Source organism: Balaenoptera ricei, chromosome 2 (genome assembly GCF_028023285.1).
Source record: "Balaenoptera ricei isolate mBalRic1 chromosome 2, mBalRic1.hap2, whole genome shotgun sequence".
Lineage (NCBI taxonomy): Eukaryota > Metazoa > Chordata > Mammalia > Artiodactyla > Balaenopteridae > Balaenoptera > Balaenoptera ricei.
The window spans coordinates 142643810-142715898 of NC_082640.1; the positions used below are offsets into that span (position 1 = coordinate 142643810).

General features: G+C 38.4%; 1 protein-coding gene and 1 pseudogene across 1 annotated transcript; one reads left to right on the forward strand and one right to left on the reverse strand.

The window, feature by feature from the left end:
• Positions 1–3085: 3085 nt before the first annotated feature.
• Positions 3086–41899, reverse strand: DLGAP5 (DLG associated protein 5). The gene is made up of 18 exons (XM_059915719.1): positions 41662–41899; positions 39145–39338; positions 35402–35464; positions 33852–33936; positions 33659–33778; positions 29939–30009; positions 27876–28150; positions 26999–27123; positions 26481–26607; positions 23894–23979; positions 22966–23126; positions 16771–16863; positions 12885–13104; positions 10080–10263; positions 8240–8300; positions 7170–7413; positions 6283–6332; positions 3086–3268 (listed from the first exon to the last, which is right to left on the reverse strand). Exons 1-18 carry the CDS (start codon positions 41897–41899, stop codon positions 3128–3130), a joined length of 2538 nt encoding a protein of 845 aa, XP_059771702.1. The 3' UTR covers positions 3086–3127.
• Positions 41900–42051: 152 nt separating this feature from the next.
• Positions 42052–42318, forward strand: LOC132360640 (large ribosomal subunit protein eL43-like; annotated as a pseudogene).
• The last annotated feature ends 29771 nt before the right edge of the window (positions 42319–72089 follow it).

The following is a 72089-nucleotide window of genomic DNA, read 5'->3' on the forward strand; positions in this document are numbered from 1 at the left end:
GAAATCTCCAGATTTGTAGAGGGAAAAAAAAATAGGTTTTTAATTAGAAATGTATCAGCTTGAAAAAGTTAATAGCTCCCATTGTTAATACTCTCACCCATGCCTTTCTGCCCTTCCTCATTACCAGCAAGGCCAAAGATTAATATAATTTCAAAACCAGGATGTGCTCACATCACCTCATTTTATAGGAGACCAAATATTATTTGATCTATTATTGTTTCTACAATACCATCTTCTCAAGTATTTTGTTGCCACAGGTTGGGTCCCCCAGGAGGCAAAGAGATTAGAATGCAAGAGGTTTATGAGGGAGTGCCCTTTCTCTCAACAGGCGTGGAGATGAGAAGGCGCACAATTAGGCAGAGTAAGAAGTTGAGCATCCATGCCTCAGCCTACACTATAGGGGTTATGAGCTGGGATGATGTTTTGGAGCTGTCAAGAGGGCGATGCCTTCATATTTTCACTTCAGTCAGTGGATACAAGCCACCTAGGAAGCAGTCTGATCTTGGGTGAAGTGGCTTTCTTCACCTGAGACAGTTCTCACACGGGATGATTCCCAAGGACTGTCTGCTAGCAGCACTGATAGCAACTGAAGAAATGAGTCCTTCAGTCCTAAAGTGGGATGTGAGCAGCACATCACAGCTCACTTCAAGAAGTATGTTAATTCCTTACTCTAGCATTCTCATCTTGACTGTTCTACTCAAGTGATTAAACAGAAGAACACAGTAAGCTATGGAGAAAAAAGGGAATTTGGTTTATACAAAATTACTTAAATCCTCTGAGCCTTGGTTCCTTTGTCTATAAAACGAACTGTATAATACATTTTATAACACACCTTTTGTCTATAAAATGGGTTACTATGACCATTGAATAAATATTGTTTGCAAAGAGGTTGTCATATAGTAGGTCCTCAATACATGGAAATTCCATTTTTTTTAATTTTTGGAAAGGCTCTTGTTCTACCCAGTTTTCTTTCATTTTGTCTTTAAAGATTTTCTTAATACCTCATAATTCTAGAGTCCAGTAGCCCAAGGACACTCTCTCTAGTTGTAGGACACATTGATGGCTGCCTACCCAACTCATTCCCTGCTTCCTAACAGTCCTGGTTTTACCCAGGTATAATCCCAGATAAAATAGGGAAACCTGATTAGTTTAAGCAAACCCCAGCTGATCTGCAGATGGAGATGTGGCATTAGCTGGCCTAACCAGACTAAAGGGAAGGACACAGCTCTGATTACCACTAGTAGCCATCACGTGGCTCCAAAACGACCCAGCTTTAGAGACACTGACACCAAGGATGCCAGAATGAACTATGAACAGATGTTGGACTTCGATGCCATCACTGAGCTGTTGATTGTAAAGTGCCTGAAATCACCCTGACAACTTGTGAAATAATAAATTTCCTTACTTTTAAGCCAATTCGAGTTCAATTCATTATCACTTAATAGCCAAAAGCTTTCTAAATGATTCAATAGTACATCTTATTAAACCTACAAAAAAAAATCATGTTTACTCACATTGTTTTATTCTCATCTACTTTATCCTTGAGGGCAAATGTTATTTTATTATTATGTTGCTTTTTTTTATTTTTATTTATTTTATTTGGTTGAGCCAGGTCTTAGTTGCGACAGGCAGGCTCCTTAGTTGTGGCTCCAGGGCTCCTAAATTGCGGGGCTTGCCAGCTCCTTAGCTGCAGCACACGGGCTCCTTAGTCGTGGCATGCATGTGGGATCTAGTTCCCTGACCAGGGATCGAACCCGGACCCCCTGCATTGGGAGCTCGGAGTCATCCACTGCGCCACCAGGGAAGTCCCATTGTTACATATTGCTTTATATAGATTCTAAGTCTTGGGTTGCTTTGTACCCATCTCTTCTACATGTTCATGGCCCAGGACCCTTAGAAAACCCTAACTTTTACATAAAATGTTTCTTTGTTCTGAATGTCTTGCTTGAATTATTCATTAATGGGCTGTTAAAGCTGCTTTTATATTTTGTTAAGACTAGGCATTCTGAGAATATGCTTCTAAGCCAGCACCTCACATAGTCTCCTAACTGCTCACGTGGCCTTGATAATAAATACTGTCTTTTCCACAAGCCTAACATACCTTCCTCTGACAACAAAAGTAGATGTGCTTTCCTTTCTTGTTTGGAAACTCCTCATCTTATAAAGGACTAGCCAGAAAGTTGCTGCTTGCTTGGTGAATACCTTGAACACTCACCTCATTTGCAAACAGAAATAACTGGTTCCAGGTCTGGTGACAAGCTTTAGCTACAATGAGTCATCTTGGTGCTCTGTTATTCTGATGACCTGTCTTCTACAAATCCTGTAGTTAAGAGTTTTATAAAAGAGAAAATATTTTGAACGCATTAAGTGATTGATATAATTCTCTTTAAGGGAAGGCAGCATTTCCTTCAAAGGCTGTCAGTCACGTCAAGGGGAAAATGAAAAAAAAAAAATACAAGAATTTAATGGGAACTGCTTATAATTTAACCATTTGAAACTGCAGCATGTAAACTGACTTGAGAATCCAGAAAGCTCATCTGAAGAAACTCAACATACCCTGGAAAATGTAATATGCAAAGCTGTTCAACATCAACAAATTTAAGAGTTCAAATTAAGAATAAAGTATAAAAGAATGCAAATATTTCTGTCAAAGTTTAACATTGTATTTTGATTAAATGAAAGAATGTTCATAAGCTCTGAGTAGGTATACTTAACTTTTAAGCTTATACATTTTAAACAAAAGAGGCAAGGCACAGTACATTTTTATTCTGCATGGTTAATATACAAAATATCCCCACTTCCCTTGAGAAACAGTATCATATTTAAAACATACTTTGATGAACACTGAATATTGAAATAGTATACAGTTGTTCCTCAGAATCCTGGGGTGGGGGGTACTGGTTCCAGGACGCCCCCCTCCCCTCACACACACGCATGGATATCAAAATTCAAGGATGCTCAAGTCCCCAGCAGTAGGCCCTCAGTATACGGAGGGCTGCTGTATGACACTATATAAATGGATTGAATAGAAGTGAACACAAATACATATTCTTCAACTTTTCAATATTCTAAGAGTATACCACAGCACTGATAACATGAAGAAAAATGTCTGGATTTCTTTTTAAATTCAAAATTCTTCTGGTTGATCTCCACTGAGGGGCCTTAGAGGTGAAAACGTAATCAGGTTACCACCAAAGGGAATGTGTCTGGTATGTTCTTGATGTCTTCTTTCCACCTGAGTGAATGTATTACTGCAGTTTAGGCCTGGCTAGAGAATAAATTTAGAGAAGTCACTAAAGTAACCATCAAGAGTTTCACCAATTAAGTTTTCAACATTGCAAATTAGTAATGGATTAATTAATAATATAAATGATATTTCTTATACACAATAAAAAATTATTAATAACATGATTATGCTACTTTCCATGGATCTAATTTCAAATATATAGTTTTTTTTTTAATTGAAAAGTATATTAGGAATATATGCCTTAAAAGGTGATTAGTAATATGTAAATGGACTTCAGCAACATATGCAGGATGAATAAAACTGAGGCCACTTATGCAGATTCCACAAATCCTAATCCATATAATTGTACTTAATAGGTCGTTTACTAGTGTGATCCTGCTGGGATCCTTTTCTTTGTTCCCTCTCAAACCCTACTTCAAGTTCAAATGATGCACAGAGCTAGTAATAATGTGGGTCTAAAATAGACAGGTGGACCTATTAAAAAAAAAAAAATCCAAAAATATAAATTCTAAAATTTATGGAAGTGGAAAACAATTCACAGGGAGACTAAGTTATAAGATACTAAGATTTATCAACAAGATAATATATGATAACTGTGAAGCAATTTTAATCATATTACTAATGTATCAAAAATAGAATATTATGATTAACATCCAGATTTACTTATAATACCACATATTATCAGAACCAATCATTCAGAATTCAGCTCTGAGAACAAGTTTAATCAGGTTTATATAAATTGGCCTTATGCTGAAATCCCTGTCCTTCTAGGTCTCAGCCTAGGATTAAAGATGGCTAAGACTGGGACTTCCCTGGTGGCACAGTGGTTAAGAATCCGCCTGCCAATGCAGGGGACACAGGTTCGAGCCCTGGTCCGGAAAGATCCCACATGCCGCCGAGCAACTAAAGCCCGTGAGCCACAACTACTGAGCCTGTGCTGTAGAGGCCGTAAGCCACAACTACGGAGCCCGCGTGCCTAGAGCCCATGCTCTGCAACTTACAACGAAGAGTAGCCCCTGCTCGCCACAACTAGAGAAAGCCCGCGGGCAGCAATGAAGACCCAATGCAGCCAAAATAAATAAATAATTAATTAATTAATTTTTAAAAAAAAGAAGGCTTCGACTGGGACTTCCTAGTGGTGCAGTGGTTAAGAATCTGCCTGCCAATGCAGACGACACAGTTTCAAGCCCTGGTCCGGGAAGATCCCACACGCCGCGGAGCAACTAAGCCTGTGAGCCACAACTACTGAGCCTGCACGTCTAGAACCCATGGTCTGCAACCAGAGAAACCACCACAATGAGAAGCCTGCGCACTGTAACGAAGAGTAGCCCCTGCTCACCACAACTAGAGAAAGCCCGTGTGCAGCAAAGAAGACCCAATGCAGCCAAAAATAAAATAAATAAATTTATTTTAAAAATAAATAAATAAAGAAGGCCAAGACGAAGAACGAACAGTGTGGTCGCAGTAACACATTCCATTCAGCTCCTGAGATGCAGCCAGCCCAGAAGGCTGAATACAAAGAAGGCATCTTTGAAAGATAATAAAAGTCAACATATTCAGAGGTCCTTAAGGAATTAGTGGCTTAAGGAAGCCAAGCATTTGCCAGGCTTCATGAGGTTAACAAAAATTGTTTCTGTTTGATCCTACATTTGCCTTAATGAATTTTTTATATTCTGAGATCGAAGATGAGCAAACCAAAGCCACTCCCTGATTCATTTTAGCAATTGGTCCTGGAAAATTTCAAGGTAAGGTTATAAACCAGAGTTGTTGACCATGGCCACATGTTAGAATCGCCTGATGAACGACCTAATCCAGATCATTGAAATAAAAATATCTGGCAGTAGGGCTGAAAGCCAACACAGTAAACACTTAGTAGGCAAGACAGCACTATTCCATTCATGCCCTACTATTCAGTACCAGCACCCGTGAATGCAAATCAGACAGCTCTGCCTAAAGAGGAATTTATAGTTAATAAGGGAAATAGATTTCTGAAAGTACAATATGTTTTAGGAATACAGTATCATTTATTCATATTATACTCTTTTTTTTTTTTTTTTTTTTTATTTTGGCTGTGTTGGGTCTTCGTTGCTGCGCGCCGGCTTTCTCTAGTTGCGGCAAGTGGGGGCTACTCTTCATTGCAGTGCACGGGCTTCTCATTGCGGTGGCTTCTCTTGCTGCAGAGCACGGGCTCTAGGCGTGTGGGCTTCAGTAGTTGCAGCACGTGGGCTCAGTAGTTGTGGCTCACGGGCTCTAGAGCACAGGCTCAGTAGTTGTGGCGCATGGGCTTAGTTGCTCCGCGGCATTTGGGATCTTCCCGGACCAGGGATCGAACCCGTGTTCCCTGCACTGGCAGGCGGATTCTCAACCACTGCGCCACCAGGGAAGCCCTATTCATATTATACTCTTAATAAGAGATTCAATGTGTGCACTGTATGCATTGTGCACCTGTGCCTATACAGAAATTAACATGCAAGAGATGAGAGCTTGTACAGGAAGGCTTCACAGATGGGCAAATGTTTGAACTAGATTTAGAGGCAAGAGGTCACTAAAAGTAAAGGCTGGGGAGCTTCCAAATAAAATAGCAGGACATAAATATAGTAATCTAAAAGAACTAGAATGAAAATAAGCAATGACTGAAGGTAGGACAGACATTATCTCCCCAACTGTAAGCTTCAAAAGGGTAGAAACCTTGCATTATATTTTTCATACATCACTGAGAACTACCCAGCATAATCCAAGCTACATATTAGATATTCAAGTATTCAACCACTTTGTCACAACAAATTTGATACACACACCTTATAGAGAATTAAATCTTCAGAGTTTAATACTAAAGCACACTATATTTTAAAGTATTAACATCACTTAATACAATTTTTCCCATTTTGAGAAAAAATGAATAAAAGTGGATTTCAGAGTAAATAAAACAATGACAAGACGTAAACTTTGCACATAAACTGAAAAGTGAGTAATATTCATTTTATAAAACAAATCTGGAATATAAAGAACTTTTCAAATCAAGTTGGAAAACTTACTGAATCAAGAAGATGGCATTCAGTAGTGAGACTTTTATTATCAAATAGTACTGAAAAACAAAAAGGAATAATTTTTAACTTTTAAAGTAATATTCTCACAGTTAAGGGTTGTTAGAAATGGACAAAGCCTTGAAAGATGAAAAATTCCATACATCATATGCTAAGAAAAATATGGATCATCTTATGCTATAATATTTTTTAAATGTAGTTAAATTTCTTTGTAAAATTCTCATCCTTAATTTCAGTATAAAAAAAGGCTTCTATAAATAAATCTCATGCTTGTAATTTAAAGGTACCCAAAAGATGCTAGAAGAACATAGCTGGAGTGCCTTAAATGTCTGACCAAGGTTATAATGTTTATTTTGCCTTAGACCCCAGCCAGAAGAGCACCATGCAGTAGCAGATGAAAACAGTAGGTGAAACCATCACACATTATATTATAACAAAAATACAAGAGCCATTTCCTACTGAACAATCACAACACAGTAGGTAGGAAAAGGCATTAGGGCAGAAAAAGAGGGTGTTTTGAAGAAAGGTTTGAGGATGTTTGATGGAAAAGAAGAGAACTAAAAAAACTTCAGGGAATTCTTCTGAGTCTTCACAAACAACAAAGGTTCCCACATAGTTAGGTCTAATGTAAAGTGCTGCTGATATCCAATATGGATTAGTATCTGTTGTTGATTTTTAATGGGTATACCTCAAAAGGTTTGGGTGGATAGTAGGGTACCACAACACAAACTAATTCTCACAAGATATTTACTGCAAGTATCCAATTTCTCAACCTTCATTCTTGGAAACTGTATCCCGAAGTGTTTATAATAATCTATACTTCAGTCCAAGTTCATTTATTTAACAAAGCCTCATTTAAATACATTAAAAGACTTTACCTGACTGAGAAATTTTTGTTTCTTCTTCCTGTGAGATGTTATTTTGTGATGGTACATTTTTTTCAGGGCTAATCATCAAAACATCCTGTGCTGTAACTGAATTTAGTTCCATTCCATACACAACATCTGAAATTTCTTCCTTTCTGTTAGTATTAACATCATCTGCCACTTTGCCAGCAAGGAGAGCCAAATTCATTCTTTCACTAGGTAAACAATTTATTTCAAAGTTTATCTTATTTACATCCTGGAAGTAAAAATGTTATTACATTTAATTACCCAGAATTGAAATAAACAGAAAAAGTCTTATTGCTATTAAAAATAAGAAATAATAGAAGGATGACATTCTGAGCACAAGCTAAAGAACACTGTAAATCCTACTACCTTGCTTCTTGAACAATTAGATCATATAATATTACAGCAATAGTATAAATGAAGGAAAGTTTCTTAGCAAGTACCAACAGTTCAGCTCAGAGATTGGCAAACATTCCATGTGATGGGCCAGGTAGTACAGTTGACCCTTGAACAACATGGGTTTGAACTGCGAGGGTCCACTTATACACAGAATCTTTACAATGGTAAATACTACAGGATCTGTGGTTGGTTGAATCCACGGATGCGGACCCACAAATATGGAAGAACCAAGTGTAAGGGGTGCACCAACTGTAAGTTATACGTGGATTTTTGACTGTTCAGAGGGATGGCACCCCCCTCATGCTGTTGTTCAAGAGCCAACTATAAATATTTTAGGCTTTGTGATCCAAAGAGTCTCTGCACAAACACGAACACTCTACCGTTGTATTTTGAAAGCAGCCAGATACAATACATAAACAAATGACTGTGGCTGTGATACCATAAAACTTTATTTACAAAAATAATCTTGATGTGAGCTGAAAACCAAATTGGCACTATGATCTCAAACAAGCCAAAGGTCTTTGAAATAAGAACTATCATTTTATATGACTGCTTTAGATTTCCAATGGAAATTCCAGAGGTTGTTTATGGAGTTACTATATATAATGATATAAATAGATAACATACTGGGCTATCTAATGCACTGGAATAGGACTTACATGGTTTACTTCAATTAAATCTTGTAATCCAGGACACTTAGCATTTTCTACTATGCTGTTCCTGAAAAAGAAAAAAGCAGCATTGTACTCAGATAATTAAACATTTTGCTATCTTTTATCTTGTGTTTTGAGACTCTCCTTTATGGGTCAAAGATGGAGCCTCATCCAAGATCAGGCCTGATCCAAATAGATTAGTTTCGGATGACAGCTACTGCAGGATGGCCTTACAAACCAAAGGCATTTTCCTCGGAAAGCTCACAAGCCTGTGACCATGCTGGTCAGTCTACTGGCAATCTTTTGAACCTCAGCCAAATCCAGAGCCACATACTAGAGAAAGTCAGGAAAAAACTTACTTCTGGGGGATTAAAGCATCAACTCAATTATTGTATGGCTGGAGTTGCCTACATTTACTTGTTAGCTAGTTATAGCACAATATATTCTAATCCTGAAGTTCTTAACTTGCATTTTACTAGAAACATCTGTCTCAACTTCTTGGAGTCATTTCAAAATATGTATATATACTCTATTTTTCTGGTTTTCAGCTTCACTTTGCCTTCATTGTACGAAGTTGTTTATTTGTAAGATGCTCTTTCAGGATTATTATCGGAAATAAAGTAAAAAAATTTTTTAAAGAGTACTTGTAATATCACTTAAATACAATTTTGGATCTTCTTAGTACAAGATAATGAACTACAGGGTATACAAAGTAAAGTAACTTGCATTTAAGAAATGACCATAAATTGGTATTTTATAATCCACAGATTTCTAAAACATCTAAAATATTTTAATCCCTACAAAGGCTAAATATACTTTAGTTTATACTGAAAACTAGAAATTTTATAACTTGTTCCATGAAATATTTAAAAAGAAAAACTTTCATTTGTTTCCCCACTGAAATAGTCAATGCATAGGGTGTTCTTTATTTTTTGACAGCCTTGTTTGGTGTGACAGCAGAATATTCAATGCTGTCCCATCTCCAGATTAATAATAAATCCAACAGTCCTATCTTGGCTCCAGACTACAATTTTATTTCCTACTTAAAGTACCTTTTTCCTATCATATTTCTGGTACATTTATGTTCCACGAACAAGGACTATTAGGTAATTTTGATGCATCTGTGCAGAGGCAGTACTATGTAGCATAAAGAATGTAGGTAACATCCACTCCCACCAACTGTAAGCTGAATTTGGGTAAGTTACTAACTTTTCAAGTTTCCTCATTTTTAAAAAATGGAGATCTAGTACCTCACATGGTTGTTTTGAGGATTAAATGAGATAATATATGATAGGAACCTTGAACAATGTCCAGCCCATAATAATTGTTCAGTACATATTAGCTCCCCCTTCTCTCACTCTGCCATCTGTCAAGTCAGCAACCTCAAGGTACTTTCTATAATGGCTGGTACAAAAGTGCCTACCTCTCAACGACCCTGCAGGGAGGTATCAGCACTGTTTTGTGGATGATGAAACTGAAGCTTAGTGAGTTAATTAAACTTGTCCTGAAGTTTCATAGCTAGTATGTCATAGAGCTGGTTTTGAGCTCAGATCTGTCAAGCACCAAAGTTTCAGGCCGTTTATCAACAAAGAACACTATATTACTTCTTTTCTTCTTGGTTCTGCAGCATTTACTTTGCCCATCTACATATGACCATTTACCAATCTGAAATCTGAAGCCCTCATTTCCTCATTTATAAAACAGAAGTATTGCCTATATGTTACAGGGTCATTGTGAAATTTAATAAACAATACATATCTTGCATACTTAACCAGGTTAACAATCTGAAATGGTATTTAATGTCTGCATCTGTTAAACTCTTAATAATAACATATTAAAGAAATACCTGTTTCCAGGAATATCTGAAATCAAAGTCTTATCAACATGTTCACTTTTGGTACCCTGAGGATCAGGATTCTCTGGTGATGTAGTTTGTCTTAGAACGCCCATCTCAGCCCTGCTCGCAGATGCAGCTTTGCTGACGGACTTAGGTATTCTAAGTCTTTGAGAAAGACATTCAGAAGAAAGTCCTAGAAGATGAGAGAAATCATCTTAATACCAAAAAGCTCTTTCATTCATTTTTCATTATAACTAGGAAGACAGTGCAAATTCTTCCTATTCCCCTACCTTTCTCCTATAAAATAATGTTTGTTAAAGTCAATGCCTGGGACTTTCAGTTAAAGATAGTACTGAATACACACACTAAACTGCTTCCTCTTGACATCCCACTACTATAAATAGTAACAGAGATAATCTTGAAAGGTTGAATGCTACAAGGACAAAGCATCCTTTTTTTTAAGGTCAGTGGCTTTTAAAATTTGAAATATAATTTTCAAGGACAAAGGAAACTAAACCAGAAACAACAAAACTCAGAAAATTTTGGAAGCGTAATGCAGATAGATGAGTGGGATATTACTTAGTAGACTCAAGAAAATAAATCCTAAGCCACTAGTCAGGTTGATGTGAATCAACCCAGTTTATACCACAGCACCTCTCAAAAGAATTGGTGGCCTCAAGAATCTCTGCAAGCAGAGGTAAAAACAGGATTGGTTCAAAGTCAGTTTAAAGAACAATTAGAGTCCAGATTCCTTTCCTCATTATGCACAGCTGGGAAACTGTCACCAACCCCCTCCCACCACCAAGATAAAAAAAACTAGAGGCTTATTTCCCCAAAAAGGTGAAACAGGGCGTCTCCGGTTTAGGGGATGAGGTTGAGAGACGGGTACTATATGGAAAAGGGGGGATTAAATGAGTATTTTTTAAATTGTTGATACACTCAGTTTCCCTCCCCCCATGTGGCTCCTGAAAGACTGGAAGCCAGAATAATACCCTCCAGGCAACAGATCGGAAGGATCTTCTCTGGGGAATCTAACTAGCCCATGAGAAAAGACTTAAATACAGTGATGATGTGCAGGTTCCCAGCGTAACGGTGCAGCTAAATCACCCCACAGTAAAGACCTTATTACCCACACGCTGTCGTACAGAGTCCTGCTCTTAACCATGAGCAGGCAGTGGATGATCATCGGACACCCGATGGAAGCCTCTAATACGAGAGACAGAAACCAAAACCAAACAGATGAGAGTATCTTGGAACAAACTATCCAGGGGAAGAATACAAAAAAGCTATCGTTAACATCTGTAGAAAAATAAGACAGTGCACTTATGAAACAAGTACAGAATGTTATAAAATGGAACATTCAAAGACTAAGAAAGAGTTCTTGGGAATTAAAAACATGATAGCTAACAGGAAAGTTGAAGAAAGTCAGGAAGTAGAAGAAAATGACAAGTACAGGAAAGAATGATAAAAATAGTCTATTTACCAGGAGAAAGATATGAGTTTCTGAAAGAAAGATCAGAGAAAACCAAGGAAAGTACATCAAAGGAATAATTCAAGAAAAAAATCTACACCTTGTTTAGAGAGGGCTGCAAACAACCCAAGACTCCTTTAAGCACTGGAAGTGGTTGCCTTTAGGAAGTAACAAACGGGATGAGTGGGGCTTCTTGGGGGACCTCTGCTTTGTAACAAACCTCATATAAACTATGAGTTCTACAATTAAAACTTTATTGAGTTCTATAATTAAAACTCAATTTCAGAAAGATCAATTTTGGTCAAAAACCTTGATCTCTCTAGTCATAAGTGCCAAGATGACTACCTGAAAGAACAGACAGCGGTGGGCCCATAGTCATGGAAACCACTAGGATCCTTGGGAAGTAAGTAACAAGGACACATGCCATTAGTAGTGAGGCAATTCCTGGAGTCCAGGGAGTGCAGCTGCTTGGAGTAAAGGAAATACACCAAAACCACACACTAGGTGTGATACCTAAATTGACAGGGAGGTAATAATATACTTGAGGTGATAAATTTACATTTTAATGTAAATATTAAATAGCAACTCAAGTTTATGGTCAGAAATCTTCCTAGTGGACACAGTTAAATAATAGGAAAAAAAAAATCCCTTCTGCTGATTAGTACTTAAAGAGGACTTAGCCCCTTTCTCCTTGAAAATAAACATCTAGCACTTAAAGCATTAATAGAAATGTCTACCAAGATTGAAGGAACAGATTACTTCAACTATGACCTCTTATCATATGGCTTATATATAATTTTAATCTAGGTAAATAAATTCAATCTAATAAAGATAGCCAATGAAAAACAGCTATTGAAAAATACAACCAGAGTTACAAAATCATAAGAAAGAATGGTTTTCTGAAGTAGTAAAAGCTGGTTACACTGCAATATTTTAAAATTAGGAAAATGGGGGACTTCCCTGGTGGTTCAGTGGCTAAGACTCCACGCTCCCAATGCAGGGGGCCCAGGTTCGATCACTGATCAGGGAACTAGATCCCACATGCCGCAACTAAGAGTTCGGATGCCGCAACTAAGACCCGGTGCAGCCAAATAAATAAATTTAAAAAAAAATGTTTTTAATAAAATAAAATAAGGAAATCAGTACATTTACTGTATTTCAAAAAGATTGGAGGAAAATTTTTACTCCAAATGAAAATTAAACCAAACCCACCTTCCATAAGCTATTTCTCAGAAATCACAGAAAACACATAAATCTTCATGTGAAAACTATTTTTCATCTCTTACACAAGCTCCCATCCAACCCAAATATTTCCCTTTAGTAGTCTCAGCAGAAAAACTAACCTGAGAATGATTTAACGGGACTTTCAATTCTGAAAAATCCAGCATCAAACACTATTTTATCCACTTCATTTGGCATTGCAGAGGCTGCAGCCTCAGCATGTTCTTTCTGCTTAATTCTCTCTCTCACTGCATTTTTTATGGCAGCTAGGCGATTTCTAGCTGCAATTCTTCCACCATCATCCTGTTTGGGTTTACTCGCTATACCTGAGACAACTTTTTTCTGTGAAGAGAAATTATGACTTACTAAAGGGATTCATTACCATCTTATAAGAAAAACAAATAAAGCATACATGAAATACTCAACACATTCATCATATACTTACCAAGCTCCTAGTACGTGCTAAAATGCTGGGGGGGGTTGGACTTCCCTGGTGGTGCAGTGGTTAAGAATCCGCTTGCCAATACAGGGGACACAGGTTCAATCCCTGGTCCGAGAAGATCCCACATGCCGCGGAGCAACTAAGCTCGTGCACCACAGCTACTGAGTCTGTGCTCTGAAGCCCATGGGCTACAACTACTGAGTCCGAGTGCTGCAACTACTGAAGCCCATGTGCCTAGAGCCCGTGCTCCACAACAAGAGAAGCCACTGCAATGAGAAGCCTGCTCACTGCAACGAAGAGTGGCCCCGCTTGCTGCAACTAGAGAAAGCCTGCATGCAGCAACGAAGACCCAAAGCAGGCAAAAAATTTAAAATAATAAATTTTTTTTAAAAAAAATAAATAAATAAAATGCTGGGGGTCAAAAGGTAAAGGACAAAGTTCCTGCCCTCAAGGAGTTCTCAGATTCACAGTGGAAGAGCTAGATAAGGACACTGAGAAGAATAAATGTCGTGTTAGAAATAAACTCAGAGGGCTGAATTTATCAATTAATCAACCTTCAGAGGCACCAAGAAAGGCTTATAGGAAGTACCACCTGAGCTGAAATCACAGCTAGGTGGGCTACAAGATGGGATGAGGAAAGGGCTAGGTAGAGAGAATAGCATGTTTGCAAAACCAGAAATGAAAGAAAGCACAGAGGAGTTGGCAAGAGGTAAGTAACAGCTAATTATAATCCCTCACATGTAACCATTTTGAGGAGCTACATTTACACAGAGGACAAAGTAATAGAGGTTACTGATGATTTTTAATCAGGAGGTTAACATTATCAAATTTGCATTCTGGAAAAGTCACTCTGTGTCCAACCTGGAGAATGGATTGGAGGGTTACAAGCCAGTTAGGAAGGAGATTACTTCAGTGATACTGGAAAAAGATGCTAGTAGATTATGGAGGGAAAAAATGGAAAAAAGTAAACAGATTCAGGAGATATTTAAGAGGAAGAATTGGGAGGACTTAGCAATCTTTTAGATAGGTGCAGGTGAAGGTGGTGAAATACAGAAAGGAAAGGACCACAGAAGATAGCCAGGTTTCTATCTTGGGCGCCTGGAGGGATGATAACACCATTCTCTGAGACAGGGAAACATCGATGTGTGTGGAGATGACTTCAGTTTGGGATATACAGATTTTAAAGTATTACTGTGTTAGCAGTAAGAGTGGTTTGAAATACAGATTCGGGAATCATCGCCGAGTGAGTAAGATTGCGCATGAAGAATATGGAAGGAGAGAAGAGAGTTGAGGTAGGAACTGGAGTATCACAAACACTTAAGGGATAAATGGAAAGGAACTTGCAAACATGACTGAAGAAAAGGTACAGAGGTAGGAGGAAAATCAGTATGATATAATTTCAAGAAAGAGGGAGTAGACTGTATTTAATACTGCAGAGGGACTAGATTTTATAATTAAGTACCTAATAACTGCAGCAATTAGTGGATCAATAACCTTGGTTATGACAGTTCTGGAAGCATAGAGGGGGTGAAGCAAAATTGCAGTGAGTTGGAAAGGTAAGTGGGAATCAAAATAGTAAAGACAGAGTATAGACAACTTTTTCAGGAAGCTTGTCTGTGAATGGGAAGAAAGAAATGGGAATAGGGAAGAGGAGGTACAGATAACTGGAAGAGATGTGGACCTCACAGGTTTAGTTGTTGTTGTTTTGCTTTTTCCTAATGTAAACAGAGATAAGACCCTTAAACATATCTAAAAACTGATGGAAAAAAGAGGGAAAGATGAAAACAGGATAAGTGATGGAATGAGAGGCAATGAATAGGAGGTAGAAGGGAATGGTATCAAAGTATAAGTAAAAGATAAATTTTATTTTATTTGTTCGATATCTTAACAGCAGACTATAAATAAAGTAGGAGGAGAGAGACACCTGGTGATAAGGGGCAGAATTACAAGGCTCTGATATACTGCTGTACTGATACAGCCATTATCTGCATCACTGATGATATTAATGTTTCCAGGACTAAGTACTCAGTAAGAAATATCCACAGTAGCTTCAAAATGTTCAAGCATCCTTCATTGTTTAGTAGATTTAAAACTCAATCAATTTTGTCAATGTCCTTTGAGTCTTTTTCATAACAATTAGTAAAATAATTTTATTAAAATGTTTCTTTAATACTCTAACAGCTTAGGGGCTTCCCTGGTGGCGCAGTGGTTGAGAACCTGCCTGCCAATGCAGGGGACACGGGTTCGAGCCCTGGTCTGGGAGGATCCCACATGCCGCGGAGCAACTAGGCCCGTGAGCCACAACTACTGAGCCTGCGGGTCTGGAGCCTGTGCTCCGCAACAAGAGAGGCCGCGATGGTGAGAGGCCCGCGCACCGCGATGAAAGAGTGGCCCCCACTTGCCACAACTAGAGAAAGCCCTCGCACAGAAACGAAGACCCAACACAGCCATAAATAAATAAAATAAATAAATAAATAAAAAATTTTTAAAAAGAAAAAAGAAAAAAAAATACTCTAACAGCTTAAACTCCTAAGGATTCAAAACAGTTTTTATCTGGATTACATAGCATGATAAAATACCAATCTAGAAACCTGATTTTATAACCACAGACATTTTTCTAAAATCTAAAAGGAAAACTGGCAATGCTGTACTGTGGTTTGAGAAGCATTCATCTGAATCAAGAACTCTGTGTTTAAAACATTACTAGAAAAAATTATACGAACAGATAAGAATGGAATCTATCATGATAAAGTAAAGTAATAGGAAATTTTACAAGATAAAGTATAGGGAAGAAGACAGACATTCTAAAGAGCCATTGTTCCTCTTTCTTTTCTATTTAAAAAATTCTTTCAGGACTTCTGTGGCGGTCCAGTGGTTAGGACTCCGCGTTTACATTGCAGGGGGCCCAGGTTCGATCCCTGGTCGGGGAGCTAAGATCCCGCAAGCCACTCAGCATGGCCAAAAAAAACCCAAAAAATCTTTCATTTTGAAATATATCACACAAAAGCTCAGCCTACTGGATAAGAATAGGAATTCTGGAATGAGAAAGTCTGGCCCGAAACCCAGCTCCACCTTGGGCAAGTAACTTAATCTTTCTGGGCCTCATATTCCTCAACTGTAAAATGGGGAAAACAGTACCCACCTCAATAGGATTGTTGAGGATTGAATGAGTTAAAACATGTAAAGTATTTGGAACAACATTTGGCACATACTAAGCATTATATAAATTATCTACTTCTACCATTATTGTTACCAAAAAATGTATAAACACAATTTAAAGAATAAAACAAACACATACACACCCACTATTTAGCAACTCAGAAGCTCTCAATCAATCACAGTCCCAATTCAATCATAGCCCCTATCCTTCCTCCCTCCGGAAATAACCATCCTGAATTTTGCATTGCTCATTTCCTTTCTTTCTTCAAAGACAATCAGCACATTGTAAGCAATATATGAAACTTATTTTATAAAATGATAAAAAATCTGAAGCTAAATGTTTATAAAGCTTGAAAATAAAAATTCTTTAGAGTAGAAGAGTCTATATTAGAAACCCACAAACTTACCCGAAAAACTTTTTTGCTTGTATTGTTATTGTTTTGCCACCCAGATTCCTCAAGTTTGGTCAGATTGTTGAATTTTTGATTTATGTCTTCTATCTATTAATAAATAAAGCACAAGTTTATCAGATTAATGCTAACCACATTAAAATTACAAACTAATAAACTGAAGCTTCAAAAAAATTGAGAATGGCAACATAAAATTAGACTAAATCATCCTGAATTTAGTATTCAAGTGAAAAACTCTTATCGTAAAATTGTTCATTGTTATTTTTGGTCTTACAAACCTTCAAAATCTACATAAAGAATGTCATATATGAATAACTCTCCTAAATTATTTTTGATCACTAAAATGGTAGGAGAGATATCCTAAATGTTTTTGTTTCCTAAATTACACAATATGAATACAATCTCTCTCTCTTTTTTTACAGTTTGTTTATCCATTCCCCTACTGAAGGACATCTTGGTTGCTTCCAAGTTTTGGCAATTATAAATAAAGATGCTATAAACATCTGTGTACACATATTTGTGTAGACATATGTTTTCAGTCATTTGGGAAAATACCAAGGACTGTGATTGCTGGATTGTATGATAAGAGCATGTTTAGTTTTGTAAGAAACTGTCAAACTGTCTTCCAAAGTGGCTGTACCATTTTGCAATGTACCACCAGCAATGAATCAGAGTTCCTGCTGCTCTCCATATTCACCAGCATTTGGCGTTGTCAGTGGTTTGGATTTTTGCCATTCTAACAGGCATCCAGTGGTAGCTTATTGTAGTTTTAATTGGCAATTCCTTAATGATCTACGACGCTGAGCCTTATCTTGTCATATGCTTACTTGCCATCTGTATATCTCCTTTGGTGAAGGGTCTGATCAGGTCTTTTCTCCATTTAAAAATCAGGTTGGGGCTTCCCTGGTGGCGCAGTGGTTGAGAGTCTGCCTGCCAATGCAGGGGACACGGGTTCGAGCCCTGGTCTGGGAAGATCCCACATGCCGCGGAGCAACTGGGCCCGTGAGCCACAACTACTGAGCCTGAGCGTCTGGAGCCTGTGCTCCGCAACAAGAGAGGCCGCGACAGTGAGAGGCCCGCGCACCGCGATGAAGAGTGGCCCCCACTCACCAGAACTGGAGAAGGCCCTCACACAGAAACAAAGACCCAACACAGCCAAAAATAAAAATAATAAATAAAAAATTTTAAAACAAAACCAAAAACATAAAATCTGGAAAAAAGTTGAACACCTATATACCCACTGCAGACTTTACAATTAGTATTTTGAAAAAAAAAAAAAGAACCTCAGTAAAAATAAATAAATAAATAAATAAAAATCAGGTTGTTTGAAGGGTTCTTTGTATATTTTGATACAGATGTTTGTATCAAATATCAGATGCATCTTTTGTAAATATTTGTCTCCCAGTCCGTGGCATGCCTTCTCATTCTCTTCACACAATCTCATTTTAAAAGATTCAAATAATATCCCCATCCTTCTGGTATTTCCAATCTCCTCCAACGAGGTAACCACTGTCAAGAGTTTGGTAAACTTGCTTCAAGTCCCCTTACTATGCATTTATATTCATATGTACTCTCAATCTCTCTCTCAAAAAACAAAATTTAAATGTCAAAACGACTCAGGATTACATTTATGATCACTGATTTTCAACAAGTAATTGTTGAAACTGTAATTCAATGAGGAAAAGACAATCTTTTCAAGAAACAGTACTGGGAAAATTGAATATCCTCAAGAAAAAAGATGAATTTAGACTCTTATCTACACCATACACAAAAACGAACTCCAAATGGATCACAGACCTAACTGTAAGAGCTGAAACTATAACCCTGTTAGAAGAAAACATAAGAGAAAATCTTTGTGACCTGTGGTTAGGCAAAAAGAGTTCTTAGACATGAACACAACATAAAAGAAAAACACTGATAAATTGAACTTCATCAAAATCAAAAACATTTGGGACTTCCCTGGCGGTCCAGTGGTTAAGACTCTGCGCTCCCAATGCAGGGGGCGCGGGTTCAGTCCCTGGTCAGGGAACCAAGATCCTGCATGCCATGCAGTGTGGCCAAAAAATACAAAAATCAAAAACATTTACCCTGCAAAAGACATCATTAAGAAATTATAACAGAAGCCACAAATTGGAAGAAAATATTTGCAAAGAATATTTCTGATAGAGGACTTGTATCCAGGATATATGAAAAACACCACTCAATAATAAAGGCAAACCAATTTTAAAATGGGCAAAAGATTTTACTAGACATTTTGCCAAAAAAGACATATGAACGGCTAATAAGCACATGAAAAGATGCTTAACATCATTATCAAAACTATAGAAACACTTCTCACCCACTAGGATGGCTATACTAAAAACAGACAGACAATAACAAGTATGGATGTGGTGAAACAGGAGCACACATTGTTGGTGGAGACATAAAATGGTGTAATCACTTTGGAAAACAGTTTGGCAGTTTCTTAAAAAGTTAAACATAAATTTACTATACGATCCAGCAAAATCTAGGTATCTACCCGAGAGAAATGACAATATATATCCACACTAATATTTGTATATGAATATTCATAGAAGACTATTCATAATCACCAAAGAGTAGAAACAATATAAATGTCCATCAATTGATAAATACAGATACAAGCTACAACATGGATGAACCTCAAAAACATCATGCTAAGTGAAAGAAGTCACATACAAAAGACCACATATTGTATTATTCTACTTAATGTGAAATGTCCAGAAAAGGCAAATCTACAAAGACAGCAAGAAGATTAGTGATGCCTGGGGCTAGGAGTGAGAATGGGGATTGACTTGTAAATAGGCAGGAAGGATCCTTTTGTGGTGCTAAAAATGTTCTAAATTTGGATTATGGTCATGGTGTACAACTCTGTAAATTTACTGACAATCATTGAATTGTACACTTAAAACAGGCAAATTTTTTTTTAACATCTTTATTGGAGTATAACTGCTTTACAATGTTGTGTTAGTTTCTGCTGTATAACAAAGTGAATCAGCTATATGTATACATATATCCCCATATCCCCTTCCTCTTGCGTCTCCCTCCCACCCTCCCTATCCCACCCCTCTAGGTGGACACAAAGCACCGAGCTGATCTCCCTGTGCTATGTGGCTGCTTCCCACTAGCTAGCTATTTTACATTCGGTAGTGTATATATGTCCATGCCACTCTCTCACTTCGTCCCAGCTTACCCTCCCCCTCCCCCCTCCCCGTGTCCTCAAATCCATTCTCTATGTCTGCTTCTTTATTCCTGTCCTGCCCCTAGGTTCTTCAGAACCATTTTCTTTTTTTTTTAGATTCCATATATATGTGTTAGCATACGGTATTTAAAACAGGCAAATTTTATGATACACAGATTATACTTCAATACAACTCTTAAAAAAAAAAAAAAAAGGCCCCAGCAGCCAGTTTGAAGAGGCTGTCACTGGCCAAAGCTGAGAAATGAGCATCAATAAAGATAGTAACTGTAAATAATGAAAATACATCAAATATCTTTAAATCTATAAATTAACAATGATACTAAGAAACACAGAATTAATTGATCACCATCAAAGGATACTAGTTAACCGACTCATCAATATGAAAACTGGTAAATATATAAAAACTGCTCACAAAGTAATGCTTATATTATGACTACATAAACACTATTCACATCTGGGCCATAAAGTTATTGAGACTATTATGTTCCCTTACTCACTTTTCTCTAGACTTAATAACTGTTTTGCTTTTTGCTTGCTTAGTTGTTCATGTGTCTATCATCGATTCAGTCTAAACTCTGCACAGTAAGTATAAATCTCCTCTTAAGGACTTCCCTGGTGGCGCAGTGGTTAAGAATCCGCCTGCCAATGCAGGGGACACGGGTTCAATCCCTGGTCTGGGAAGATCCCACATGCCACGGAGCAACTAAGCCCGTGCGCCACAGCTACTGAGCCTGTGCCCTAGAGTCCTCGAGCCACAACTACTGAGCCCACGTGCCACAACTACTGAAGCCCATGCGCCTAGAGCCCGTGCTCTGCAACAAGAGAAGCCACAGCAATGAGAAGCCCGCACACCGCAACAAAGAGTAGCCCCTGCTCACCACAACTAGAGAAAGCCCACGCATAGCAACGAAGACCCAACACAGTCAAAAATAAATAAATAAATAAAATGCATTTTAAAAAAAGAAAAGAAAAAGAATGCATTAAATATCCTCCTAAGAAAAAACAAATCAGGCATTTTACTCAATTCAGCTTTCCAGGGACAGGTCTGGTAGAGCCCCTGGTCCCCCTGTGCTGGTCAGGAAGTGCTGCTTCCTAAGCGTGCTTCACACATTCTTGTCTCCCCTCGGCCTCAGTTCTCTTGGCCCCTTGCTGGGGATCCAACCCACCTCCTCCTCCATTCTTGGCTTACTCCCTCATTTTTGTGAGGTACTTTCTCACTTAGCTTGCTGAGAAAGAGTGCTTGGGAGGTAAAATCTGAGACTGTGTGTGTTTGGGAAATGCCATTCCACCCTCACACTTGATTGGTTGGCTACAGAGCTCCAGTTTGGAAGCTATTTCCCTCAGAAGTTTGAGGGCATTGTTCTCCCAGCTTTAAATGTTGCAGTTGAGAAATCCAAGGCTATTGTGATCCTTGACCCTTTGTATGAAACTTGTTTTCTCTCTGGAAGCTTCTACAGTTTTCTCTTCGTCCCAAGAGTTGTACAGTTATACTTAATGGCATACGTTGGTGTGGGTCTACTCTTGATTCACAGTGCTAGGCACTCAGTGGGCTCCTTCAATGTGGAACTCATGTCCTGCAGTACTGGGGAAAATTTTTAAACCATTTCATTGATGATTTTCTATTTTTTCAGTACTCTTTTTCTGGAATTCCTATTATTTGGATACTATACTTCCTAGATTGCTCTACTTCCTCCATCCAAATACCTTTCTTCTTATTTTTGCCTTGGCTTCTTTCTTTTAGGTTTAAGGCTTTCTTGAAATGTCTAATAGTTGTTGACTATAGGTTCTTGAAATAGTAATTTATATGCTTATTTCTAAAATATGCTCAAAAAGCTACAAAGTATCATCTCCTCCCATGCCTTTACTGATCTTCCTAGTGATCCCCTCTCTCATAGCACTTTTTTACATTAGATTGGAATTATATATTTTGTCTAACTCACTAATCAAACTACAAACTCCTTTGGGGCAGAGAATGTGCCTTATTTTATCAACTCCTAGTACAATGTCTGGCACACGGTAGGAACTCAGTAACTGCCGGATGAACGGAACTACTAAAGACTAGATTTATTCATCTTCTCACATATAGAATCATTACAGATTATTCAACAGTTGAATATAATCTCAGTTTCCAATCCAAATAGAAATCATACTGACAATATAGCGGGGGAGAAGATATCAGTCATCAAATTTAGACAGCACTTGGGACTTCCCTGGTGGTCCAGTGGCTAAGACTCTGCACTCCCAATGCAGGGGGCCCGGGTTTGATCCCTGGTCAGGGAACTAGATCCCACATGCTGCAACTAAGAGTTCATGTGCCGCAACTAAAGATCCCACATGCCACAACTAAAAGATTCCCAAATGCCACAACTAAAAGACCCCGCATGCCACAACAGACATCCCATGTGCTGCAACGAAGACCCGACGTAGCCAAATAAACAAATCAATAAATAAAATAATAAAAAAAATTTAGACAGCACCTTACAGTTTATAAAGGTGCTAATATCTCATTTAATATTACAGGCACAAGGACTTCCCTGGTGGCGCAGTGGTAGAATCCGCCTGCCAATGCAGGGGACACAAGTTCGAGCCCTGGTCCAGGAAGATCCCACATGCTGCAGAACAAAACTAAGCCCGTGCGCCACAACTACTGAGCCTGTGCTCTAGAGCCCACGAGCCACAACTACTGAAGCCCGCATGCCACAACTACTGAAGCCCGCACACCTAGAGCCCATGCTCCGCAACGAGAAGCCCCCCCCACTGCTCGCCACAACTAGAGAAAGCCCACACTCAGCAACGAAGACCCAACGCAGCCACAAATAAATAAAGAAATACATAAATAATATTACAGGCACATAAGTAGCTAATACTAACCCTTTTATACTACTGTTACCTCATTTTCAAAAAAACCAAAAAAACAAAAAACAAAAAAAACAGACTCAAAGTTAACATATTCAAAATACTTGACCACATACCTGAAAACTAAGCATATCCCAAAATCCATCCAGATCTGTACAGGTAGTTTCCTTTTCACCTCGTTTATATTCACAATTGTCCACGAGTCCTTCAAACTGTTTGAACCTTTCTCTCATAAGGAGTCTTGTTTGACCAACTGCTGTGCGAATAAGATCTTTAGCTAAAAGAAATATGAGGTTTTTAAAAGTTAAAGGACAAGACAGGACCTTTATTGCAAGTCAACCAGCTGATAAGATGACCTCATTCCAAATATCCTACAGTTACAGAATCAAATTCTTACTTTAAAGCAAAACAAAAAATATCTACTACAAAACTTTGTCATACAAATATTGAGCATTTACTATCTGCTTCAATTCCTGCTAAAAATTAGCAATATACATTCTCATACATATTGCTACACAGTAAAGAGCATTCTACCTCTCCTTGTATTTTATAAGAATTCAACGTCAAACAACTCACTGCACATCAGTATCTAAGGACTGATGTGGCAGCACACAAATGACTTTTCTCTAAATAGCTTTCCTGAATAGGTAAGGTTGGAACTTTTCAGAAAACTTGATTGATTTTGATTTGATTTCATATTGATGTAAGTAATTTTTGTTCAGAAAATATTTTTGTATAATTAAGCAATACTAGCTATAGCTGTCATTCATAAAGTCACAGTAAAAAAAATCTAATAATAAAATAGGCAAATGTCTAACTCTCAGGAATCATAGTCAATATTCTAACTACTTATATCTTTTAAGTCAGGTACCATTTTAGCACAGAGATATTAGTGAACATATGTGAGATATGAAAAATTCTTGCTATTTTGAATAACAATGAAATTATAAAGTTGGACAACACTGGATTTTTGTGTTTCAAATAAATGTAACCATATTAAAATAAATAAAGGTAAGACATAAAAAAATACAAATGTTCCCTCACCGTCATCTGGAATGTCCAATTCAAGCTTCCTGTCCCACTCAAGGCAGTGTGAAGTTAACTTCTCAGTTTCTGACTGGAGAATATTTCTAAAATGATGACATACATTAGCACTATGACAATTATACAACGTTAACTTCCCAGAGCTGATGCTTAATTATTTTATGAAATGTGATATGTTAAAATCCATAAATACAATTTGATATTCTATGTATGTCCATCCTTCCACACCTAAAACTTAACTGGATGGTTAATGCCAAGAGCCCATTTTTCAAGCTAATATTTCTAGTCTTTTCTGTTCTTATTTTTCAGTGGCTAAGCAGAAAGAATCAGTCATTCCTTAGTTCTGTTATTTTCCATGGAACTAAGATGAATTCAATTGCCAAGAGTAAGATGAAGCTAAAAACAGTTAAGTCTCAAATTCCTGTAAGTCTCAAATTACAGAGATAGGGCCTTACAGATTCTATTAGGCTTTGCTTGTCCAAAGGCAGTGGTTTTTAACTGGATGAATTTTTCCTACCAGGGAGTATTTGGCAATATCTAGAAGCATTTTTGATTGTCACGAACTGGAGGAGTGCTACTGGCCAGGGATGCTACAAAACATCCTGCAATGCAGGGGACAGACCCCACAACAAGAATTATCCAGTCTAAAATGTCAGTAGTGCCAAGGTTAAGAAACCCTGGCTCGGGCTTCCCTGGTGGCACAGTGGTTAAGAATCTGCCTGCCAATGCAGGGCACACGGGTTCGAGCCCTGGTCCGGGAAGATCCCACTGCCACGGAGCAACTAAGCCCACGCCCCACAACTACTGAGCCTGTGCTCTAGAGCCCGTGAGCCACAACTACTGAGCCTGCATGCCACAACTACTGAAGCCTGCACGCCCAGAGCCCGTGCTCCACAACAAGAGAAGCCACCGCAATGAGGAGCCCACACACCGCAACGAAGAGTAGCCCCTGCTAGCCACAGCTAGAGAAAGCCCGCGCACAGCAACGAAGACCCAACCCAGCCAAAAATACATTTGAAAACTAAAATAAAATAAATAAATGTATTAAAAAAAAAAGAAACCCTGGCTTAAGGTAAATTTAATGTTTCTTTACAAAAACATCCGAGCAGGAAAACTGAGGACAGTTTTTCTTAGAAGAATAATTTAGCTGCCTGTGTCCAGTGGCAACAGAGAACAGCTTAATTAATGAGAAAGAGACCTGGCTTAGATCTGACATTATTTAGTTGGATAAATTGTTTATCATCTCAATGTCTCAGTTGAACAACTGAGGATTAGCTAATCTCTGAAAGACCTTATTATTCTAAAACGTAATGCTCTAAAAACAATTGAAGTGGTTCCCAAAAATATAAAAAGATACTCATTCATAATAGAAAGAATGGATATTAGAACTAGAGTAAGGGGAATTCCCTGGCGGTCCAGTGGTTAGGACTCCGAGCTTTCACTGTAGGGGGCACAGGTTCGATCCCCGGTTGGGGAACTAAGATCTCATATGCCATGCAGTGCAGCCAAAAAAAAAAAATAGAAATAAAAAATAAATAAATAAAATAAACTAGAGAAAGATAATATTTTTTATCTGTTTTGATTGGTAAAGCTCAAAAATTGTTAACATTGTATTGGAAAACGTATGGGAATTTTCTTGCTATATTCACTCAAAGATAACAGAATGTAATCATTTTCTGTGTGATGTGGAATGTTAAGGCCTTTCTTGAAATGCAGGCCTCTGATATGCTTCCAAGTCATTTAGGTGACATGTTGAAGTTCCCCAAACAGGATGTTAATTTTCAATTCACAGTTAGAGGAACATAATCCTATCTCATAATTTGGTGGGCCAAAGAGCCTCCTACCATCTCCCATTATCCTTCTTTTATAAAATAAACTTTAATTTAGTTCTTTGTGGGGGAAAAAAAAAAGGTATGAGAAAATAGGAACTCCCATACCTTGCTGGGGGGAATGTAAATTGAGGTCCTTATATATTTGTACATGAGAGAATTGAAACATATACAAGTTTGTTGTTGGCAGCCTTGATTGTAATAGTAAGAGACTGAACCCAATGTAAATAACCACCAACAGAGACCTATTAAGTAAATTATGGTACATCCATATTATTGGATACTATGTGGCCATTAAAGAACACACACACACACACACACACACAAAGCTCTTTAAGTACTAAAATGGAATGTCTACTACATTTAACATTAAATGAAACAAAATAGTATGCTATTGTTTATATTAAAAATATATATATATATGTTTATGTTAGTTTACATATGCATTATCTACCTCTGGAAATATTCACAAGAAATGAGTAACACTTGCCTCCGTGGAAGGTTCGAACTATCCCCTGGGAGGCAGAGTTGGGAAAAAGACTTCTCACTTGTACCTTTTTCTACCTTTTTAACTAGGAACCACATGAATGTACTAGTTATTGAAAAAAAATCATTAAAATTTAAAAGATAAATGAAAATCACCAAAATTCAATTTCCCCCAACTCATCTATTATATTCAGGTTAAAAATAGTATAATTTTGGTTTTAAATGTCTAGACATTGATACAAAATTCTTACACTAGGAACAAATGGACAAACCTGAAATATGGCACATCATGTTGTGGCTGAGATATCTGATCTTCATTTACTTCAAGTGATGGGACTTCTTTTATTGAAAGGCCATCTGAATTTTTATTAGTAGTTTCATTTTTATTTAAAACATGGTCTATAGATTAAAGAAAATATTACATATAAATTTCAAAGCAGCAACTCATAAAATGACATCCCCCACAAGACAAATTTTTTAAAATCCTTTAATTTTTTTCAATGTTGAATTTTAAAATTTTATTTCTGACTCAATGATTTCATTCACCACAAATCCTCTAAAGTGTCTCCTTATATTCATCTCCTCAAATTTACATTTATTTCCCCCCATCTTCTCAGTCTGTATTCCTTATTCCAACTCTTTCTCTCTCCAGATATCTTTCCCCATGTTTTCCCATCTCTCCTGACCCTGAGATCACATCCCTGAACTATATGTTGAAAAGGGCTCTAAACAAATGTCTGATAAATCACAATCCACAAAATCAAGTAAAAAATTAACTAAAATGCAATACCTTTATTCCAAACTGTTAGAGAACCCAAAGCACATTGTAATTTACTTGAATCTTGATGTACTGTCTTGGCAGAGAAAGTTTTACATTTTTGTGCCAAGATTTCTTTTGTTGCTTCAGTCTTATCACTAAAAACAATAGCAAAAAAATACTTTATGAAACATGAGCCTCATATATCCAATTGAAGGATTTCAAAATGATGTTACTTTTTAGAAACCTGGGATTAAATAGAAATATGTTTCTATTTTTTTTTAATGTGTCTTTCTGAAGGGGAAAAAATTTAAACACCTATAGTGGGAATGTCCATCTTTACTAATTATAATGAGATCCAAAGACTGTGAAGATCTCTTCATGGAACATAAGCACTCATAGTCTTGGATGCTGCTGAGCAGTTTCCAGTAAATTTGCCGCCAGCCAGTCTTCGCAAAACAACCTTGCTGTTTCTCTTAAAGATTCCAACTGATTTTCCCCCCACTTTGCAAGTTAATTATCTTTGGCTTTAGAAGTAGTTTTTCTAAAGTAATACTCGGCAAAAAAACAAACAAAAAAACCCCAAACCATGTCTGAACTACAGTATTATAGAAATTTCTTCCTTCTAAACATTTATTTCTAAGTATTATAATAAAGTCACTTATAAAAAGCAAAAAAACACAAAGTGTACCATGAAAATAATGATAAAAACAATGTATAGGAAATATCAAAACTGTCAAACACATTACTGTAGGCTTCTGAAGAATTTTTTAAAAGACCAATTTTCATGATTTATAATTAATATAATTTACTAACTAAATAATAACTTTTAAAAAGCACAGGACAAATCTAAGAAAGGCATTTGTTAACCATCTTGGCAAGGAATTCATTATTAACATTAAATTCTTACACTTCTGTGTTTAAAGGGGTCCAGGTATAACTGGGTGTCAAGAAAGCACTGGCACTTCTGGGAGTCATAGGTGTTACTTGATAGGTCTTCAGACCATCTAGTGGTTGAAACATAAAATCTTTAGGTGCAAAGGAATTCTTCCCCTTCATTTTTGCACTATTTGTCTTAGATAAATTTTCCATTTTTGATAAGACTCCATCTGGATCCATTCCAATTGTTGTGCTGGTTTGTGAATCCAAAGTACTTTCTTCACTATCAACTTTAAAAGAAATGGCCTAGATGGGAGGAAACAGAATGGAGTAAGAATTTCTCTTCTGGGGATATATTCAAACCAATTTTTACAGGCCTGAAAATATGAAAGCTGAGATATGTGTCTCTTGTGCATAATTTAAGAGAAAAAAATAAATACAATTAAATGTAAATATGGAATCAGTAGCCAGCTAACTAAACCACTGTCATGATCCAGAGAGAGACAGAACCAATCCTCATTAAAAGGACTAAATAATAGGTTTTAAGTATTAAAATTAAATATATGAAAACTAAGTTGGAAAAATTACCCACCTAACAAATACCTACCTTTTTATTTAAATTATGTTGATAATTACAATGGTTGAGAATCAGAAATCCAATGTTTATTGGATGACTACTATTGCCAAGGACCAAATCCTTTTAAAATAACGTTGATTATAAATAAATTTATCATATGAGAAAAATATTTTTCAGTGTGACACAGTGAGATTAACCATATAAAATGTGAAGCTTATTTTCTCTGTCAATTTAATTATTTGTTTTTTTTTAAAACTGAGATATAACTGACATATAACATTATATTAGTTTCAGGTGTGCAACATAATGATTTGATATTTGTACATAGTGCAAAATGATCTAGACGATGAGTCTAATGAACATCTGTCACTACATAAAGTTACAATTGTTTTTTCTTGTGATGAGAACTTTTATGACCTACCCTCTTAGCAACTTTCAAATATACAACACAGTATTATTAACCATAGTCACTATGTTTTATATTACATCCCCAGGACTTACTTTGTAATTGGAAGTTTGTAACTTTTGACCACCTTCAGCGATTTCACCCACCCATATAAACATAATTTTTAGAGGTTTTTACATTTCTGATTTTTAATTTTTAGTTAAGAATCTAGCCACATTTCTTATACTTTGGCATAACTCTTTTTTTTTTTTAATTAATTAATTTATTTATTTTTGGCTGCGTTGGGTGCTCGTTGCTGCACACAGTCTTTCTCTAGTTGCAGCGAGCGGGGGCTACTCTTCGTTGCAGTGCGTGGGCTTCTCATTGCAGTGGCTTCTCTTGTTGCGAAGCATGGGCTCTAGGCACATGGGCTTCAGTAGTTGTGGCACACAGGCTTAGTTGCTCCGTGGCATGTGGGATCTTCCCGGACCAGGGCTCGAACCCATGTCCCCCTGCAGTGGCAGGCAGATTCTTAACCACTGCGCCACCAGGGAAGTCCCTAACTTTTTTTTAAGGTTAAGGAACTGTAGCATGGGTTATAAAACAAGGCATTGGGGCCTCAAAATTGTGGCTCTTTTTTGAAGACTCTACCATGTACTATGGTAGATGCTATCAGAAATGTTAGGTTATTTAATTCTTAAAACTACTCTATGTAGGTATTACAGGTTGGAGATGGGAAAACAAATCCCTAAGTTGTCCAAGGTTATATAGCTAATTGGAAGCAGAGACAATATTCAAACTCAGGCCTAACTGAATCCAAAGTCAATGCATTTCACCCTACTCCATCCTATCTCTTAGCTAGTTCCCACATGAAGGTTTCTGTCAGCTGTGTTTTTATCACTTTCCTCTATTTCCTGTTAATCAAATTATGCTTTCTCTACCTATGAAACTCTGAGGATAAGACACCTGAAAAACAACAGTAAATCCTCCTGATGTTTCTTTATGGTTCAAGAGATTTTAACACATGTGTAAGTTAACTTCTTGAAGCAGTTCTATATGCTTAATTTCAATTTATGAAAGTAGCAGTGAGATTTTCAAAGTACCTAGAAATAAACAGATGTTTATACTCTACCTTGTCAGGTTTTGTTTCTATCTTTTTGGCAGGTCTTCCTTGATTTGGTGCCTCTGTTTCTGCTTCATTATCTAAAATAAAAGTGAAATAAGCCATCCATTTAGACTAGATAAAAAATGCTGCATTAAGGATACAAAATTAATGCACAGAAATCTCTTGCATTCTTATACACTAATGATGAAAAATCTGAAAGAGAAATTATGGAAACACTCCCATTTACCACTGCAACAAAAAGAATAAAATACCTAGGAATAAACCTACCTAGGGAGACAAAAGACCTGTATGCAGAAAACTATAAGACACTGATGAAAGAAATTAAAGATGATACCAACAGATGGAGAGATATACCATGTTCTTGGATTGGAAGAATCAATATTGTGAAAATGACTATACTACCCAAAGCAATCTACAGATTCAATGCAATCCCTATCAAATTACCAATGGCATTTTTTACGGAACTAGAACAAATCATCTTAAAATTTGTATGGAGACACAAAAGACCCCGAATAGCCAAAGCAGTCTTGAGGGAAAAAAATGGAGCTGGAGGAATCAGACTCTCTGACTTCAGACTATACTACAAAGCTACAGTAATCAAGACAATATGGTACTGGCACAAAAACAGAAACATAGATCAATGGAACAAGATAGAAAGCCCAGAGATAAACCCACGCACCTATGGTCAACTAATCTATGACAAAGGAGGCAAAGATATACAATGGAGAAAAGACAGTCTCCTCAATAAGTGGTGCTGGGAAAACTGGACAGCTACATGTAAAAGAATGAAATTAGAACACTCCCTAACACCATACACAAAAATAAACTCAAAATGGATTTGAGACCTAAATGTTAAGACCGGACACTATAAAACTCTTAGAGGAAAACATAGGAAGAACACTCTTTGACATAAATCACAGCAAGATCTTTTTTGATCCACCTCCTAGAGTAATGGAAATAAAAACAAAAATAAACAAATGGGACCTAATGAAACTTCAAAGCTTTTGCACAGCAAAGGAAACCATAAACAAGACGAAAAGACAACCCTCAGAATGGGAGAAAATATGTGCAAATGAATCAACGGACAAAGGATTAATCTCCAAAATATATAAACAGCTCATTCAGCTCAATGTTAAAGAAACAAACAACCCAATCCAAAAATGGGCAGAAGACCTAAATAAACATTTCTCCAAAGAAGACATACAGATGGCCAAGAAGCACATGAAAAGATGCTCAACATCACTAATTATTAGAGAAATGCAAATCAAAACTACAATGAGGTATCACCTCACACCAGTTAGAATGGGCATCATCAGAAAATCTACAAACAACACATGTTGGTGAGGGTGTGGAGAAAAGGGAACCCTCTTGCACTGTTGGTCGGAATGTAAATTGATACAGCCACTATGGAGAACAGTATGGAGGTTCCTTAAAAAACTAAAAATAGATTTACCATATGATCCAGCAATCCCACTACTGGGCGTATACCCTGAGAAAACCATAATTCAAAAAGACACATGCACCCCAATGTTCATTGCAGCACTATTTACAATAGCCAGGTCATGGAAGCAACCTAAATGCCCATCAACAGACGAATGGATAAAGAAGTTGTGGTACATATATACAATGGAATATTACTCAGCCATAAAAAGGAACGAAATTGAGTCATTTGTTGAGACGTGGATGGATCTAGAGACTGTCATACAGAGTGAAGTAAGTCAGAAAGAGAAAAACAAATATCGTATATTAACGCATGTATGTGGAACGGTACAGATGAGCCGGTTTGCAGGGCAGAAGTTGAGACACAGATGTAGAGAACAGACATATGGACACCAAGGGGGGAAAACTGCAGTGGGGTGGGGATGGTGGTGTGCTGAATTGGACGATTGGGATTGACATGTATACACTGATGTGTATAAAACTGATGACTAATAAGAACCTGAAGTATAAAAAAACAAACAAAACAACTAATACTAAACTTTCATTGGGTTATTTGTATGGAAATATGTTAATATAAATGTTTCAGACATTACATGAAATTTCTAAAAATCTTATATGTTCTGCTATAATGTTATAAGTCATAATTCTAGTTATTACTTTAAAATGTATATCTCAGAAATAACTAAAAAAAAAAAAAATTTATTACAAAAGAATGGCTATATTTCCCTGTGCTGTACAAAAGATCCTTGCTGCTTATCTATTTGAAGTTCTTAAAATACACCCAATGTGAAACATGCTAATCCTAAAAAACAAAACAAACAAACAAAAAAGATGGGCGTGATATTCTGCTGAGTTTAATCTTTCTCTCATCTCCCTGTCTCTCTCTCTCCCTCTCTCCCTCTCCACCTGCTTACCATCCTCTGTCCTTGGGAAAAATAATCCAAAGGGAAAAAGTCATTAGGTGCTTTCTTACACACACCACACACACACAGTCCCTCTCTCTCTTACTCTCTTTATTTCTCTCTCTCTCTCTAAAGTAGTTGATATTGAGGTTTGGTTTTGTTTTGTTTTGTTATAGTAGAGAATGTAAGATTTTCAATTCACTTACTATGTAAAATAAAGTCAGGACCAGAATGCTTATTTCATAAATAAAGTCAGTATTTTAAATATAGAAAAAAAAATGCTGCATTAAAAGTACTAGGTAATTTGGGAAAGGAAAAAAGGCAATAGGAATGTATGCCTTAAAGAATTTTATGATTAAAAGTCACATTATAAAATAGGAAAAAAATAGATGAAATTTCCTGCCAAGTTTAGGCCATCTGTTTTCAAAACAAAACAAAAGTGTTAAGGTATTTTACCTTTTGCCTCTGAATATCAAATATGTATTTATTATAGAAAATTAGAAAAAATTTTAAAAAGCACAAAAACAACAACAATCAAAAATTTTACTCAAGCTTACACTACTCAGTGGTAATCACTATTGACACTTCAGAGTACGTTTTCCCAGTTTTTTCCTATGTTCACATTCACATACATATTTTAGAATTTCAATCATACTCTTCAGAGTTTGAGTTTGATTTTCTTTGCCCACTTAATATGATTAACCATGTCATTAAGTGTTCTTTCATACATTGTTCTTAAATGGTTACATTGTATTCCAGCAAATGGATGGACTGTAACTTATTGGGGCCATTAATTTTTCACTTTGAAGCACTGTTTACACCAATTCAGTACTTCAACATTTGAGCACCCACTGTGTGCTAACGGGATATCGGGGCACAAAACCTATCTTCAGGAATTAGAATCTCCATTTCCTCCTCTCCTACCCAAAGAAGTACATGATGATTTCAAAAATTGAACACAGGGGCTTGCCTGGTGGTGCAGTAGTTAAGAATCCACCTGCCAATGCAGGGGACACGGGTTTGACCCCTGATCCGGGAAGACCCCACATGCCACGGAGCAACTAAGCCCATGCGCCACAACTACTGAGCCTGTGCTCTAGAGCCCAAGAGCCACAACTACTGAGCCTGTGTGTCACAACTACTGAAGCCCGTGCGCCTAGAGCCCATGCTCCACAACAAGAGAAGCCAATGCAATGAGAAGCCCGTACACCACAGAGAAGAGTAGCCCCTGCTGGCCACAGCTAGAGAAAGCCCGCACGCAGCAACGAAGACCCAATGCAGCCAAATATTAATTAATTAATTAATTAATTTAAAAAAATTGAACACAAAGAACCTCAAGTACCAAAACATCCTAGCTCAGTCACTGATCAAGAAATGTTCTTACCATTAGTAGCCCTTGTCACTGGCTTTCTTGCTGTAGTAGGCGGGACTGTTCTGGCAATCTGCTTTGCTGCTTGAGTAGCCGATCGAGTCATTCTCACTGGCGGCATTACAGGTTGTATAGCTGTGGGAACAAATAATAAAATCAAATGTTTGTGGTAATTTTAAATTATTGTTGTGGCAACATCAGGACTTACCTTTTTTTTCTTTGTCCAACACTTTCTTTTCAGAAGCTTGTCTTTGACCAGGTCGGATTGTTCGAACATCACTCCCATTATCAATCTATTCAAAAGATTAGGTACTATGTGATTTAATTGCATAATGAATCAAACCACCACATTTTTAATGTGCAAATTGACCCCTCATCTGAAACCTGATATTGTAAATGACTCAGCAAAAAACCCACTACCCCAGATAAAATGAGATGAAGAAACAATTTTTCCATTATATACATTTCCTTACAAGCTTTTTCAGAATCCTAGAATTTAGAAAATGCTAATAACCTAAGCTATTAAAAAATAACTGACTATAATCTTCTGAGACTCCTTAAACATACCAGGCATGTTTTCAATTCAAGACCTTTGAATTTTGTCTAGAAAATTCTTCTCCTGGAAGAAAGCTCTTTCCCACAGTTCACTCTTCTACTTCCTTAAAGACTTCATTTAAAATGCCACCATCTGGGGACTTCCCTGGTGGCGCAGTGGTTAAGAATCTGCCTGCCAATGCAGGGGACACGGGTTTGAGCCTTGGTCTGGGAAGATCCCACATGCCACGGAGCAACTAAGCCCGTGCACCACAACTACTGAGCCCACGCACTGCAACTACTGAAGCCCACATGCCTAGAGCCCGTGCTCTGCAACAAGAGAAGCCACCACAATAAGAAGCCTGCGCACTGCAACAAAGAGTAGCCCCTGCTTGCCGCAACTAGAGAAAAGCCCGCACACAGCAATGAAGACCCAACGCAGTCAAAAATAAATAAATAAATAAATTTATAAAAAATAAAATAAAATAAAATGCCATCATCTCAGTGAGGCCTGATCAAAATTCCACCCTACACCTACTTCAAAACTCCCCACCTCCCTTCTTCTTATTGTTTTTTTAATCTCCCCCAAAATACTTAATACTTTTGACCATCTGACACACTATATAGTTCTTTTTTTAGTACTATCTCTCATGTAAGCTCCTTGAAAACAGGGAATTTTGTTTGTTTTGCTCACTGTTATATTCTAGAGCCTAGAGGAACATGGTAGTGACTCAAATTCATTGAATACAGGAAACTTAGCTTCCTCACCTGACAAAGAGGCATACTATTTCCCTCTTGGCCCACTTGACTTTATTTTAGTAATCCTCCTAATAAGTTTATCCATAACCGTGTTTTGAAGGCCCATAAGTTTATAACACTCACCCTGTATGCTTTATATTCCTATCTGCACTTCATGGTGACATGGGATGCATAATAGAAGCCCGGTAAACAAACAAACATAAAAAGAGTGTGGCACAGAGTTTAGTATAGATCTCATAAGGGATGTCTGGGCAAAGAATATTTTAAGTGACTATTTCCTTAGCATCTAGCCAAATCTGCTCTGTCACCATACCAAAACAGTGATTTTGGTAGTACTATTGACTCTAGTAAAATAATCACTATGCTTGAAGATGGTATTAGATTAAAAATAAATTTACTTACTCTGAGGAAAAAAAGTACAATTTGTCATTTTAGTAACAATGACCTACTAACTATCAACTATACCTTTGTCAGCTCCATTTGGTCTTTGGCCTTTGACCTTGTAATCCGTACAGAAGATGGAACAGCCTTAAAACAGTCAAAAGAAGATAAAGTTAAAAAAATAAATAAATAAACTGGCAAAATTTACTTCCATGTCTCATTATGAAATAAAGTTCCCACTTTAAAGTTAAATTTTATCCTTAATCATTTATGGCAAAAAGATACTTGCTAACTTAAATTAATTGTTTTTTCTTTTTTCTTTTTTAATTTAAATTTTAATTTTTTTGGCTGTGCCGTGCAGCTTGCGGGATGTTAGTTCCCCAACCAGGGATTGAACTCGGGCCTCTGGCCGTGAAAGCACTAAGTCCTAACCCCTGGACTGCCAGAGAATTTCCTAAATTATTGTTTTTTCTGGTTCTAGCTTGATTTAAATTATGTTTAAGTTAAAACTTCAGAACTTACCCATATTTCTCAATGAGGAGAGAGAAGAAATTTCAAAGCATATTTTCCAAGTATTAGGATCCTCATTAATATGATTAGCTAGACATATTTGAAAGGGGGTAGATGGACAAACTAGAGTATTAGGATCTTTTGTTTTCTGTTTATGAAAAGATACTGTACAGCTTACTTCCCTAGTTTTGACAATTTGCCTTCAAATCTCATGATTATACACCTGTCCATTGTCAGTAAGAAAATGGAGACCTAATCACAAAATGTGAAAAAAATTTACCATGAGAAAGACCAATTAAAAAATTATAAGGTATTTATCAACTCTGTAAAATTTCTTAAGAAACATAATCAGGGACTTCCCCAGTGGTCCAGTGGTTAAGAATCCACCTTCCAATGCAGGGGACATGGATTTGATCCATGGTTGGGGAACTAAGATCCCACACTCCACGGCGCAACTACGCCCATGCGCCACAACTAGAGAAGCCCACATGCAGCAACGAAGACCCAACGCAGCCAAAATTAAACAAATAAAAAAAAAACCCATAACGATGTGTCTTTTGTTCCTCCTACATATATTTTTAAGATATTTTAAAATAGTTGTTTACAGTGTAGACCAATGATTGGTATCTACATATTCCTAAAGAGACAGCTTAAATCTAATCCCTTCCAAGAGGTCTTCTTTGATGTTCCTCCAAATATAAACGATCTATCCTTCCTCTAATATACAGAACATATTTATCTGTATCTTTCCACCTTGAACTACAGTTTATTAATTATGGTCTCTTCTACAGTGTCCTAAGATCATACAGAGTAAATAAATCAAAGATCTGTCAAATGAATCACTGAGATTCATGAAGCCTAGAAAAACAAGCAATATCTTGGGCCTTTATATTATTCAATTCTTATTTAAATCAGGAATGAGTATACAGTCAATGAGATCTTTTATACATATCTTTAAATAGCAAATCAGGGACTTCCCTGGTGGCGCAGTGGTTAAGAATCCGCCTGCCGGGGGCTTCCCTGGTGGCGCAGTGGTTGAGAATCTGCCTGCTAATGCAGGGCACACGGGTTCGAGCCCTGGTCTGGGAGGATCCCACATGCCATGGAGCAACTGGGCCCGTGAACCACAACTGCTGAGCCTGCGCGTCTGGAGCCTGTGCTCCGCAACAAGAGAGGCCGCGATAGTGAGAGGCCCGCGCACCGCGATGAAGAGTGGCCCCCACCTGCCGCAGCTAGAGAAAGCCCTAGCACAGAAACGAAGACCCAACATAGCAATCAATCAATCAATCAATCTTTAAAAAAAAAAAAAAAAAAAAGAATCCGCCTGCCAATGCACGGGACACAGGTTCAAGCCCTGGTCCAGGAAGATCCCACATGCCGCGGAGCAACTAAGCCTGTGTGCCACAACTACTAAGCCTGCGCTCTAGGGCCCGCGAGCCACAACAACTGAAGCTCGTGCGCCTAGAGCCCGTGCTCCGCAACAAGAGAAGCCACCTCAGTGAGAAGCCTGTGCACCACAACGAAGAGTAGCCCCGGCTCGCTGCAACTAGAGAAAGCCCGCGCACAGCAACGAAGACCCAACACAGCCAAAAATAAATAAATAAATAATAATAAAATAAATAAATAGCAAATCACCAGTGACTAGTAAGTTTACAAATCCAACTGATCTGTTCAAACTTCATCCTTCCTGATTCACTAACCATTCTCTTTAGATCACCCCTCCTTTAGCTTCTATCCTCCATTTTAGCTCTGCTGCCACTCTGACCAGTCCTTTTCAGCCTATCACTGCCCACCTGAAGGTGTTCTCTAGACCTCACTCTTTCATAATTTTATATATCCTAATTGGAATGGTCTCATTTAGTCCTACAGCTTAAGTGTCCATTCATACTCCCAATATCATATCCAAAATCCACATCTTAGCATGGATCCTCATCCTGATTTCCTAATTTTTATTCCCAACTGCCTGATGTCTAGATGGTCCAAATAGGATTTTTTTTAAAAAGGGTATTAATATTCACCCACTTAAGCTTTTCTTGCCTTCCTCATCTCTTTTAGCCACAGTAAAATTTGTATTATTGATCAAACTGTTATCTTCAGAATCATCATCTTATCTCTAACTCTTCAACTTCCTCCACCCCTCACCATCTACTTGGTCACCAGTGCTATCAAATTTATCTCTTAAGATGTCTTACATGACACCTGTTAGAATGGCTATTATCAAAAAGACAAGAAATAATAAGTGTTGGTGGGGATATGGAGAAAAGGGAACCCCTGAGCACTGTTGGTAGGAATGTAAATTGGTGCAGGCACTATGGAAAACAGTATGGAAGATCCTCAAACAATTAAATTTAGAACTACCATATGATCCAGCATTTCCAATTCTGAGTATTTATCCAAAGGAAATGAAAACACTAACTCAAAAAGATATATGTATCCCCATGTACATTGCAGCATTATTTACAATAGCCAAGACTCATAAACAACTCAAGTGTCCATCACTTGAGTGAGGTGCAGGGTAGGTGAAATGGGTGAAGGTGGTCAAAAAGTACAAACTTCCAGGTTTAAAATAAGTAAGTCCTGGGAATGTAATATACAGTATGGTGACTACAGTTAATAATACTGTATTGTATATTTGAAAGTTGCTAAGAGAGTATATCTGAAATGTTCTCATCACAAGAAAAAAAGTTTTGCAACTATGTGTGGTGATGGATGGTAACTAGACTAATTGTGGTGATCATCTTGTAATGTATACAAATAATGAATCATTATGTTGTACACCTGAAACTAATATGTCAATTATATCTCCAGAAAAATGATGTCTTAAACCTATTTCTTCTTTTTAAAACAATGGCTCAGTCCACTTATCTCATCTCACCTATTCTATAGAGAATATTCACAATATAGACTCACAACTGGTCTTCCTATCTATAAATGCTTCCCTTTCTAGGCTATAATCCTCAAGTCCAGGCTAATCTTCCCTGAGTATTACTTTGATAATGGTACAACCTCGTTTATAAACCTCCCTTGACTCTCCATATCCTAGAGGATAAATGCCAAATACTTTGGTATAGCATTCACTGTTCAGCCTGGCTCTACCAGCTTTCCCAGTTTTATCCAATCTCAACCTAAATATAGCTACATCAAGAGACCCTGTTTTCATCTTCTGAGTTACTATTACGTCATTCCCACCTCCTACCAACTAATTAAATGAATAAAGGGACTCAGGGGAAATGGTTATTTTAGTCATCTAATCTCCTAAAGAAAATTCCAGTTAAAAGGAACTATTCCTCTATATCAAGTTAGGATACTAAACTTACCTTTTTTGGCTCAGCTTTCATAGTACTCTGGTTTGAGAAAAGAAAACAAGGAATATCAGGTCTATAAAGACCCACTTTAAATACTCCTCGTTTAGCTTTCTCTCTCTGCTCTTTCAATTTTTGAAGCTGCTTTTCTTCTTTGTATTTTTGGAGCATTTGTTTTCGTTGATCACCTAGAATAGTTTTCACTGACTCTAAGTAGGAAAAAGAAAAAAAGAAAAAAACAATATATAAAACATTTCAGATAAAAAGGCAAACATCTTAACTTCTAACTTCAACTGTTGCTAAGAAATGCTTTTAGTAACTTCTTGTTAATTCCTTAGCACTTCAAGTTATTTCCACCCCTATTTTAAAATTCCTATTTCTTTCACCTTCATTTGTTCAAATATATAACTGTTTACTATGTACTAGGCATGTATTACTTCACTTTTAAATTAATTAGCTTCTATGATAGTCTCCAAGCTGACCTCCAGCGATTCTCACCTCCTGGTAGACATGCCTTGTGTCATCCCCTCCCATACTGAATAGGGCTGACCTGTGTAACCAGGAAAGTACTGTGGAAATGATACAGAATGACTCCCACAACTAGGTCATTAAAGACATCGCAGCTTTTGCCCTGCTCTCTCTTGTATCACTTGCTCTAAGGGGAAGCCAGTGGCCACGTGGAACCTTAAGGAGACTCAAGCGGCCCCATGGAGATGTCCACATGACAAAGAACTAAGGCCTCCTGCCAAAAGCCAGCATCATCTTGCTGGTAATGTGAATGAGTCACCTTAGAAGCAGATCCTTTACAATAATCAAAACAGGGACTTCTCCGGTGGTCCAGTGGTTAAGACTCCCAATGCAGGGGGCCCGGGTTCAATCCCTGGTCGTGGAACTAAGATCCCACATACCACAACTCAGCCTGTGCACCACAACTAGAGAAGCCCATGTGCCGCAACTAAGAAGCCCGCATGCCGCAACTAAATAAACCGCATGCCGCCACTAAGACCCGGCGCAGCCAAAAAAAAGCCAGTGTCCTTATAATGATGGCCCTCAGGGCTCTATGGGAGCTAACCTATTTGCCTTCTCTAGCCATGCTTACCTACTTGCTTTCTCTGGAACACACCAGACCCACTCCGACCTCCAGGTCTTTGCAAATGAGGAATAAAAGATATTCTAATAGCATACTGACAAGGTTAAATTTTGTTTGAAAGATTTTGGTCGAGGAAAGAAGCATTTGAGAGGGTACGAGTAGAGGCAAGGAGACAACTCAGAAGGTAATGTCATCTCTTCTCAGACAGAAAATGTCTAGTTCTTCCTTCAAAGGCCATCCTATATAATCCTACGACCCAGTGTTCATTTTCTCTGAACTCCTAAGAGATGTTATTCTTTACTCTATCCCCCTCAACCACCAACCCACTTCCTTTGACCTTCAAACAAAAACTGATCACTTCATCTCAAAAACAAAAAAGTACCCTACGACACTTTAATCCAATTCCTTTCTCTCTTTTCTTTAGAATCACAAAAATGACAAATCTGGAAGAAATAGTTTAGCCCAACCTCCTCTTTTACAGAAGCAATTAAGCTGAATATGTTGAGTGTCTTGTACGCGTCACACATTACACTGGTTCTGGAAAAACGATAAAACTGAAGTAGCGAACATGTAAAACAACTTGACATCTCATTTCTTTCTCTATAAAACTTCTAAGACTTCATCTTTCTGCCATTTCTTCACAATTTAGCCTTGCTTTATTTCACTGCAATCTAGCTCCTAGTGCCTGCTATATAAACACAACTAAATAGGAGTCCAATAAGTCCTTCTGATTAAATGCATGTCATTTCCCAGTTCTCTTCCTTCTTTTCTATAGCATCCCTTGCCTTCTAAGACATTCATTTTTATTATTTTTATCTCTTGCTGAGATCATTCTCCTTTCTGGTTGGTTCTTTCCCTACTAATTACCCCAAATCCTTTTGGGCAAACTACAGGGATGAATCCTTCGCTCTTCCCTCTAAGAAGTGTTCCCATTGGCAAAGTATCCTTACTTCATGGATACTTCAATCAATTCTATTTTTATGTCCCTTATCAATTTATCTTGTCAATATTTATCTTATCCAAGCTCCAGAAGTAAGAACTTTAGGATTCCTGTAAGGCCACATAGGTAAAAAGTGTTATAATACTCCATAGGTGAATGGCTTTAGCCTAGCTAGGACGTTCACAGCCTTTACTTGAGTGTTTTTTTTTGGGGGGGGGAGGGGGGCATGCCAGGCAGCCTGCAGGATCTTAGTTCCCCGACCAGGGATCAAACCTGGGCCCCTGGCAGTGGAAGTGTGGAGTCCTAACTACTGGACCATCAGGGAATTCCCAACACAGCCTTTACTTGAAATAGACAGTATTTAGTTGTAGAAAACACCAAGTTATTTAGAATGGCATTTCAAAACTCCATTATTCCGGTCAGGGTTTTTTTTAACCTCAGGTATTAAACCAACTTTTATTCACTCTTCAAACACTTGAAATTACAATAGACTTTTACTTACTTGTCTTGACATTGGCCTTTTCTGGAACAAGCTCATGAGATGTCTCATCTAATTCAAGAAGAAATCTACCTTCCAAGGTTGGAACGTTGACATCTTTCAAACCAAAGTGTCTATTTCGTTCATATTCCTTATGTCTGTTTTCTTTCTGAGACAGTGATTTCCTATGAGCAATTTTAGTTCTAATCATGTCGGTACTTAATTCCTTTCTGTGTCGACTGGCAAAATGTGATGAAGCCATCCTATCAGGAAAAAGAGAGAAAGCCCAACTTACATGAAATTTCATTTGATTATTTAAAAAGTTAGGATTCCAGTTCACCTCCTACCCCAGAGTCTTCTGAAATAAAAATATTAAAATACAGCTCTCTGGGCTCAGACCTAGGTTGTGGCAACATGGCTAAACGCACCAAGAAGGTCAGAATCGTGGGTAAATACGGAACCCATTATGGTGCCTCCCTCAGGAAAATGGTGAAGAAAATTGAAGTCAGCCAGCACACCTAGCACACTTGCTCCTGTGACAAAACCAAGATGAAGAGACAAGCTGTGGGCATTTGGCATTTCCTACATGAAAACGGTGGCTGATGGTGCCTGGACCTACAACACCACTTCTGCCGTCACAGTAAAGTCACCAGAAGACTGAAGGAACTGAAGGACCAGTAGCAGGCCACCATTTGAAACATTGCTAGCCTATAATAAATGGGTTAATTTACGTAACAAAAAAAAATACAAAATAGAATAAATATGTGACTGAAGAGTGGGAAGGAGGTTATCAAAAGATAAAACACTACAACCTGTTTTGGGGTTCTGAACAGGAACTTGCTTGACAGATGAAGTGAAGCCCAGGAAGCTAAAGTCCAGAATATAAATAAGAGGGTCTAGGTTTACCATAGAGAACACTGCAAAATAGAATAGGAAGTAAAGGTGAAAATAGGGATATAGTATACAGACTAGTTTCCTTAACTTTCCCCTGATGATGAATGCAGGCAGGCTGGCATTTTTTCTCAAGCCAAAAAACAAAACAAACAAAACACACAAGCTGCCTATCAGGAAGGTAGGAATGATAAATAGGCAGTTAGATATACGAGACTGAGAAAAAGAAGGGTTTTCAGAAGTACCATGGTGATGCAAAAGGATAATCATATCAGTTTGCCCTGGTGAGGGCAGAATAAAATTCTTTTCGGCCATGTAAGAAATCATACAGTGTACTTGGCATATACTCTTTTCTTAGAAAGATCCTTGGGAGAACAAGAAAGACAATGTCATGAGTTCCAAGAAACCGTGGATCCAACTGAGGAAAAGAATAAAGGAAAGTGGAAAGTCTAAAGGCATCTCCTATTCAGCTGGTATGGAGAACAACCAAGCCAAACTGGAGAAAGAGGACTGATTCTCCAGGGAAAAGTCTTGCCAGCTTAAAAGAGAAGGGGGAAAAAAAAAAAAGGACGGAGGTCTGCCATTAGGAAGTTAGGGCAGGAATAAAGAGGTAGACATAGAGAATGGACTTGAGGACATGGGGTGGGAGGGGGAAGCTGGGATGAAGTGAGAGTAGCATCGACACATATACACTACCAAATGTAAAATAGATAGCTAGTGGGAAGCAGCAGCATAGCACAGGGAGATCAGCTCAGTGCTTTGTGACCACCTAGAGGGGTGGGATAGGGAGGGTGAGAGGGAGGCTCAAGAGGGAGGGGATATGGGGATATATGTATGCATATGGCTGATTCGCTTTGCTGTGCAACAGAAACTAACACAGTATTGTTAAGCAATTATACTCCGATAAAGATCTATTTAAAAAAAAAAGATATAAGCACACTATACCTTCAACAACAAGAAGAGAGTCCACTAGAAAAATGCAGATAAAAAAACTGCACAAGAAATGCAACAAATTAAAATGTTATATGATTTTAGGCAATCAACAGAGTATAAAAACATGAGAATTGGGGAGCTTCCCTGGTGGCGCAGTGGTTGAGAGTCTGCCTGCCAGTGCAGGGGACACGGGTTCGAGTCCTGGTCTGGGAGGATCCCACATGCCGCGGAGCAACTAGGCCCGTGAGCCACAACTACTGAGCCTGCGCGTCTGGAGCCTGTGCTCCGCAACGGGAGAGGCCGCGACAGTGAGTGGCCCCCGCTCGCCGCAACTAGAGAAAGCCCTCGCATAGAAACGAAGACCCAACACAGCCAAAAATAAATAAATTAATTAATTTAAAAAAAAATTCTATGAGAACAAAGTTTAAAAAAAAAAAAAAAAACACATGAGAATTCATCTGACCTGGATGCTAATAACATTCTCCTTTAAGGGCCCAGGGGAAGTGACAAAGGACTGTGCTTTTTTTATCAAGAACTCTCCTCTACTATTTGATTTGCCACTTCTCGCAAATATTAAAGAAAAATTAAAATTACGTATTAGATATTTAAAAATACAGCATAGAACTATACACGGCAAAGAGAGAGAGAGAACGAACACCGAAAGCATATTTAATTATCACCTAAACCCTAAAAGGTATTTAGTATAACTGCCGTTATACAGATGAGGTAAATTAACTGCCCACATTTGCACAGCTAAAAGGTAGTGGAGCTGGAATCCCAAGCCAGGCAGCCTGGCTCTTCACACACATCTAAGTTCTCTTCTTTGGCTGACTGGAGTTTCTTCCAGCTTGAAATTCTAGAATGCCTTAGTTTTGCTTGCCAAGGTTGTCAACCCAGGCGTTTTTAGTTGTCATAGAACCTGGAAAGAGCCACTGGAATAATGTTGGGGCCAAAAGCCAATAACGCCCCGGTGGTGAAATGATGCTGCTACACAGATCATGGCAACAAATATTTACTCTTCCGAAGGACTGCGTCATCAGCTTCGGGAAGGACAGGTAACACGGTCCTAAGAGGAGCCTTCCCTGAGCGGCGTCCAGCTCGCAGCCGCCGGAACTCAGACCCCTCTAGACCTTCTAGAAGGAAGCGGACCACCGCCCTCCCCCAGCTCCCCAGCATCCACATACCTGAGGCAGCTTCTAGCGTGAAACCTCAACCAAACTAAAAGTAAAGGAACCCTCTGGGCCTGGAAGACCACCGCCGCCTCCTTAGAAGGAACGCCTACGAGACTCGGCAAAATTCAAACTTCCCTCACCGAACTTCTGATTGGAGGTATTTTAAGCAACACTTCCGGTAAAGGTACCCGCCTCTTCCCTTCTACGAGGCTTACGATTGGTTCGCTCCTTCCCATATTTGAATTGATTGAAAGGTGAACCCTGTTCAAAGGGTGGCTGTGAGCGGAATCAATGGGCGGGTCTGGATGCGATATTGATGAGGGGCGGAGCGGTGGGAGCGCGGTGGCTGGCGAGGAGCTACTGTGGCCGGCGGTTGATAGCGGGCTACGCCTGAAACCGCCCTGGAGTTCCCGGGGCCTCGCGGGTATTCGAGAAAAGACAGAGGAACTCGGATGGAGAAGAGGGGACTCAGAGTCTGCAGGGCTTTTTAATGTCCTTATTTAATTACATAAATCCAGCAGAGCTTATTGGAATATTTTCTTCACTTAACGTTTTAAAGAAAGGGCTTATTACCACATGAAATTTCTCCTTACATCTTTTACTGTTACATTTCAGCGTTACCAGTCTTTTTTTTTTTCTCGTCCTTTTTTTTTTTTTTTCTTTTTAAATAGAGGTAAAATTATCAAATACAGTGAAAAGCATAGTTTTTTTAGTATATGATTTGCTGAGTTTTGCTAAATGTAAACAGCTGTGTAACCACCACCCAATCAGGATATAGAGCATTTCCATCACCCGGTTCTCTCAAGCCCCCTTCCAAATCTCCCACAGCTTAGACAATCACTCTTCTGATTTCTATCACCTTAAAAATAGGAGTGGTAGGTACTCTTTCTTGTCTGCCTTCTTTCTCCCACTGTAATGTTTTCGAGATCCATCCCTACTGTTACATGAATCAGCCGTTGTTTTTATTGATGAAAAGTATTCCATTGAATAATTTGCTTATCCATTCTCCTGTTGATGGATATTGGATTGTTCCAATTTTTAGCTATTATGAATAAAGTTGCTATAAACATTCTTGTACAAGTCTTTTTGTGGTCATGTTTTATTTCACTTGGGGAAATGTAGGTGTGGAATTTTTTTTTTTAACTGAGTTCTAATTAACATACAGTATTAGTTTCAGGTGAACAACATAGTGATTCAACATTTTTATATATTATGAAATGATCACCACAATAAATCCAGTTACCATCAGTCACCATACAAAGTTGTTACAATATTATTTACGATATTCTGTGACATTTGTTTTATAGCTGAAAATTTTTACCTCTTAATCCCCTTCACCTATTTGGTCCTTTCCTTGACACTCCCTCCCTGGGCAACGAACAGTTTGTTTTCTGTATCTATGAGTCTGTTTCTGTTTTGTTTTGTTTGTTTGCTTGTTTTCATTTTTATATATAAATGAAATCATATGGTATTTGTTTTTCTCTGTCTGACTTATTTCATTTAGCATATTACCCTCCAGTTCTATCTATGTTGCCACAAATGGCAAGATTTCATTCTTTTTTAATGGTTGAGTAACATTCCTGTGTGTGTGTGTGTGTGTGTGTGTATACTACATCTTATTACACCACCGACTCATCCATTGATGGACATTTAGGTTGCTTCCATATTTTGGCTATTGTAAATAGTGCTGCAATGAACATAGAGGTATATATTTTTTTGAATTATGTTTTCATTTTCTACAGATAAATACCCAGAAGTGGAATCGCTGGATCATATGGTAGTTCTATTTTTATTTTTTTTATGGAACCTCCATACTGTTTTCCATAGTGCCTGCACCAATGTACATTTCCACTAACAGTGCAAAAGTGTTCCCTTTTCTCTACATCCTTGCCAACACTTGTTGTTTCTTGTCTTTTTGATAATAGCCATTCTGACAGATGTGAGGTGGTAGCTCATGTGGTTTTGATTTGTATCAATATTTCCCTGATGATAAGGGATGCTGAGCACATTTTCATGTGTCTATTGGCCATCTATATGTCTTCTTTGGAAAAATGTCTATTCAGGTCCTCTTTTTTAATCGGGTTGTTTGTCTTTTTGATATTGAGCGGTATGAGTTCTTTATATATTTGGATATCAACCCCTTTTTGGATATATCTTTTGCAAATATCTTCTCCCATTCAATAGGTTGCCTTTCCATTTTGTTGGTGGTTTCCTTCACTGTGCAAAAGCTTTTTAGTTTGCTTTTGTTGCCCTTGCCTGAGCAGACATATCAAAAAAAAAATTGCTAAGACCAATGTCAAAGAGGATACTGCCTATGTTTTCTTCTAGGAGTTTTGTAGTTTCAGGTCTTACATTGAAGTCTTTAATCCTTTCTGAGTTTATTTTTGTATATGGTGTATACAAAAATTAAAAAGTGGCCCAATTATATCCTTTTGTATGTAGTTGTCCAATTTTCCCAGCACCATTTATTGAGGAGACTATCTTTTCCCCTTTGTTGTTCCCCATTCCCCATTCTTGCCTCCTTTGTCATAGATTAATTGACCATAGAAGCATGGGTTTATTTCTGACCTCTCTATTCTGTTCCAGTGATCTATGTGTGTCTTTTTGTGCCAGTACCATACTATTTTGATTATTGTAACTTTGTAGTATAGTTTCAAGCCAGGGAGTGTGATACCTCCAGCTTTGTTCTTCTTTTTCAAGATTGCTTTGGCTATCTTTTGGCTATGAATAAAGTTGCTATAAACATTCTTGTACAAGCATGTTTGTGGGCATGTTTTATTTCTCTTGGGGAAATATAGATGTGGAATTTCTAGGTCATTCTGGGTATGCTTAACTTTATAAAAAATTGCCAAGCAGTTTTCCAAAGTGGTTGTACCATTTTACATTCTCACTAGTGATGTTTAAGAGCTCATGTTGTTCTACATGCTTGCCAACGTTTGGAGTTCTCTTTAATTTTAACCCCTCTAGTGGTGTAAAATGGTATCTCATTTTAATTTTATAGTTCCCCAATGACTAATGATGACGAGCATCTTTTCATGTGCTTATTAACTATTTTTTTAATTAATTAATTTGTTTATTTATTTTGGCTGCTTTGGGTCTTCATTGCTGCACGTGGGCTTTCTCTACTTGTGGTGAGCGGGGGCTACTCTTCGTTGCGGTGCACAGACTTCTTATTGTGGTGGCTTTTCTTGCTGCGGAGCACAGGCTCTAGGCGAGCGCGGGCTTCAGTAGTTGTGGCACATGGGCTCAGTAGTTGTGGTTTGAGGGCTCTAGAGCACAGGCTCAGTAGTTGTGGTGCACAGGCTTAGTTGTTCTGTGGCATGTGGGATCTTCCTGGACTAGGGCTCGAACTCGTGTCCCCTGCATTGGCAGGTGGATTCTTAACCACTGCACCACCAGGGAAGTCCCTTAACTATTTTTATATCTTGTTTTGTGAAATTCCTGCTCAAGTCTTTTGCCTATTTTTTTTAAAATTTATTTATTTATTTATTTATTTTTGACTGCTTTGGGTCTTCGTTGCTGTGCACGAGTTTTCTCTGGTTGCGGTGAGCGGGGGCTACTCTTTGTTGCGGTGTGGGGGCTTCTCATTGTGGTGGCTTCTCTTGTTGCGGAACACGGGCTCTAGGCACGCGGGCTTCAGTAGTTGTGGCTCACGGGCTCTAGAGTGCAGGCTCAGTCGTTGTGGCACATGGGCTTAGTTGCTCCATGGCATGTGGGATCTTCCCCAATCAAGGATCGAACCCGTGTCCCCTGTGTTGGCAGGCAGATTCTTAACCACTGCGCCACCAAGGAAGTCCTGCCTATGTTTTTAAAATTGAGGGTTATCTTTTAAAATTTGTTTGTCTTTTTAGTATTCAGTTGTAGCAGTTCTATCTATTCTAGGTACAAGTCCTTTTTCAGATATATGTATTTTGAGTATATTTTCCCGGTCTGTGGGTTGACTTTTTAAAATAATAAACCTTTAATTTTAGAATAGCTTTAGATTAACAGAAAAATTACAAAGATAGTAAAGTGAGTTCCGATATGCCCCACATCCATTTCCCCTGTTACATTAGTATGGTACATTTGTTACAATTAATGAACTGATACAGATACATTATTATTAACTAAAGTCCATACTTTATTTAGATTTCTTTAATTTTTACCCAGTGATCTTTTTCTGTTCCAAGATACCACATTATATTTGGTCATCATGTTGCCTTAGGCTCCTTAGACTATGACAGTTTCTTAGACCTTTCCGTATTTTTGGTAACCTTGACAGTTTTGTGGAGTACTAGTCAGGTATTTTGTAGAATGCCCCTCAATAGGAATTTGTCTGATGTTTTCCTGTAATTAGACTGGGATTATGGGCTTTCGGGAGAAACACCGTAGAGGTGAAGTGCCATTCTCATATCACATCAAGAGTATATCTTATCAACATGATTTATTACTGATAATGTTAACCTTGATTTTTTGGTTGCGGGAGTGTTTGCCAGATTTCTCCAGTGTAAAATTACTCTCTTTCCCCCTTTCCATACTGTACTCTTTGGAAGGAAGGAAGTATGGGCAGAACACACTTAAGGACTGAGAAGTTATACTCCATCTTCTTGAGCACAAAATATGAACATAAAAACTACTTGTAATTATTCTGCATGGGAAATTTGTCTCTTCTCTCCCATTATTTGTTTATGCAGTCATTTACATTAGAACTTGTGGATATTTATTTTCTACTTTGGGTTATATGCTAATACTACTTTATTTTGTTGCTCACATTGTTCTAATTTCAGCCATTGGTAGCTCTTTCAATTTGTTCCTCCATCACTTGGACATGTCCCCCATTCTTGTGGGTGCTTTGTTTGTTGTTTGTCTCTTTTTGTTTATTTGTTTTAGTATTACTTTACTTTCTGGCTCTACAAGATGCTCCAGGTTCATCTTATATTTTCCTTGCCTCAATACTAGAATGAGCCATTTCTCTAAGGAGCACTGGTTCCTCTTATTGGAGAATGGTACTAGAAACCAAGATCTGGGCAGTAGGTGTGCTCCTTGCTACTGCAGAGTTTCTCAGCTGATAGGGTGAGAAACTAGACTAACATATGTATATACAGATCTATAAATATTTCTATATGTAAACATCTGTACCTACATTAAGCTAATCATGAGTTCACGCTGATGTCTCCAACTCTAATCCATTACCACATGGATCATTCTAGCCTCCTCCCCTTGCTTATCTGTAACCTCCCACCCTAACAGTAGAAAACCTGGCTCTGTTGGTTGCCTTTGCATTTTCTTAGCATCACTGGTGAGCAGAGGGTTTAAGTTTGATGAAGTCTAATTTAATTTTTTTTCCTTTTATCTTTAGTGCTTTGTTTCCTCTCTAAGAACTATTTGCCTACCACAAGATCATAACGTTATTCTCCTACGTTTTTTTCTAGAAACTTGGTAGTTTTAGCTCTTATGTTTAGGTCTGTAATCCATCTTGCATTAATTTGTGTGTGGTATCGTCAATCTTTTCTCACTTTTTTAATACATTGTCCAGCATCACATGTAAATAAAACCTGTGTGTATAGCTGTTTGTGGGAAAAGTTCCCCCTGCAAAGCCTCAGATGATTTTTTCGAGTTAACTAAAACTAAAGCACTTTAGTGCGTTAAGAAATAATAAAGCAAAGCATAACATATGGAAGGACACAGCATTGCATGTTCAATCCGTTTAACAGCAAGAGTGTGATTGGCAGCTTTGGTGAGAATTATTTCAGCTGAAGGATGGTGGCAGAAACCATACTGCAATGTTTTAAAACTTCATTAGGAATTACTGAAACACAGGCAGAGAGTATAACTGAGGAATTAGCAGCTTTAGTGATGGAAAGGACTTTGAAGATCAGTGACTTGTATAAGATCCCACAGCTAACTAAGTAGCAGAATCAGGACTCAAACTGAGGTATTTTCATTTTCCTGGCTGGAAACATAGCTTGTTTCCATGTTGATCTGAGAATGGAAAAAGGCATAGGCTTTGGGGTCAAATGGATGGCATTTAAAATTGCCACTTCACATTGGCAAGTTTTCTGCACTTCTCTGAATCTCCATTTCCTTATCTACCTCTTAGGAATGTTAGGAAAATTAAACGAAATAATTAGTTCCTGTTCAGCTTCCTACAAGATGCTGACAAAGTAAAGTTACTAGCTCCTTCCCCCAAGATCAATCTCAGAGGAGCTACAGAGAGAAAAAAAAACAAAAAACAGCCAACTTACCTGGTAAACACCCAAATACCAAGGAAATAGAAAATTCTGGGGCAATATGGCTGTCCTGAACTGGTGTTTATGGGATAATACATATGGCATGGGGCATAAGGCAATGGAGGATAAAATATGAAAGAAATTGTTTGGCTTTTGTGTCATCCCTGCTATTCTCTTGGGACAAACTTCACCTGCTTCTATATAGCAGCAGGTACAGAGAGACAAACATATTTTAAGATGAGCAAATACCTTTGTAATATTTGTTGTTGTTTAAAAACTGCTACGAGCAAAGGAAAAGGAGAGCATATATTTAAACTAACCTAGAATGAAACACTCTAGATAATAACAAGATATGGAAGGTGGAAATGAAGGAAAAACAAGGGATATGAAGATGTCATAAAATTCCTGTCTACTATATCATTTTTTAAAGTAGAAAACATAAAAAAGGTAAGATAAATTGAAATTACAAATTAAGATGATAGAAAAAGTTACAAATATATCAATAATTATAGTAAGTATAAATGAAGTAATCTCACCAGTCAGAAGACAGATGGGATTTTAGAAATCCAGATATATTCTGCTTAAAAGACATATGCCCAAAGAACATGGATATAAAGAGTGAAAAATAAAAGGATGGTATATACTATGTCAGGCAAAAACTAACCAGAAGAAAGCTGGTACATTGTTAGGGGTGGAGAAGGTCATGGTGGAATGATAAAAGATTCAAATCACCAGGCTAGAGCAGTCTGAGACATGTATGCATCTAACAAAATAGCTTCACAGTAGATGAAGCAAATATTTATAGAGCTACAGAAAAAAATTGATAAATCCACCATTATTGTGAGCAATTCTATACACCTCTCTCATTATTAATAGGCCAAACAGACAAAATTTTAGCAAGGACATATGGAAGATGTCAAGAAAACAATTAACAACTAGGCCAAATAAACATCCAACAATCAGAGAATACATATTTTTCTCAAGTATACATGGAACAGTTACAAATAATCATATATTAAGCCATGAAGAAAGCTTCAACAAATTTCAAAGCATAGATGTACAATAAAGTTAGTCATTGAGGGACTTCCCCGGTGGTGCAGTGGTTAAGAACCTGCCTGCCAATGCAGGGGACACAGGTTCAAGCCTTGGTCTGGGAAGATCCCACATGCCGCAGAGCAACTAAGCCCATGCACCACAACTACTGAGCCTGCGCTCTAGAGCCCGCAAGCCACAACTACTGAAGCCTGCTCACCCTAGAGCCCACATGCTGCAACAAGAGCAGCAACCACAATGGGAAGCCCACACAACACAAGGAACAGTAGCCCCCACTCGCCGCAATTAGAGAAAGCCCACACGCAGCAACGAAGACCCAATGCAGCCATAAATAAATAAATAAATAAATAAATAAATAAATAAATCTAAATTAAAAAAAAAATAAATAAATAAAGTTAGTCATTGAAAACAAAAAGATAAATTAAAAATCCCAGTTCAGTATTTCTTGGCTGAAGAAGAATTTATGATGGAAAATTTTAAATGCCTAAAACTAAATGACAATGAAAAGAATACAAATCAGAATTTGTGAGATAATGCAAAATAGATGTTTAAGGGAAATTTCAAGCCTTAAATGCTTATGTTAGAAAAGCAGAAAGTCTCAGAATTAATAAGTTATGTGTCCCTCTTAAGAAGTTAGAAAAATAACAACAGAGTAATGTCAAAAAAATAGAAAGAAACAAATAATAAAGGAAAGAAAAGAAAGCAGTGAAATAGCAAGATACAATAAGAAAATCAACCAAGTTAAAACTTAATCCTTTGAAAAAATTAAAATAGATAAAACTCTGGCAAGACCAATTCAAAAAACAAGACACAGATATCATCATGAATGAGGATACACAAAGGGGACTATACAAGTTATCTATTGCTGCATAACAAATTATCCTAAAATTTGTAGCATACAATGACAACTGTATTATTTGATCTTGATTCAATGGGTCAGGAATTCTGGCAGATATCAATGGAACAGTTCATCTCTGCTTCACGTCTGTAGTCACAGCTGGGATGGCTTGGTTAGGTGCTGGCGGGGATGGATAGGGCTCTCTCCTCTCATTCTCTCATCTCTTTGTCCCAATAGAGCAGGAGGATTCAAGATGGTCTCACCCACCTGTGTGGGGCCTTGTTACTGACCATCAACTGGGGCCACTCTTTCTACACGGTTAGTCTTATTCTCCAGCAGGTTCTCCATTTGGCCTCTTTCTTCAGCAGACTATTTTGGACTTCTGTACATGGCAGCTGAGTTCCTTCTCAGCATATGTGGAAGACCTCTTAAGACCTGGGTTTGGAAGTCCAAGAATGTCACTTCTACCTCATTCTATTGGTCAAAGAAAGTCACAAGGCCAGCCCAGATTCAAGGAGGTTCAATCTTATGGGAAGTGTAGCAGAGTCATGTCCAAAGAGGATTGGGCACAGGAAGGAATGATTCATTGGGAGCCATTTTTAGCAATCCACAGGAAAGGCATAATTACAGATAAAGTACTAAAAAGACAAGAAGAGAATACCATTAAGACCAATATGCCAAACCTAGTGGCAAGACGGGAATAAAGACACAGACCTACTAAAGAATGGACTTGAGGATATGGGGAGGGGGTGGGGTGAGATGTGACAGGGTGAGAGAGTGTCATGGACATATATACACTACCAAATGTAAAATAGATAGCTAGTGGGAAGCAGCCACATAGCACAGGGAGATCAGCTCGGTGCTTTGTGACCACCTAGAGGGGTGGGATGGGGAGGGTGGGAGGGAGGGAGATGCAAGAGGGAAGAGATATGGGAACATATTGTATATGTATAACTGATTAACTTTGTTATAAAGCAGAAGCTAACACACCATTGTAAGGCAATTATACTTCAATAAAGATGTTTAAAAAAAAAAAAAAAAAGAAGCATTCATACCAAAAAAAAAAAAAAGACCAATATGCCAGGACTACCCTGGTGGCACAGTGGTTAAGAATCTGCCTGCCAATGCAGGGGACATGGGTTCGAGCCCTGTCTGGGAAGATCCCACACGCTGCAGAGCAGCTAAGCCTGTGAGCCACAACTACTGAGCCCGTGCTCCACAAAAAGAGAAGCCACCGTGCACTGCAACGAAGAGTAGCTCCTGCTTACCACAACTAGAGAAAGCCCGCACGCAGCAACGAAGACCCAACGCAGCCAAAAATAAATAAATAAATAAATAAATAGACCAATGTGCCAATTTTGAGAACTTAGATTAATGAATAAATTAAATAGAAAGCTTAAGTTGTCCTATAACCAATTGAAGAAGTTAAAACTATGGTTACATATATTCCCATAAAGAAAGCAGCAGGCCCAAATGGTTTTACAGATAGGTTCTAAGAGATTCCTCCTCCAACTCAGTTCATGGTAAATTCAATAAAAGGAAGAAAGTTGGTATAAAGAATGCCATCGTCCTTACTAAAAATAAAATCAAGAACCTCTAAGTTTCCCACTGTAAGTGGTGGCAGCTCGTCTTTGCAACACCAACTTAATCTCCCTGAAATATACCATCCTTTAGGGATCTTTAGCCCACATGGTCAGTCCATTGATTACTTGTAACTGAAACAAGGCTGGTTTATTTCAAACAGGACTTTAGTTTAAATGCTAGGGTATTATGAAAGGACAATGTCTATCATGCTATATTTCTTAGACATTTTCCATTGCATAGATCTAAGGGTAGAAGGGAGTTCATAGTGTCTCCAGTGGTCTAAAGAAGCAGCCCAAAGTGGTCCATCTCATTCTAAAACTGTCAAACTCTCCCATTTTTCCTTAAAAATCACCCTGATGCATTTTTCTTCATGAAACGTGAACTCTATATGGAATTTATTTAGTATTTTATTCCCAAAATCTTCAGCAAAGGTAGATGCTCCAGGAAGCCCCATAATTTTCCTGTGATTAGGTATTTTTCAGTGTGCAAAGCACTGGAGATAATCTGATTTGGTACAGACCTGGTACAAACCCAAGGGAACCCAGAAATAAAGAGATCTTGCATAATTTTTCCCTCTTTGCCTTCTTGTCTCCCTTCATATTTGGGGCATATCTTTTAAGTCCACCACCCAGAGTTGTTCCTACAGTTCTAGACAAGACCTGTCTACTTTTCTAGAGTTGGCCTGCACAGTTCTAGTTTCCCGGTAGAAGAGCCACTTCTTCCTGGGGAAGATCTCATGAGTAGCCCCCTCTCGCTGCAGCTAGAGAAAGCCCGCACAGCAGCAAAGACCCAACACAGCCAAAAATAAAATAAATAAATAAATAATTTTTAAAAAGAAGCAGGGGGAGGGCTTCCCTGGTGGCGCAGTGGTTGAGAGTCCGCCTGCCAATGCAGGGGACATGGGTTCAAGCCCTGGTCTGGGAAGGTCCCACATGCCGCGGAGCAACTAGGCCCGTGAGCCACAATTACTGAGCCTGCACGTCTGGAGCCTGTGCTCCGCAACAAGAGAGGCCGCGATAGTGAGAGGCCCGCACACCGCGATGAAGAGTGGCCCCCGCTTGTCGCAACTAGAGAAAGCCCTCGCACAGAAACGAAGACCCAACACAGCCAAAAATAAATAAATAAATAAAATTTTTAAAAATTTATTTATTTATTTATTTCCGGGAAGAGCTTTACTGCTTCCATGATGGATGCCCAGGATGGCTGCCACAGCCTGGGTGAGGTCCTTGAGCCTCACTTCCGTCTGGTCCAGGTCCAAGGACCTGGCAGTCTCATTGCTGAAACTCAGAACAGCTGCCAAGTTGGTCACTCCAGGCCTGGGGCACAGTCCTAGGGGTTGGCTGCAGCCGGGGGGTGGGGCTCAGCAGGCTGGGCCAGGCCCCACCTCCCGGGCTCTGAAGTTCTCTCTGCTCAAGTCCAGGGGCGTCTTGTTGGCTTAAAGGATGGCTCCAGGCTCTCCCTGTAGGACAGCTGGGGGTTGCTGAGTGGGAATATCCCATCTGCTCCCCAAAAAAGCCAAACTGTGTCAGGAGCTGGAGGGGGCTGGCCTGAGATCCTGCCCCCCTTCCCGGAGCCCCAGAGCAGGCTAGTCCTGGCACTCCCACTCTACAGGGAGCCCACTGGTACCACTGCCTGAGGGGCCCTTCAGTGGGTCTCTTTCTGCACGGCCAGAAAGAGACATCTCCATCTACATCTCCAACCTTATTGAAAAACAAATTATCCCTACCCTCCCCCCACCCCAAATTCACAAAATGACAATACACTGAACACGGATTGGAGAAACGATTCTGGCAGCAGCCTTGCTGCTAGTGTCCGCCTCCTGCATGATGGGCCCGCTGGGCACGGCCAGTGGCCTCCTGGTCCTCTGGCTTCGAGGACACAGGCTGAGAGCTGGTGTCTGAGGCTGGCCTCTGAGCAGACATAGCTTTGGCTGCCCCACGAAGGCCTCGCCACTCACCTGTTTCTTTTTAATGTGGCTATTAGAAAAACTTTAATTGCGTGTGTGGCTCACATTACATTTCTACTGGAAAATGCCGTTGTAGTTTATGAGAAACTTCGCTGTCTGAAATATCGAGGAAAATGGAACGTCTCACTCCCTGTGGGTTACTTTGACACAGGGAAGCAGCCTCAATTTCCAACCCGGGGATTCAGAAAAGAGGTTTTTAAACGGTAGTTTCCAAGGAAACAGGTAATCAGACCAGAATATTTCTAACAGAAGTTTAAAAAATGTTTCCAACAGGAGGAGGCCAAGGCCACGTAAACAATGTTTCTCCTCAGGCTGTACAATTCCTCTCCTTTGGAGTGATCACTGCTTTTTTTTACCAGTGACATCGCCTGCTCTGCTTTTGCTTCCAGAACAAAGATGACAGAGAAACCTCAATGGCTAAAGTGCCCGTGTTCGTGACAGCACCAGTCCACAGTGGGTCCCCGCCTCTTCTGCTTCCCCCTCAGTATCACTCAGCACTGGCCCAGGCCCTGAGGTAAGCCCCTCCCAAGTCTCTCTTGCCCAGACATCCCAGGATCCCCGGGAGAGGCTGCATGCTCTCTTGCAGCAGCAAGTAAATAAACCAAACTTAAACCACAAGTGTGTTCCTGGTGGTCTTCGTCTGATGGACTTTATCTGTGGACCTCTTGAAGTGGAGTCTTGAAATCTTGAAACTGGATTACCAAAAAGGAATGAATCATTCATTGATGCAAGAAACACTTATGATGTAAAGGGTGGAGTTTTAGAGTCCAACCAACCTGGGCTGAGTCCTGGGTTGCTCAATGTCTGTTCTCAAACTTCACTGATGCAGGTTCTATCAATACCTACTTGGTAAGTTTGTCATGAGGATTAAATGAAATACCCTATCTGAAGAACTCAGCAGAGCAGCTAGCGTACAGTGAACACTTAGAAAATGGTAGTTACGGTTAGCTGACCACAAAGGGGAAAAGTTAGGATGAGAACCAAATCCTGTGGACATTCCTGTGTTCTCTGGACCAGCCCTGTTTCTGACAAGGCAGGGAGAGGGGGTTGGGTGGCAAATGGAATTTAATTAATTAATTAATCAATTTGCCTGTAAGAGTTAAAGTTGAAAGGAGGGTGAAAGGGCCTCTAATCTCCACTGGAATTAAAGGGTGAAGGAATTACACACAAAGGATTCTCCTTTTCTGTTTTGCCAGGTTTTAAAGATGCTCTTACTTTATATGCTTAATAAACTTTTTTTAACATCTTTATTGGAGTATAATTGCTTTACAATGTTGTGTTTCTGCTTTATAACAAAGTGAATCAGCTATACATATACTTATATCCCCATATCCCCTCTCTCTTGCGTCTCCCTCCCACCCTCCCTATCCCACTCCTCTAGGTGGTCACAAAGCACCGAGCTGATCTCCCTGTGCTATGCGGCTGCTTCCCACTAGCTATCTATTTTACATTTGGTAGTGTATATATGTCCATGCCACTCTCTCACTTTGTCCCAGCTTACCCTTCCCCCTCCCCGTGTGCTCAAGTCCATTCTCTACGTCTGCATCTTTATTCCTGTCCTACCCCTAGGTTCTTCAGAACCTTTTTTTTTTTTGATTCCATATATATGTGTTAGCATACGGTATTTGTTTTTCTCTTTCTGACTTACTTCGCTCTGTAACTCAATAAACTTTTAATGCCTAGTGGCTCCAGGGTCCATGTAAACCAAGCCTTGGATTAGCAGGCTACCAAGATGAGTACAGCATACTGTGGAAAGAGCGTGGGCTTTGGCTCCATAGATTTGGGTTTAAATCCCAACACTGCCACTTTTTCAATCCATAGGTTAAAGGCCACATATGGCCTTGGACAAGAGACTCAATCCTTCCAGAACCTCTGTTTGATAACACCTTCCTCATGGAATTTTAAGATAAAGATACATTATATAAAATACTTGGCAAATAGTAGATTTTCAGCGAATGGTACTTTAAAATAATAACAGTGACAAAAATAAGAATAATAACTGTATCCTTGAATCTACCAATAGAAACTATGCACACTTCTAATTAAAATATTGAGAAATAAAGTGCAAGACGTATTGCTATCAAAAATTAGTAGGAATGACAAAGTTAACATTAGTTGGTCAAAACTATAAACTGGTAAAGTCTTTCCAGAAAACAAGCATAAGAGGGCTTCCCTGGTGGCACAGTGGTTAAGAATCCGCATGACAATGCAGGGGACATGGGTTTGATCCCTAGTCCGGGAAGATCCCACATGCTGTGGAGCAGCTAAGCCTGAGTGCCACAACTATTGAGCCTGCGCTCTAGAGCCCATGAGCCACAACTGCTGAGCCCACATGCTGCAACTACTGAAGCCCGTGCGCCTAGAGCCCATGCTCCGCAACAAGAGAAGCCACTGCAATGAGAAGCCTGCGCACCGCAACGAAGATAAAAATAAAACACAGCCAAAAATAAAAATAAATAAAATAAATTAATTTTTTTAAAAAAGAAAACAAGCATAAGAGATGTTTCCCAATCAGTCTTACTTGTTTAAAGGGTGGGTACGATTTCACTTAATTCATAACACTGTAAGCCATTGCTTTGGATCAGCATTTTCACCCCAGATGCCATTTTGAAATTTAAAAAAAGAACTCATTCACTTATTGCTGCTTTGTTTCCACTTATTGCTGCTTTGTTTCCACCAATCATTAAAAGCTATTGATGATTCTTCCCTCAGAAACTGAGAAAACATAGCAGAAATGCAATAAATAGGTTGATTGACAATTTTGTATGTAGATGTTTTATATAAAGTGACAAATATTTCATTTTTTATGGTGCTGTGAACCCATAAAATATGATTGAAAACACTTTTTAAAAAAGCTCTGTAAAATTTAAGCGCACACCTCCAAAATCATCTCTGAAAATGTGTAAATACAGAGTTGGCAGATTGCAGTGATTTAAGAGTTATACATACACACTGACAAAGCCTGGAAGGAACTGTGTGATGTGGCAAGACTGTGTGAACCTTTCTTGTATTTTAATTTTTAACAGTGTTTTAATAATATTTGTACAATAAATAATAGCTTAAAAATTCGTGCAGGGCTTCCCTGGTGGCGCAGTGGTTGAGAGTCTGCCTGCCAATGCAGGGGATGCGGGTTCGAGCCCTGGTCTGGGAAGATCCCACATGCCATGGAGCAACTGGGCCCGTGCGCCACAACTACTGAGCCCGCGCACCTAGAGCCCATGCTCCGCAGCAAGAGAGGCCACCGCAATGAGAGGCCCACACACTGCAACAAAGAGTGGCTCCCACTCGCCGCAACTAGAGAAAAGCCCGCGCACAGCAACGAAGACCCAATGCAGCCAAAAATAAATAAATAAATATATATATATTAAAAAAAAAAAGAAAAGAGACATGTACCACAATGTTCATTGCAGCACTATTTACAACAGCCAGGACATGGAGCCAACCTAAGTGTCCATCGACAGATGAATGGATAAAGAAGATGTGGCACAGATATACAATGGAATATTACTCAGCCATAAAAAGAAATGAAATTGAGTTGTTTGTAGTGAGGTGGATGGACCTAGAGTCTGTCATACAGAGTGAAATAAGTCAGAAAGAGAAAAACAAATACAGTATTCTAATGCATATATATGGAATCTAAAAAAAAAAAAGTGGTACTGATGAACCTATTTGCAGGGCAGGAATAAAGATGTAGACACAGAGAATGGACTTGAGGACATGGGGTGGGAGGGGGAAACTGGGGTGAAGTGAGAGTAGCATAGACCTATATACACTACCGAATGTAAAATAGTTAGCTAGTGGGAAGCAGCAGCATAGCACAGGGAGATCAGCTCGGTGCTTTGCAATGACCTATAGGGGTTAGATAGGGAGGATGGGAGGGAGGCTCAAGAGGGAAGGGATATGGGGACATATGTATGCATATAGCTGATTCACTTTGGTGTACAACAGAGACTAACACAGTACTGTGAAGCAATTATACTCCAATAAAGATCTATTGGGGCTTCCCTGGTGGCGCACTGATTAAGAATCTGCCTGCCAATGCAGGGGACATGGGTTCGAGCCCTGACCCAGGAAGATCCCACATGCCACGGAGCAACTAAGACCATGCTCCACAACAACTGAGCCTGAGCTCTAGAGCCCACAAGCCACAACTACTGAGCCCGCGTGCCACAACTACTGAAGCCTGTGCACCTAGAGCCCGTGCTCTGCAACAAGAGAAGCCACAACAATTAGAAGCCCATGCACCGCAATGAAGAGTAGCCCCTGCTCAGCACAACTAGAGAAAGCCCGTGCACAGCAATGAAGACCCAACACAGCCAAAAATAAATGAATGAATGAATTAATTAATTTTAAAAAAAGATCTATTAAAAAAAATTAAGATAAAAAAGTTAAAATGAAAATAAAGAAGTCTCCCTCCTGTTCCCAGCTACCACCTCTCCTCCTTATCCCCTAATTCACTTCCCAGAAATCACCCCTGTTAACAGTTTCTGCTTCATATTTCCTCAAGTTCTATCAAATTTAACAGAATCTATTGATATTCTATTATGAAAGGTTAGGAATTTATCACGATCTAGCTACCTTTCCATCTCTGGATTTTATTGCTTATTTGTTATATTTTTATTTTCTAGTGGTTGCCTTATTTACTTTATTTTTTTTTTTAAGTTTTAGTTTTATTTATTTATTTATTTTTATTTGGTTGCACCATGTCTTAGTTGCGGCAGGTGGGCTCCTTAGTTGCGGCTCACAGGCTCCTTAGTTGTGGCTTGAGGGCTCCTTAGTTGTGGCATGCAAACTCTTAGTTGTGGCACGCATGTGGGATCTAGTTCCCTGAGCACGGATCGAACCTAGGCCCCCTGCATTGGGAGCACAGAGTCTTACCCACTGTGCCACCAGGGAAATCCTGCCTTATTTACTTTAAATAACATGTTTAAATGTTTAGGTCTTGATTTATCAAATTTAGTATGGGTTGAGTACCCCCAATGAAAAATGAGAATAATACCCTCCTTTCTATTTCTCTCTATCTACCTCCCAGTTTCTCTTAGTTGTATTCATATGTGTTTGAATTATATTGTATTTTCCCTTTTCCATTTCTCCATTCAAGCAAGTAACAGGCTCTGAATTCTAGCACTTCAGGGGAAGTATAGGACAGGGAGGAAAGCAGAATTAGCCTCTAAAATTTGTTATGGCTTTTGTTTTCCATAAGCCTAAGCTCATTGAGGAGCTCAGGATTTGAGGGAGAAAGCTTGATGACCTGGAGAAGCAGGAGGTGGGGATAGGCTTCTCCCCTAGAGATTCCATGAGCGCTGGGTTGTGGTGATGATTTGTGTGCGACTCAAACATTGCTCCATGATGGAACTCTGAGGAGAAGGCAAGCCTCAGAAGAGGTAGCGATGTCAGGTATCTGGAGAAGGCAGGACCCTAGCACAGGGTTCCCAACCTCTGCTAAGACTCCCATGCCACACATGAGGCCTCAAAGGAGCAGAGACCTGCTGCATTGGAAACAATCATTCACTGAGGCTCTCAGTTACCTGGGTGTACAGATTACTAATGTCTGGACAGTGCCCGTTCTCTCTGATGCTTTGGCAACTGTATACCTTGACAGGACCCAGGGAGGGCAGAGAAACCCCAAGAATATCTGTGCTTACATTTCCCATCAATCAGGGCTTATGGGGGAGGATGGAAGAGAAAGGGAATACTTTCCAGAGGCAAAAATTAAATTGAAGTGTAGAGAATAAAGTGGTATTTCTTATATACTTGAATACGTTGCCTGAGATTTATACCCTGCCGCATAATTTTTAAATTGTCATGGTTTATGACATTTATATGCACATCTGTAATATAATTATTAAATCTCCTGTGCTTTGGGCATTGTTTGATACCCAAAAGTGAAAATGAATAGCTAGCACATATGCTGTTATGATTACATAAGTATTATTCACTGTGAACCAAATATTGTGCTTGGACTAATTTAGAAGGAAACTGAATCCTACGACATTAAAAGTTTGCTGCTGGGCTTCCCTGGTGGCGCAGTGGTTGAGAGTCTGCCTGCCAATGCGGGGGACACGGGTTCGAGCCCTGGTCAGGGAGGATCCCACATGCCGCGAAGCAACTAGGCCCGTGAGCCACAATTACTGAGCCTGCGCGTCTGGAGCCTGTGCTCCGCAACAAGAGAGGCCGCGATAGTGAGAGGCCCGCGCACCGCGATGAAGAGTGGCCCCCGCTTGCCGCAACTAGAGAAAGCCCTCGCACAGAAACGAAGACCCGACACAGCTAATTAATTAATTAAAGAAAAAAAAAGGTTTGCTGCTTAAATCCTTCCTTAATTTTTTCTGCTTCTGCTTAGTCGCCACGATTGTTGTATAACCTGATGTCTTGGATTCTTATTTTTGTGCTGAAGCACTTCCTCAAGTAATTTTTTTCATGTACGGAGCATGAGTAGTAAATTTTTAATTCCCAGATATATTTATTTTGTCCTCATGCTTATTTAATAATAAGGCTAAGTTTAAAAAAATCTTCCCTTAGATCTTTGAAGACGTTACTGCACTTTCTTCTTCTTTTTTTTTTGTTTTTTGGCTGCGCTGCCTGTGGGATCTTAGTTCCCTGACCAGGGATTGAATCGCGGCCTTTGGCAGTGAGAGGGTGGAGTCCTATCCACTGGACCGCCAGGGAATTCCCTCCACTTTCTTCTATAGGCTTACTTTTTCTCCACTTGCTAGAGATTAAGAAAAGTGAATTGGAGCCTCTATTTCTTGTGTGTTTCTATTTCTCCTTGTATCGCCTATAGTTTTTGCTTTATGAATATTAATGCTGTGTTCTTCAGTGGATAGATTTTATATCTCCATTGTGAATTTCCCCTTCAGTATTATAAAGTATCGTGTTTAATGCTTTTTTGGCCCAAATTCTGAAGTTATTACAAGTCTGGCTTTGATTTTTCTCTGAGGCGCCAATACTCTTAGCAGAAAGCATCCTTCATGAACTGCACTGATGGTTGCTCCACAGACAGCTGATGTCTTAGAATTTGCTGTTGCTGAGCCTCTTAGAAGAAACCTGGCTTGCCTTTGTCCTGAGATGCAATTTCTTCTCTTTTGATTTTTTTCATGAAATTCAAACCCATTTGCTTTCTATTTTCCAGGTAGTCCTCAAATTTTCTGGCACACTGATGATACTCTAATCATTTTCTACTGATATGGCTTTGTGCTTTAAAAAATATGTCTTATTCCAGTGGGAGGGTGTGGGGTTTGTCATGTGTCACAGTCTACACCTGGACCTGGAATTTTTCCTAGAGATTTTTTTTTTTTCCACACCGCGCAGCTTGTGGGATCTTAGTCCCTGGACCAGGGATCGAACCCAGGCACTTGGCAGTGAGAGCACAGAGCCCTAACCACTGGACCGCCAGGGAAATCCCCCCTTAGAGCGTCTTAATAAACACCAAATTTATAGGAATAAAACACTGTTTAGCGTCTATCCATTTTCTTCTTCCTTCCTTTATTCTTCAACATGCATTGCATATACACACAAAATCATTTAATTTATCATCTGTACACTTTTCCTTAATATTCATGAAAATTCTCAGTGCCTTAGTTCTCTTTTCTCCCCATAAATGTAAAAACTGGAAAATGTAAAATACTGGAAAGACCTATTTGAATGATGTATCTCTAGTGAGCTTTCAAAAATTTCAGCATACATTTTAAGACATATTACTATACTATTATGTGACCATTGTAGTAGAATGGCATAACTCCAAAGGGGATTACAGCAATCTATAGTCAGAATACAGTACAATAATTTTTAAAAATGAATAAGTTCAAAGGTTTGAATAAATTACTTGCATATAATTTTATTCTTATACTTTCCATACATTACCAGCTTCAAGGCATTTTACAGCTAGCAGCTGATATTATTTGCAATGTCATTTTTTTCTTTATATGCTAAATATACAAGCAGAAAGTTATATATTCAATTTAACTATAAATATATGTGATGTCATTATCTACCTGATCTTAAATCCTCATTTTGGAAGATAAATCTTTTTTCTTTTTTAATAGAAACGTTAGTTCACCTACTTTGTTAGCTGCATCAGAATCTGTGTTATCACTTTTCATTTTGGAAATCTAATTGAGTCCTTCTTTAAAGGAACCAAGTTGCAGTACAGCAGACTTACCACGTGGTGGCACACGAAAGTCCAGAAACCAGCATCATACAGACCTGTATCAGGCCTGTATTTAAAAATTTAGGCAGGCAGCTTATCTTGTAGGTAGCAATAGGAAACAAACAGAGCTGTGAAACAGTCGTATTAGAAGATGCTAGGGACTTCCCTGCTGGCGCAGTGGTTAAGACTCCGTGTCCCCAGTGCAGGGGGCCAGGGTTCAATCCCTGGTCAGGGAATTAAATCCCACATGCATGCCGCAACTAAGAGTTCACATGCCACAACTAAAGAGCCCTCGAGCTGCAACTAAGACCCAACACAACCAAATAAATAAATAAATATTTTAAAAAATAAATAAAAATGCTAAAAATGTTCTATAGCTTGATCAGGGTTGTGGTTACATAGGTATATACATATATAAAAATTCATCAAGCTATATATCTAAGATTTGTGCATTTTACTATATGTATATTATACCTCAATAAAAAAATTTTAAGTGATTATAAATGAAAAACGTTTTATATAAGCCACCTTAAACTTTTCCCTATTATTGAACACAACAACAAAAAATTTCAGAGGGAGGACTTCCCTGGTGGTCCAGTGCGTAAGACTCCATGCTCCCAATGCAGGGGACCCGGGTTTGATCCCTGGTCGGGGAACTAGATCCTGCATGCATGCTGCAACTAAGAAGTCTGCATGCTGCAACTAAAAGATCCCACGTGCTGCAACTGAGATCAGGCGCAGCCAAAATAAATAAATGTTTAAAAAAAATTTCAGAGGAGTACTATATATTAACAGTTTCCCTAAACATTATGAAACTATTTAATAATAGTTACTTTAACTTAGTGCAATAAATTTAAAACATTCTGAAACTGTCAACGTTAAAATTGTCAATTGCAGTTAAAACTGGACCATCAACAGCACAACAATACAGTGGATGGATAAATCGTGGGTATAATCACATATTGGAACATTATCCGGTAATGAGAATTAAGGAAGCACAGCTACATGCATCATCATGGATAACTCTCACAACACAAATTAGGTGAATGAAACAAGTCACAAATGTCACTTATATATAAACTTTTATACAAAGTTCAGAAATAGTCAGAATAAACAATATTGTTTATGGATGCATGCATAGGTGGTAAACCTAAAGAAACACCAGAATGATTATAAAAGGCAGAATAGTGGTTACCCCTTGAGGGGAGGGAGGAGGATGCCATCTGCAGAGGAGAACACAGATGGCTTCTAAGGTCCTGGCATCATTCTGCTATATTTCTTCACCTGGGTGGTGGTTACACAGGGGTTTGCTTTTTAATTTCTCTTGAAGTGTAAAAGAGGCAGGTTTAAAGGTAAAAATCCAATAATCAGGTTTTTTACAGTCCAGAAAGCCCAGGGGTTTATCTTCTGGCAAGCTGAAAGTAGTCACAGGCATCTGGCATTATATGCAGGGTTGCCAGATTTAGCTGATAAAATAAGAAACTACACCAAATAACAATCAGGAAGCTCAGTTAAATGTGAATTTCTAGTAAACAACGACTAATTTTTTTAGGATAAGTATATCCCCATTCAATATCTGATCCCATGCAGTATCTGGGATACTTACTTAGTCTGGCAACACCAGTTATGCGGTGGCAACACTAATTATGTGGCGAGTTGCACAGGCAGAACCAGTTCTCAGTGGGCCATTGAGTGGAGTAACCAGAGGAGAATCAAGGAAAGGAAAGAGGAGGAAGAAAAGTCCTTTTTTTTTTTTTTGAATTTTAGAATTTTATATATTTTTTTATACAGCAGGTTCTTATTAGTTATCCATTTTATACATATTAGTGTATATATGTCAATCCCAATCTCTCAATTCATCACACACACACACACACACACACCCGCCACTTTCCCCCCTTGGTGTCCATACGTTTATTCTCTACATCTGTGTCTCTATTTCTGCCCCTCTGGTAAGAAAAGTCTTAAAATAAATTAGCCTGATCCTAAACCCCTATTTGAACAACAGAGTAATGGATTTGCTGAGTTTAACCATTATTGCAATAGTTCAAAAGCAATGAATCGACATAAGCTATTGAACAATTTCTGCCAACAAAAAGCAATATCAGCAACTATTTAATAGAGCCACCAGTGTTTCTGCTAAATATTGCATCTCTCTCACTGCATCAGCATCTCTTCTGATGATTTTGGATGAAGATATTGTGGAAGATAGCCCTGATGATGTTCATTCTGTGACTAAAGTTTTTCTAATTCATAGGCAATGATTAGTAGGAGTGTGAAGGTGCAAGTGAGGTTGTTTTGTTTTTATTCTACAAATATTCTCTGACAGCCAGAACCCAACTTAGACCCAAAGGACAGGCTAATGAATGACACAGACATAGTCGTTTCCTGTGAAACTCAGTGTCTAGGCCCTAAGGGACTGTAAGATGATGACAGACAGGAAGACAGACATAGATAGATAGATAGATAGATAGATAGATAGATAGATAGATAATTATGTGCACTAGGGAAAATATTATCTAGCAATATTGGATATCTGCTGTTTGCTGGCCAGGGTTCCTCTTTCTTTTGGGAAATCACCAGACCCAGTTCTATGTTATTTGGTTTGGGTGGAACTGACCCCAAGCCCATGACCACAATTGATGATGACTGACTCAAGGATAGGCAAATAATTCAATTATAACTGATGAACTCCTGAGAGACGTTAAGTAGAGGCTTCTGGAAAAGTGAAGCATTCACTCTTGCCTTTGGTTATGGTCACTGTGTTGCTAATTTGAGGGAAGCCATCCAGACAATCAGGACTGTCAGATACACACCGGCAGAGGGCATCAATTACAGGTGTAAAAGATAAAGTCAGCCCCCAGAAAAAGCATCCTGGTGACACTGTGGAGCCCTGATTCAAGATGAACTGAAACTCCTCACGGACTTTTCAGTTAAATTGAGCCAATAAATTCATTCATTTTTAAGGGCAGTTTGAGTTTCAGTTTTCTATCATTTGCAGCAATAGAGTCCTAACTGATACAATAAAAGTCTAAGAGGAAATAAAAGATTTCTTTCCTATTCCCCAACCTCCAGTTTCATCCCCTGAAGATAATCACTGTTACATTTCTTTCAGACATTTGCCTTTTCATGAAAATAAGATTGTATTCCACCACTTGCTTTTTTTAATCTTACGTTGTATTGTGGACATCTTCATTTGTCGATGCAAAGTAGTCTGTAAGTGTATCATCATCAATTTAATGTCTTCCACTGATAGAAATTAATTTTTCCTCAGTTTTCACCTTGATAAACAATACCTTGATACATGTCTTTGTGCATTTATGCAATTATTAAAAAACTCTAGAAACGGAATTGCTCTTTCAAAGGGAATGTACGTTAACAATTTTGCCCTCCAGAATAATTACACCAATTCACACTCTTCTCAGAAACAGAAAATGTTTCTCTTCACCATTGCGAACACTGCGTTTTGTGAAATTTAAGAAATTTTGCCAATATGAAAATGAAAAGCAGTATTGTTTCCTTGATATGCATTTCTTTAATGAATGTATAACACACAAAACACAAATGGAGAAACCCATACATACTTAGGCTATTTTATAAATTAACTATTTTCCTATAAATTCCCCATTCATATCCTTTGTCAATTTTCTTTTGGGTCATATCTGTCTTTTCCCTATTGATTTGTCTTTATAAATTAAGAAAATAAACCCTTTGAAACCTCTCTGGCAGTCCAGTGGTTAAGACTCCATGCTTCCACTGCAGGGGGCATGGGTTCCATCCCTGGTCTGGGAACTAAGATCCCACATCCCACATGCAGTGGGGCAGGGCCAAAAAAGAAAGAAAGAAAGAAAATAGACCCTTTTCTCACATATGGTTTGAATATATTTTTCCAAGTTTGTCCTTCAACATTTCTTTATTTCTCTCCCTCCCTCCCCTTTCTTTCTTTCTTTTACTTTCCTCCCTCCCTCCCTCCCTCCCTCTCTCACTCTCTCTCTCTCTTTCTTTCTAGTATAACATTTCAAGCATACAGAAAACAGGAGAGAATTATGTAATGAGCACCTGTATGCCCACAATTCAGCTTTAAAATGTTATCATTTGCAATTTTGCTTCACTTTTTAAAAATGAAAGAATAAAATGTTACAGATACAATCAAAGCTTCTTTTATATTCTCACTGATCCTATTCCTCTCCACCTCTCCCCAGAGGTAATCACCACCTTGAAGGTGATGTGCATCTGTTTTTGGAGACCCTTTGTATACTTGAAAACCCCCTTTTATGCACCAAAGTTTTAAATATTTTCCTACGTCATTCAAAAAAAAAAAAAAGACAGCAATAACAAATTGACTGTTAACAGTTGTTCTCAAGTAAGTCTCATCAGGATCTGCAAGCATCTTTCTAAGATTAATTCACATTATTCCAATAGTAGGGCTTGCAAAGTTCCTGTGAGAAGCTCTTCACAAAGTGTGCCAGCCTTCTGATTAAGGTTGCTAATAAAGAACAAAGAAGAATCTACCCATCAAACTTGACCCAAATGAGGTTATGATTGGATATATTATATATTATACTATAATTTATTTTGACTCCAGGAGAAGTTATTTTTTAAAGGGTCATAGTACCACATTTTGCCCATTTTAAAGCATATGTTAATTTGGGTCAAAGCCTTCTATATAAGCAGTGATGGTCATGGGGGCAGGGGTGTTCAGATTCACTTGAACATATGAAAAGAAGAAATTTCTTAAATAGAGTGATGAAAACATTGTGGTCATGTCTGAACATTTTTGCAGAAAGAATTAAAAGAGTTTTTAAAAAATCTTTGAATAATCTCTAGTCTTTTGAAAACATTCTGAAACTTCTACCCCATTGTTTATTTTTTAAAAATATTTATTTTATTAAATAAATAGTTTAAAAATATTTATTTGGTTGTGCTGGGTCTTAGTTGTGGGCAGGCAGGCTCCTTAGTTGTGGCTTGAGGGCTCCTTAGTTGTGGCATGCAAACTTTTAGTTGCAGTATGCATGTGGGATCTAGTTCCCTGACCAGGGATCAAACCTGGGCCTCCTGCATTGGGAGCACAGAGTCTTAACCAGGGAAGTCCCATCATTGCTTATTTTTAAAAGATCCCAAATTAGGCTTAGCCTAAACAAGGGAGTCACCTGTGATTTTGACAAGCGTCTTAAACAGTATACGTCTATGGTTTTATACTTTTTTCACAGATCTCTTTTAAAATATATATAACATAATTTTGTAAAATTGTAAAGTTTGTAAAAATTACTTCTTACTGTGCATATTCTTCTGTGGCTCATCGTGGTTATTCAGCATGACTTCAAAATTTATCCGTGTTGATACATGTATTGAATAGCTTCAGTTGATTCATTTTATCTATTCAATAGTATTCCCTCTGTGAATTTGATTTTCCATTTTTTAATTAATAAACATTTAGATTCTTCTTTTCTCTTCTGGTAAAAACAGTGCTGCCTTGAACAAATCTCCTTGTGCACATGTCTGAGAATTTCGCTAGTTTGTCTGACTACAAGTGAAACTGCTGCTTTGTGAGACCCACATCTCTGTACTGGATATTGTCAAATTGCTCTTCCAAAAGGTTGTATCATACAATTTCTATTTTCCCTGGCAGTAAATGAAGCTTCCTGTTTACCCATATCCTTTCTGTTTCTGGTATTTTTGTTTTGGAGTTGTATAATTTTAATAGAAGTACTTTTAATCAAATTATTGCCTTGTGACTTCTAGCCTCTGTGTGTGTGTATGTGTGTTGTCATGTTTGGAGGGTGGGTTTTGTTTTTTGTTTTTTATGTTTTTTTGTTCATGTTTAGTTTAGGTAGCTATTGCAGCTAACTTTCAAATATAGCTTTGTTGTTATTTATTTTGTTTCACAATGAAACAAAGAATAGTGCTATTTGTTCAGAAATCTGGTAACCCTGCATTATGATGCTTTCCAGATTGTACAACTCTTTGCCTGCCAAATATTAAGAGGGGCTAACAGTAAAATTAAATTAAATTCAGAAAACTGTGATTTGAAAACTGTGCTAACCACTATGTATAACAGCCAAACATTTTTCATTGAAAGGTTTTTGCTCACTGCACAGAACCGGGTTATCTGATAAAGCATTAACAACAGTATGAGGTCCAGGGTGAACAGTTAATCTGGAGGGTTCCAGTACTGATGTTTCTTTCCCCCTATCTTCCTTGTCCTACTTCTTTTGAATAGTGTTCACTTTCTCTTCCTTTTCAGGTCAGTCTTAAAGTTTCAGTAAAGTCTTAGATGTAACAAAGTTCAGGTTAAAATTTTCTGCAGTGTAAGCTCATTCAAGGCACTGAACTTTCTCATGCCATCCCGGCTAAAAAAAAACTAAAACTCCAAACCTGTAGGATAACCAGATGTGACATTTGCTGAACTGTCCTGTATAAATAAGCAATAAATTACAGAGTGAACAAGGACTATAGCAGGTGTGGTAAATTAGGAATGGCTTTTTGACATGAACTGATGATATTTTTACTTCTTCTGGAACAATCAGAAGTATTTTTTTATTTTACATGCTTAATCTTTTTGTGAAACATTCTTTCATGACAGTATAAAATCTAGCAACACTTTATCACAGCATCCCTGGGTGGGAGGTGTTGTTTTCTTTCACCATCTAAATGTCCCTAAATGAAAAATGTTTGCCTCAAGATGTGCATTCCTCCAAATTATTTGTGAAATTTCCTTTGAAAAGAGTCCAGCTACTGTAGAAAAGTTTAAATCCCGCATAAGGATAGTCATTTTGTTTTCCAATATTTCACAATTTTTAGAAGGTGGCAAAGTCTTTAAGCTTTTTTGTCCAGACCTCGGCTTTTTTAAATGAGAATTTGAAGAAAACCAGTCTTCACTCAAGACACATGGAAAGACATCCCTAGTTTACAAAGTCTTCTCAGACCCTTATGGTAAGGTATCCATAATCCTATTCTCTCCACAGAAAACTGCAAGGCACTTTTGGTTACAATTTGTGTTGCAACTTCTCTTACTTATGTATTACCTTTTGGTTATTTAATTATTGGAACTCACTGTTCCATAAATCTGTGCCTGTCGTTTACCTTCTGTTCGACTCCCTGATTCTTGACTCCTACATTCCTTCAACTTCAGCTCTCAGGTGAAATGGGTAAACTCAGACTTGAAGATATATTTAAAGTCTTAAATTGCTTTTATTATCGTCTTCGATGGTATATATAGAAAACGTTACTAGATCCTTTCTTTCACATCGGGAAATTATAAGTCAATCCTGTTTAGTAGTATGTGTCTCTCCATGCTCACTAATAAACTCATAGCAGCTGATGGTTGGTATTAATCTCTTTCTAATTAGGGAAGCACGTGCTCTCATATCATTCTGAATAAGAGCAATGGTGTTTAATTTCTCTGACGCTTCTCACTTTATTGTCCATTAAGCAATACATGATGATTGTACAGCTTGTCAGAGAGAGTATGGGATGGTAGAATAACATGGGATTTGGAATATGTTGCTTGGATTTGAGTTGTACACCATAACCAAGAAATTTATCCCAGGAATGCAAAGTTGGTTTAATACCCGAAGTGAATTAATGTAATATACTTTATCAATAGAATAAAGGACAAAACCATAGATGTAAGAAAAAGCATTTGATAAAATTCAAT

Bases quoted from the DNA above. Each gene is read 5' to 3' on its own strand.
- DLGAP5 (XM_059915719.1), bottom strand. From the start codon at position 41,899: ATGGCTTCATCACATTTTGCCAGTCGACACAGAAAGGAATTAAGTACC. The intron at 33,937-35,401 runs GTATAGTTGATA...TCTTTTGAATAG, and splicing joins ACCAAATGGAGCTGACAAAG to ATTGATAATGGGAGTGATGT. The intron at 28,151-29,938 runs GTAGAGTATAAA...CCTCCCATCTAG, and splicing joins TAGAAACAAAACCTGACAAG to GCCATTTCTTTTAAAGTTGA.